Below are 72,089 nucleotides of genomic sequence, written 5' to 3' on the forward strand. Positions count from 1 at the left end.
GAAACACGAGTAATAAAAATTAAAATAATAGTGATCCAATATTCCTTACCTAACAATTGGTGAAAAATTTAAAAATATATAATATTCAGTGCTAGCAAGGGTGTGATAAAAGGGCATACCCATTTTTGGCAGGTGTATAATGGTAAAAACTTGGGAAGATTTTAAATGTTCATACATTTCACTCCAATTATTCCACTTTTAGATATCTATGCAGTAGGAATACTGTGAAGATGCATGCAGAAATGTGTACAAAGATGTTCATGCAATGTTGTTTAAGTCACAAAAATTAGAAACAACCTGTGTCCCAATAGTTGATAAGGTACATCCAAAGGTGATAGTAGCAAGAATGAACACAAAGATAAACGACAGTGCCACAGGGGTGCTGACCACGTAGAATGAATTAATCAGAATAGATGTGGACCATAAATAATAGACACAAAGAGTGTTGCTGTAATCTGGCTTGATTTCAGCCATGGGTACATCATTTTAGGCAGCTGCTTTTAAATTTCACACTGATTTGTATCAGTGTGGATACCCTTGAAAGATACCCATCACATACTACACAAGAGAAACAGTAAGTTGAAGAATTGTCTCCATACACTTAACATAATTTTATGTTTTACAAAAAAACAAAAAACAAAAAAAACATTGTTTATGTAGCAGAGTGTGCTGTGTATGCTTTTCTAAATGTTTTGAAATATTTCATATTTAATTATCACATTAATATTTTTTATCAGTTAGTTGTTGACCCTTCACCATATTTTCCTATGTGCCTTAACCTTCCTTTAATCAGCTACTCTTTTTTGCTTCCTGCCTAGCAGAAGTGATATAGCAAAGAGAAGAGGGGAAAAAGCAGTAGTTGATTTTGAATTTCACAAGTTTACTATGGGGGAAGAAATGGAAATGATGCAGACATGGAGAAGAAATTTGGAGGAAGACATGGTGAAGTCAGAGAATACCACCTTCCATCACTTCCCTCATCAAAGATAAAGGGGGAGGATAATTGCATGGTAAGCAAAGAGATGTTGATAGAAAAGGGTTTGTGAGGAAGAGACTCTGAGTCCCATCCTTCAGCCATCCTGGAGCAAAGCCAGATTAAGATCAGGGTAGAGTGGTGACAACCTGCTAGTTTATTTAAGGAACCCAAAGGAGGACGGGACCCCTCTTCAGAGAAGTGACTGTGTGGTGTGTCTGGGGAGGTGGGTCTGAGTCAGCTTCCAAAGTCAGGACTTCCAGAGTGGTGCAGGAAACAAGGTAGGATTCCTGTACACCAAGGGGACATTCACAGTAGTTCTTGTTAGTCCAATGGCAGCATGAACTAGATATCAGAAGTCCTCTGACTGCCAAAGCCTCTGCAGGGACGGACCTCGTTGAATCTACCACCCACAAGAAGATAAGAGACATTTCAGTAGATCCCACAGTGGGAGGATTAAGGACAAGAACAAGTTGCTTTGGCACTTTGTAAGCTCACAACCATGTGCCCAACTCTAAGGAAGAAGGTAGCGTGTCATCAAGGGGAAGAAGTGATTCAACAACCTGGGAGCTCCTACTACCCACCAAGTGGTTGTAGAAAATTATGGTTTTCTGTATGCTTGACTTTGTAGAGTGAAATTTGTACTTGCCATTATCTGAATCTCTGTCTTCTCTCATTTTCATTTATTTAGTTAGGTAGCTTTTATTTTAATTACAGTAACGTTAAAATACAGCATTATATTAGTTTTAGGTGTACAATATAGTAATTCAGCAATTCCATACAACACCCAGTGCTCATCACAAGTGCACACTTACTCCCCATCATCTAGTTCATCCATCCCCCTCGCCCCTCCCATCTGTTAACCAGCAGTTTGCGCTCTATAGTTAAGAGTCTGTTTCTTGGCTTCTCTCTCTCTCTCTCTCCTTTGTTTGTTTTGTTTCTTAAGTTCCACATATAAGTGAAGTCATATGGTATTTATCTTTGTCTTCTCTCCCTTTCTTTAAATCCCAAACCGCCCGGAGATTTTTTAGGGAGCAGGTGGAGATTTTACTTTTTTCCTTATAAGTCTCTATGTTATGTTGAATGTTTTACAATGGTGCACACTTCCTCTGTAATTAGAAATAACAAAGAAATAATAATTGACACATACTCCCAATACATCAAAATAGTAGGGTATTAGAAATGTCAAGTTACTTGTTTAAGGTTAAATGTTTCCAAAGTAAGCATCCCTTTTATTTTTGGCTGCAGTAATCATTCATATTTTCTACATCTAAATTTAAATTGATTGACCAAATAAAGTAGATGAAGGCTTTTTGTTTAAAGAACACTGTGAAATGTGTTGGACCTGCTTCTTTTCATGCCTCACCATTGCTCAGCAATTGAAGCAACTATTAACTTGGCTGATGCCTATTAAGGTCTGGATGCAGTCTTTCAGCATTTCCTTCCTAAGACAGCAGGACAGAATCAATGGCAGTTTCAGCTCTCCTGAAGATTGATGCAGGGCTGCAGTGCTTAGCAAAACCATGTGATCTTTGAATCAATCACTGAAATAAATCTATGCAACTGGTGTCAGGAATCTAAGTAATTTCACACTTATCTTCCCAATTCCCTAGAACCAAAGAAAATGGAATCCAAATTAGACTCACTGAGCCACACTACTGAGCCTCCACTCCCAAAGGGGTTTAATATGTGTCACTGTTCAAAAGACTTGTCTTGCAATAAAAAAAATGGAGGTTGGCATATTTATCTGTAAATAAGAAAGTGATGGAGCATTCCCGATGGTCCTGGCTCAAAAATGGCTAAGTCAGAATATAGTTGGATGAAACCATAATTCCTAATCACTGGCATGTCGATAGTAGCAGTATCTTTTCATAGGATGCTAGAAAGGTTTTGCAGAAAATCTTATGATTCACTCTCCTGATTCACATAAAATTTAATAAAATATTTCTACACAGATTCTTTTTATACTCTTAAAATCTTGAGGAAAGAAGTTTCTCTAAAAATACAATTTATAGTCTCCTCTTCCTTACTTCTAGGAACTTCTTTCACATAAAATCAACTCTTGATTTAATCTACATGATAGGGGATCCCTGGGTGGCCAGCGGTTTGGCGCCTGCCTTTGGTCCAGGGCGCGATCCTGGAGACCCGGGATCAAATCCCACATCGGGCTCCCGGTGCATGGAGCCTGCTTCTCCCTCTGCCTGTGTCTCTGCCTTTCTCTCTCTCTCTCTCTCTCTCTCTCTCTCTCTCTGTGACTATCATAAATAAATAAATTGAAAAAAAATTTTAAAAAAATAATCTACATGATAAAAATGATGAGTGAACCAGCAAGTACAGAATGATAAATAATTTAAAAATTTAAACTTGCCCTGAAGTATTGTGGGAGCATTACATGGTAAATAACAATGTGATGTTATCTTGGTAATGTTTTCAAGAGCTTTTATTAGCTGACCCACCTTAAATTTAAGTGTGCATCAAAGGAGTGGCTGTATTCAGTGCTTCTCAAATTCAGGACCAAAATACAATCTTAAACATCTTCATGGCCTCTATGTTTGAATGCATAGCCTCTCTCTGAACACTTTGCTCGTTGCCTACAATCTCACCGGATATGCAGGTAGAGGAAGCAGCAGAAACATACAGTTGACTTGAATCAATGTAGTTCTCAGCCTTTTATCTATACTTAAAAAAAATTATATTGATCAACATACCATAGCGTATAAAGCCTGAGCTGAAAGCATACTGAGATCTTCATAGCACGTCAGGGGAACGGGAAAGGAATAGGAAGTAGTGACCAGAGTTGAGGAGCTAACTCTACTGTAATGTGGACTCCAGAGTGAGAGGATCCAGCATTCACCCACATAGGTTAGGAGTATGGTTAACTTGAGCTTGATGGTGATTGTGGGAAGTATCCCAAAGCATGTGCTGTCATTGTTGAGACATAATAGTAGTTTCAAAGCAGCATTATGCTCTGTGTGATGAGGTGGGTGGCATCACAATTCTAGATGATCCTAGCAACAGCTGGGAGTATATCCAAACAGAGTTCCAGCTCCCTGAGAGAGGAAAGTTTTGGCAGGGCAGCAGGGTCAATCCAAGTCTACAGCAGATGCCAAGACATACAGACAGAAGCCAGCTGTACAGACTAGACAAGTGGGCTTCAGAGGAAAGGCTGCGGTTCTCTAGACAAAAGATTCTCAAGGCATTGAGCATGCCAGATATTGTAAAATCAATCAGATCTCACCAGCTGGTCCCTTGGAAGCTACTATTATACTCTCTAATCAACTCAGAAACTGGGCAGATATGAAGCTTTGGTTAAAGTCCAAAGATTCAGCAGTGATGAGAAAATCATGAGCTATGGTAGTTAGACTTTTGGGATCCTCTCCTACCAACAACTGTGCTACCAGGTGCCCCAGAGATATATGACATAGATAAACCACAAGATTCCTTCTAGGAAGTATTTCTCTCCCTGCTCAGATTTTAAGACTAAATAATTTGTTATTTTTAAATCTAAATTTAAAGGTGATTTATTGTCATTTCAAAGCATATGCTACTTTGTGTTTTATAAATGAAAACCAGGTGAACTATATCTTTTGAAAGACATTCTTTGGGGCTATGTTTAATCAAACTCTAACACCCAGATGATGGTGTTCTTGGCAAAATTTCAAAGTAAAGGCCACTCTGAGAACAGGACATGAAATTATATTATAGCAAGGAATATTTAAGCAAGATCCTAGGATGACAATGCTAATTGCAGTGATTTTGGAATGCAGGACTGTGAGGTCACGTGGTCCTATGAAATTAGGTCAGGATGTTTTTGATAATAAGGTGGATTTAATTTAGGAGCGGTGTCACCTAGAAACATAGACAACTTATGTTTTATGATTTCATGACTTTTCTCCTTTTATTATAAAACATAAAACCATTAAGAAGACATTTTACCAATGTTAAGTGTATAACATTTTCTTTATTGAAATCAATGATTTTTAAAAAGCAGATAATGTGTGGGGAGTATTATAAATTTTTCCAAAAGTAGATGTTTGCATACCGTAAAACCTGTATCTAAAGCTCTTATGCCAGGGATCAGAGACAAGCAGCACAGTGGTACAATTCCAACAGAACTGATTTTGATTTAGGATGAATGATTGGTCTCCTGTGCAGTGAAAATTACCACCTCATCTCTTTCCAATGAGATGAACAGAATCAATCCACTTTCAGAAAGGTGGTCTTCATGTCTCCAATGTGACTGTGTCTACTAAGAACGTGTCTGCCATCTGGAGAGAAGTCTAGCCTAAAACGTTAATCTTGTTGGAAAACTAATTAATTTTCTTTTCTGAGGAGCTAAACTATAGTATCATGGAAAGATACGTTGAAATTCTGACAGCATACTGGCAACGACTTCCTACCCTTCAGAGCAGGGACTGTGTTATTTGCAGTGCTATGCAGATTCTAAAACACAATGCTATAATTTACAGGCTTGGATTCTGTGTGTGTTCTCAGGCCTTGAGACATGAAGGTATTATGTTTTCTTTCCCTGAAACAATGCAATGTTTCTTATATCTGATTATTTAGTGCGGCAGAGACCACATCTTGTGCTGCATTAGAAAGAATGATTTATCCATTAATGCCTTTTAGTCATATAGTATGGAAACAAAACTCTGTTAAACCCATGAGTCTGTACCCCAGGGATCCTTTTGTTTTGGATAAATAGGCGGCCCCACGCTAGCTTAGTTTTCCTTTAACCTAGGGAGCTAAATGTTAGAACTAGCCTTTGAACCTGGGAGAAAGCTGAGTTGCTATGTCTGCACCTGCCTCAGTAAAATAATTTTAAAGTCATTCTGAGTGTAACTTCTGGACAAACCAATTAGGAGTAGTCCCTTTAGAATTAAGATCAGAAACTTACAGTATTTACAGCCAAGATGTAGTAGAAGATGATTTTAGCACAATGGAGAAGTTCTAAGAAAAAGCAGGCATGTGAGTGAGAAAGGAGGACTCCGCCTTCTGATTTGTACCCCCAGGTCTTACTACTTCTGCCAAAACCTTGTGACTCCAAAGTCCCTGAGCAGGCTGCTGCTTGTTCTGGCCAGAGAGCAGAGCCACCCACCAGGTGCCTGTAGTCTCCTATCCAAAAGGGAAGAATCAAGAATAATGAAAGCACAGGACTAGAAGGTACCTCACTCAAAGATTTAGTCTGTCTTATTCTTGAATCTCCTCTGTAGCATCCCTGCTGAATGGGCATCCAGAAATAGGGGATTTAGTCTCTTCACAGGCTCCAGCTATTAGAAGAATCTTTCTGATTAAGAGCTGAATCCTCTGTGTGTGTAGCTTGCTCCACTCACTGTTGCCACCATTCCTACTTGAGTGTATACTTAACACATGGAATCCCTCCTGTTTACGGCGGTTCCTCAGACATTGGAGCATGGCTAGTCTGTTAAACCTGAGGCTTTTGGTTTTCCTTCAATGGTAAACACTACTACTCCTTTGACCATTTTTCATTTAACATGGTTTTAGAACCCTTGCCAGTATAGTTCCTTTCTTTGAATACATTGAGTTTGTTTACAACTTTTAAAAAATATGGTATTGGCACCAGAACCACTCTAAGATTGGAATCATCAAGAAACAGGAGAGCTGGCCTCTGGCCTGCCCCTGCAAGAGTCTTTGCTTTCACACGTTTTTGGCTATCTCAGTACTCCACTGACTAATCTAGAGCTTCTTCTTGAACAAAAGCTTACATATTTTGTATTTATGGTCTGTTGATGTACCACATTTTCTCCAGCCTATACTTGTACAGCTATTTTTTAGATCCAAATAGAGAACCTTGTATTTTCCCAGGTTAAATTTTATCTTATTAAAGTCAGACCATTACTCAAGTATCTCAGAATCTTTTGGTATCCAGATTTAGTCAGTCAATATGTTCTCCTTCCACTCCTCAATTTCCTCATAAATGAGAATAAAAACTACCTCATACGATGATTGTAAAGACCGCATGATCCAATACATGTAAAGTGCTTAGAAGAAATATGTAGTAAAACTGCATAAAGTAAATTATTATCACTTTATAAGCAAATCCAGTCTACAAAAATGTCTTTTAACTTTAAAGGACATTTGTTGACATCACGCAAATAATCCCCAATGTTTTAGAATAAAATATTTTAGTCAAAACTATTGTAAGCAGATTTTCAACAACAAAAAAAATTGTTTAAGCAATGTAAGTGAACACTAGATGACTTTACAATTACAGAATTCAAGGAGAAAATAATTTTTTTTAATCTTTATTCATTTCCAAGTAAGAAGGCTACATAATTGGACAAGTTGAGGCTCATTTTGCATTGCCTCCTAAAACCCACATTCTTACATCCTAGAACCATCTGCTACTAGCAAACTCTAAATCTACCAAAATGATAAATTGCTTTGCTTCTCCTCTATGTGAAATCATTACTCAAAGCTGTAGGGGTGGATCCAAGTTAATGACACAGCTCCGTGTGTGAAAAAGTTGGAACTTTCCCTACTGTCAATCGGAAGAATTAGCAGAATGACATAGTGGAAATGCTCTTGGTTTGTAATGTCTCAGATCTGGGTTTACATCTTAGCACAAGAACAGTTCAGTTATGTGACCTTGGATAAGTTACTACCCCTCAGTCCCTCCATTTTCTCATTTGTGGGAGTGGGATAATTATAACTTCTAGAGTTGTAAGGAATTCGAAGTAACATGTGTAAAGTACCAACTATGATCAATACTAGCAGTTATCAGTCATTCATATGAATGGATGATGATGGCAGTAATCAATAAGAATTTGTAGATGCCTACAAGTTTCTACAAACAGAATTTGAAAATCAGCCATGTCAATAATACAATCCAACTAGAGGACAATAGTAAGAGGAGAATGTAGACAACAGGACTATATCATATTCTAAGTGCTTGGGAAACAATGTGGAAGCAAAATCCCTCTTAAAATAGTAACTTTTAATTTCTTAAATGAAAACATAGGATAGAAGAAAGTTAGATGGTCTTAGAGAAGGGCCTAACATTCTGGCATAACACTTCATCGAAACATGAGAATATTACAAATTTTTAATTTCACTCAGCCTTTCTTAAGTGACTGATACATAATCCATAGTCTAAGAAGACAATGCCTTTGGTGTTCATAAAACCTTTTTTATAGCACTTCTCCAGTGTCTAAGCACTCCTTCTGAATCTATAGAATTATAAATTGAAAATATTTTTATCTCAAAAATCATTGAATCATGGAACACTGTTAATATTTTCTTTCTTTCTCTATACAGCACATTAAGCATGAAATGAAACTCCTTATCAAAGAGTGAAGGTTCATCTTTTGAATAGCTTTTCTTTATTTCAACAGTCAGTGAAGTCTTTGCTTTGTAGAATGGAAGGAAGTTGTTGGCGAATAAAAATACATTTAAAACATGCAAAGAATTCAGTATAATTTAATCTCTGTATTATAAAATTTAAGGTGTGCGATCTCATACAAAAGGTAGATGTGGGTCTAGTTTAATTTTGCAGTAGATGTTGATCCCAAAGCTGAAGGGATACTTCAGTAAATTCTCCTTTAAAATGGAGACTACATTTCAATTGTAAATTTTCTAATTTTTCATATTACTATTTGGTTCTTTATATATTATCATTTAAAGTGATATACCTTGTTTTCACGAGGTATTAATTGTTTTGGCATCCTTAAAAGTTTCTACTTATAAATCTTCTAAATGTTAGACAATTTTAATAAAAGAACATTTTAAAAATGTATTATTTATTGAGAAAATATTTTAAAAACTTAGATTTTTAAAAAGATCTTATTTATTTCTTCATGAGAGACAGAGAGAGGCAGAGGGAGAAGCAGGCTCCATGCAGGGAGCCCGATGTGGGACTCGATCCTGGGACTCCAGGAACATACCCTGAGCCAAAGGCAGATGCTCAAATGCTGAGCCACGTAGGCATCCCATTCAATTTTATTTTTAAAAAAATCAAAGTTTTTTGGGGTCGTCTGGGTGACTCAGTGGGTGAGTGTCTGCCTTTGGCTCAGGGTGTGATCCCAGAGTCCCAGGATTGAGTCCCACATAGGGCTCCCTGCATGGAGCCTGCTTCTCCCTCTGCCTGTCTCTGCCTCTCTCTCTCTCTCTTTGTGTGTGTGTCTCATGAACAAATAAAATCTTAAAAAAAAAAAAACAAAGGATAAAAGAAAGAAAGAAAAATATTACTGAACAAAAACTGGGTAATCAGACTATTGGGTATAAAGCAATCAGTCAAAGATTACCATAAAGTAAATCATATGTCTAGATATAGTGGTTTAGATTAACTATTGAAAGTTGTTAGTTTTTTGTTTTTAAGGTTATCATTTCCTGAAAAAGGCATAGTCAAATATAGGAGGGCGACCATAACAAGAAAAAGAGTATTCGAAACAAAACAAAACAAAACAAAAAGAGAAAAAAGAAAAGAAAGAGAAGAGAAAAGGGGAAAAAAAAAGGGAGTGGTTTTATGTTTGTACACATGTGCCTTAGAGGCCATTACGTAGGTTGCTAATGCAGAGACTCTACTGAGAACACTGTGCTTCCTCAGATTCAGGCTTTCACAGTTGGAAGCCTAAAGATGAGATGAGCTTACCTGTTGTGATGAGTTGGGTGAGAAACAAGCTTCTAAACACCAGTCTTTACTGTTGACGGATTTCCTCTCTCCAGTACATCATCAGCTCCCCTCCCCGTTTGTGAATAAGAATGGAGAGGCCTACTAGTACAGGTTGCAGAGCAACTGGTTGGCTAGGTAATTCCCCAAGTCAAAAGTGTGGAACAGATAAAGCAGCTGGAAACCCAAAGAAATGAACAATGAAAATTCAGTTTCTCTTCAGATAAGTAAGCTAAGCCAACTCTCTGGATTAGGATGAATTCAGATAAGGGACAATTTAGAAACAGAGTAAAGGATTCAAAAAAGGTAAAAAAAAAAAAAAAAAAAAAAAAAAAAAAAAAATCCCATGTATTTACAGAGCAGCAGCTTTTCCAAGGAAGATGGGTCATGAGAGAGAGGCCATCAAAGTGAGTTTTTCAGATCAACTTGGAAATGCTAAATATTTTATCTCTCCCAGGGAGAGTCAGAAAGAGAAGTCCTGCAGCAAATAAATCTGCTTCATTTCGTTTAATAATTGATCATATTAAAGATTTTCTTACCAGAAAATTTACCATCTCAAGGACATTTTTATGCCTAGCCAGGTCTAAGGAGGGCAAATGATTTTATTTTCATAAACAAATGGAGATGTCAGATGACTGGTCGAAATTAAGATCACTGGGTACAAGGTGGTGGCAATGCCTGCCCCAGAAATCCAGGCCTTTATCCGGGTCATGTGGAGCTACATCAGCACGGACACAGAATCATGAAAGAAATGTTAAAAGGCGACTGAACCTTGTTGAAAGACAGCAGATAGAATCAATAGTGTTTTAAAAGAATATGAGTTAAGGGTCAGGAGATATAGGTCCAGTTACTTGGCTCCATCACTGGCTAACTGGCATTGGTTCCTTTAAACTGGGTGAGAATCATTTTAGGACATCCAGCAGCCTATTGCTTCTTCTGACGGCAGAATCTCTTATGTGAGGACTCATGGTTGAAGAGAACTGATTCTACTTCCCTTTGTTCTCTCCCTCTCACCACAGGGATGGCAGTGACCCACTACAGCCTTCCTCCTGCATCCACCTCAGTCACTGAGATTGGTTCAGGGAGTAGCACATGGCCAGAGTTCGCCCAGGAAGACAGTTTCTTTTTGTTACAGTTGTTAAGCTGGTAAGATGTGAGTGTGGGCCTAGAGGAGGGGATCGTCTTTTGTTCCCCCTTTTCTCACCACGTGGAAAGAGCTTGGCTGAAAGACAGAGATGGTGGAAGAATTTGGATGGCATCATACATCAGCTTCTTGTACAGCTGACGTGGCTGTATCCTTGGTCTTGCAAATCACAGAAGTCAGTAAATTCAGCATCCTATTTAAAGTCAGCTTGAATTGAGTTTATGTTGATAGCAACTCAAAGAGTCTCAATTAATTTAAACCATTATAGGTTGGATGTTTTGTAAATCTAGAAGGTATTTATGTTACTTAAAACAAGAATGCATTAAGCTCACCTCTGGAATGTGAGGGAGGGAATTTCACACTTGATCCTTTTTGTTAATTATTCAGCCCTTGAAAATTCATGGTGGGGGAAATGAATAAAACATGTATTCCCAAGCTGAATTTGTAGAAAAATATAGGTAGCCTCAAGAAATTCAGTTACAGCACTTTCTTTAGGCCTTCCATATTCATGCTTATCTTGAGCTTGAATATATAATGTACAATGAGCCTTGTGTGTGCTACCTGAAGGCATGGGGAAAAGTCAAATTGAGTTGTTTGAGTCGTTCAGGCCTCCACATTAATTATAGAGAATAGCAAGTACTTCATCTGTAAGGGGAAAAGTCATATGTATGTGTAGCTCGTATGTATCAGGATCACCGAGGACACCTGGACACAAATCAAGCAGAAGACAGCTCGGGATCCCAGAATCCCCCGAAGGCGCCTTTAAATTCCATGATCCTTTGCACTCAACTTCCAAGGTCTAAGTTCATAGCTAGTACAGAATCATGCCTATGTGGGATACTAAATAATAAATATTTATTGATAATTAAGAAGATCTGGCAAGGCCTCTTTGACCTTTGGATAGAAGTTAATTGAACTAGCTCACAGGATGCTTGCAATTGGTGCAAGATTCTGAGAGGAAAGAGAATTGAAGGAGGAATTAACAATTCTCCACATTCTTCTAGCATTGCTTGCATTTATACTGGTAGTCTTTGATCCTTTTCTTAAATCCTCTAAATGTATACTTTCCTAGTCACCATTTTGAGAATTCATAATTGGCCTGTAAATTTCTAGAGACTTAATGGGTTATTTTTGTTTTCATTGATCTTCTTCAAATTTAGGTTTCCCTCTCATTTCTCTTAACTTAGTGTTGAAAGATTTTTAAGCTGTGCAATATATAATCTTTGACTTTTCTGTCCCCAACTGGGGAATATGCGATACTTACTTATAGCCTACGGTGGGATGGATCTATTTCATCAGTATAAAATGTGGGAAACAGACTATATGAGTGTGTGCATGTGTACCTGCCTTAATCAATACTATTTAGAATATGAACTGCATGATCCTGCTCAATTTATAGGAAAATAAATAAAGCAAAAGAGACATTCTAGATCCCAGAGGGATTCTTTTCCCATAGTAATCAGACATCTGAGTCTTGGTCTGATAAAAATCAATGACTCTTTCAGGGCAGTATATCTTTAGATGTGAGTGAGTACATAATGAAAGAGGAATTGGTGAGGGTGGAAAGCGAATACAAAAAAAAAAAATGGACACGACAAACTAACATTTTCTGCTTGTTATAAAGTGTGCTGACGTAGACGAGAGCAAAATTATGCATGTATATTTATATCACCATGAATTCCAGAAATAGTAAATAGGAGCAACTTCTTTATTATTTGACTCTTTGGGGTAGATCATATGTCTTCCCTCATGTGTGTTTATTTGTGCCTGGTTTTATGGCTCAAATGAATAGGAATCATCTTATTTTCTTAGTAGTAACTTGTAATGTACCATGTATACATGAGTGCTTGACAAACACTATCTGTTTGACTTATGAGTTCAGAAAATACTATCTAATGGAAACCTGCTTTAAAATGGGAATAGGGCAGAGTTTTGTTCCAGCATTATCACAGATGGCTTGACCTTTCATGTATTGATCGCTTTGTGCCTGCATTTACCCGCTCAAAAATATTTCAGCAAATAGGCACTTACATATATTTAGAGAAGGAAATTACCCATCATCTCTTCAAACAAACAAACAAAAAAGCAGACAAATGAATACATGCTTTGTTTATTCTCATTGTGTATGTATTATTTAGGTTAGAAGCAAGCCACTGTTTGCAAGCTTACAGAGGAGTATTTTAAAAATGCATCTGGTTATCCTTACAACCAGGATTGGTTGAATGTACTGAAATTCCTCTCCGAAATGTACTGAACTTATCAAATACAAGTAGTAAATTTAAACTTCTATTGTGATCACCATAAATGATACAGGGCCTGCTGATAATATTACATAATTTTTCTAGACTATACTTTCTAAGAATTTTTAAACCGGGATCCCTGGGTGGCGCAGTGGTTTGGCGCCTGCCTTTGGCCCAGGGCGCGATCCTGGAGACCCGGGATCGAATCCCACATCAGGCTCCCGGTGCATGGAGCCTGCTTCTCCCTCTGCCTATGTCTCTGCCTCTCTCTCTCTCTCTGTGACTATCATAAATAAATAAAATTAAAAAAAAAAAAGAATTTTTAAACCTAGCTGATGCTATAGAATTAATCTTAGACTTTCAAATATTTCAAGAATTTAAAACAATACAAAAATATTTGGAAAGGAAGACAGTGAGATGGGCCATGGAAGCAATTAACCATTGAACATTTAAATTCAGGGATTAGAAAACAATTACTATTGTTGGAGCTGACTTTAAAACATATCCCATTTGAGCTATTGTGCACATATCTAAATGGGATTTGGCAGGTGGATAAAAGATCTGTTGATTCCTGTTTGGGGGATTGCTTTAGACTTGCTGCTTCAACAGAAGCTTTCAAACTAGGTTTGAGTCTTATAAAACAAACTGAGCTCTGGAATCCTTTCCTGGCATTGCACCCCAAAATGACAATTATAATAAGCCAAGGCTAACGATGGCTCTAAACTGCATGTGGAACAGCTGTTGTGTGGTGTTGCAGAAGCTCAAAGGGGAAAATGCTTTGGGGGAGAAAATTGGTTGTTGATTTGTCTTCAAACACCCGAGAAGTTGCTGTAAACAACAGCACATATTAGCTTGACTGTGCATGATCTAGATGAATCACTTGCCAATTATTTGCTCCCTCATTCAATGGGCTCTGCTTTCATTGTGCCATCCTGTGAGAATACAGAGATCTGGAATACGTAAGGCATTGGTTAGATGATGTGTGATTTGTCAGTTTAGAAACTGCTGTCCTTGGAGGCCTGGCTGGGTGTCTGAAATTGTGCTTTGATTATTGTAAGTAACGTACCCTGAGTCAAGGAGCGCTTGATTCTCAGGGATAAACATTTCTACCCAAAGGACCAAGATTGGAAAGATAAAATATATTTTTAAGTTCGCTCATGAAGAAATGTATGAAACATCTTAAGAGACAAGAAAATGTTAAAGAAGTTAATTCAGTAGAATTGTAGGATGTCCAAGAAGTTAATTCAGTAGAATTGTAGGATGTCCTTTTGGAATCCATCTTTTTCATTTTAGGGATGAGGCCACTTGACTACTCAGAGACTGGAACAAAGTTTTCTTCATCATAGTCCAATGTGCCTTTCCCTTCCTTACTCACAATTAGTGTAGGAAGACGTCACAGGACTGACTCTGGACTCAAGGAAAGGTCAGAGTGACTTGGAAATCAATAATCAGGCACAGGGACTGTCCCCCGGAGCAAGTCTGATCTTAGACCTGAAACAGTAGCATGGCCTTTATATTTCGTCTTCCCTCAAGCTCCCTCAAGGTGTCCAGCACCCAAGTTCTTAATACATTTTCAGGGACAGTGGGATGGTCTGTATCAGAATCATAAGAAAAATAACACTATCAACTATTGGCTAAGCCCCTTATGTGGAGGCCACTGAGGCTCAGAGGCATCAGTGGCTGGCTGCACAGCCTGAGAAGGGTTACAACCCTGCTAATCCACTTGCTGAGTCTCACAAAAACCTCTCCCTGCTTCTGTAATATTTCCAGGAGGGTTTCAGGAAGTATCAAATACCTCCCCATGGACTATGTCAAATCTAGCAAGCTTTTACAGAAAGCCATTTCTCTCTCTCTCAGGGCTTCCCACTAATTACTGACCAAATGGTGGACTTAAGCGTGGGATGATACAACCTGCCTGTTTGCATCTATCTCTCTCAATTCCCGGTCTCTTAAGGCTGAAATTATTTTCTTAGGTCAAATACAGAGAGTGACTTTTAAAAACTCATTTTCCTTTACAGCATGACTGTGGGAAAGGACAGATGCTCCATACATTCTGGGCAGGATTAAAAAGTTTCATTTAACGTATTTGTTAGAATCAAAAAAAGAGAGAGCCAAAGGCAGGATGAGGCAGGGAGTGGTGTGGGGCACAAGAAAGTGGTTGCCATGTGGCCATCAGGGAATAGGGAGTGTAAAAAGCTTCTTGCACATATCGCCTCATCTATAAAAACCAGAACCACTTGGCATCTCTCTAAGTAACAAATGGATCTAAGGGCTGCAGAGAAGAGTTGTTGGAAGGAAATGGTCCCCAGGGCTATGATATTTTCAGACCGTGTGCATTTCCCTATGATGCATAAATCATGGATTACAGAGCTCTGTTCACTTTTTTTTTTTTTTTTTTTTTTTACCTAAGGACTAAATTTTGCAGGTTCTGGTTTGTCTGACACTCATAATTTCTCGGAGTAAGAGAATACATTTGGACAGTTGAGGTAGGAAGAAACTAAATTTTCTTTTGAGTTATAGGGAGGAGGAAAGAAGTGTAAAGAAGTATTAAGGCAAACAAACATGGATGGTATTGAGAGGAGATGGTAGTCATGGAGCTGTTTGAGCAGGCCCCTTTTGCAATTTTCAGGACTTTGGCTTTAAATCGAAATGTCTGTTGTACACAAGCAAGTGAAAATGGACCTGGAAGTGCGAAACATTTTTGTGTCTGAAACTCACTGTAAACATGCACCTTGCGGAGCAGGGCACATAGCAAGAGTCCAACAAACTCTCATTGATTGGTTTTTTATCCCAAATAGATTTCCACCAGAGCAACGAATTCACTGACGGGCTAGTAAGTGTGAAGAAGGAACCCTTGGCAGATGTTGCAGCCACCGAAAAGAAAGAACCCGAGTTTAATTTTAAATGTCTGGTTTGTCTCAGCGCCAACTGAGTGTTCTGTCTTGTTTCTCGCTTTCAAACATGGAGGCAGCAGATTCACTTGGTGCCATTGAAACTGTCCACAAAATACCACGAGTAAGCTGCCTTCCGTGACTCAGCCTTGACTACAGGTCGACTCTGCTCCCCTCGCCAGATGCAGAACACAAAAACAAATAAGCAAACCCTTCCCAGCTAAGAAGACAGAAACAACAGGCAAGGCTTCAAAATCCTTTTTTTCATTTTTTAAGCCTGAAACGTATCAGCATTCAAAAAACCGTTGGAAGGCATACTTCCCGGCATGATTTAGGTTGAGAGTGAAGTGGACGTCTACCGAGTAGCACGTGGGATGTCAAAGGACACTCAAGCCTTTTGATCCTGATGTTTGAGGCACACTGCAGGTTTACAGCCCTGGTGCTTCTTCCTGAGTAAATGGGACATTATTATTATTTAGTTTTAGTCAGTCTGGTATCTGCTATGGTGAAGTCTTTCATTGCTACAGCATGGAGGCTGCTTTGGTTCTTTGAAAACGCTTAGGACCCTACCCCAGGTGCAAGGATAAGCTGCTCTTACCAAGTCGAAGCTTGAAGTGATTGATGGTGCCCGCTGGGCCGTTTTCGCAGTCGCGGGTTTCCAGGCTCTTCTTTCCAGCACCTTCGAGTTCGGGCGCGCGGCCCGCGGCAGCTTCAGCACCGTGGCCAGCTCCGCGCCGGGGCCCGGTGGGCGGGGCCGGCCCGGCAGCCTCGGGCCCCGCGTCCGCCCCCTCAGCGTCGGGCGCGGAGCAGCCTCCCGCCGCCGGGGCGAAGGGCGCGCAGCCAGCGCCCACGTGCGCCTCCCCGCGGGGCCTCCTGTGGCTCCGGCTCAGGGCCAGGCCTACCCGAGGGCGGAGGAGCGCCTCGTGGGGAGGACCGAGGGCCGCCCCGACCCCCGCCCCGCGCCGCGCCCCCCCCGAGCCCCCCCACGTGCCCCGCAGCCCGCGCGCCCTGGCTCCTCGTCGCCCCGTGTCCCCCCCGCCGGGAGCCCCGAAAGAGCACGAGGAAGCCGGGAGCAGCACACTGCGGCCTTGCATTTATTGAGGAAATGTCAAATAAGGGGGGGGAGTCAAAACGGTGTGTCACGAATGTCAGGAGCACTTCTGCGGCGCAGAGCCTGTGCCCGGGGCTGCTGGGGCGCAGCTGCCCCCGCCCCCGCCCCCCGGGAACGCGATAGAAGCAGCAAGTCACCGGGTCCCCAGTCGCCCCCCCCCGGATAGCAGGACTCCAACCGCGGCAGGCAAACGGGCCCCAGGGCGGCGAAGGGCTTCTCACACGTGTGTCCGAGCAGGAGAGCACACAGCCCGCCGGCGGCGCTGAGCCCGCGGAGCGGGGCCGGGGCGGGGGCGGGGGCGGGGGCCGGAGCGGGGGCGGGGGCCGGGGCGGGGGCGGGGGCGGGCGGGGCACAGCGCGGCGCGCACCGGGGCGCTCGGGCTCCGGCCATCGACGCCGCGGGCCCGCCCCGCCCCGCTCGCCCTCGCCCCCGCCCCCGCCCGCGGCGCGGCCCACCTGCCACCCAGCAGGGCGCGCCCGGTGGGCCCCGAGTCCAGAGTCCGGCGCGTCCAGAGTCGGGCAGGGGCCCCGCCGCCCCGGCACCGGGGCTGAAGCGCTTCACCCGAAAGGCGACGGTCCGCGCAGCAGGGCTGGGGCGCGCGGCGCTCAGCAGGGCCCCGCGACCACCGCCTCCGCGTCCCCGGACGGCCTGCGCTCCTTCGCCAGGAAGTCGATCATGCCCTCGGACTTGACGAGGAGGTTGCAGCCGAGGAAGAAGATGCCGAAGACCACGGTGAGCGAGAGCACGCACATGACCGCGATCTGCACCACGCGCAGGACGTACAGGCCGCGCTCGTCGGGGCCGGGGCCGGGGCCGGGGCCGGGGCCGGGGCCGCCGTCGGTCACCACGGACGCCTGCGTGCAGCAGCGCACCGCGCGCGCCAGCGCCTCGCCGCCCTGGGCCAGCAGCAGGCCCGCCGCGTCCGTGCGGTTGTCCGGCGCCGCGCTCATCGCGGGGGCGCCCGGCAGGCGCGGTCCGAGGCCGGGGCCGCTCGCTCGCTCGCTCGGCCGCGGGGTGCCCGGGCTCCGCACTCGCTCTCCCGGAGCCTCGCCGACGCCCTGCGCCCTGCGCCCTGCGCTCCTGCCCGGGCGGTGCCGCTCCCGCGCTCGCTGTGCTGCGGCTGTCGGAACCCGCGGCTGGGGGCGGCGGGAGGGGCGGGCGGGGCGGGGCGCGGGAGGGGCGGGGCGCAGCGAGAAGTGCCGCGGGGCGGCGGGAGGGGCGGGGCCGCGGGACGGGCGGCGGCTCTGAGCGAACAGCGGCCCCTGGCGGCGGCGCCTGGGCTCTGCGCCGGCGGCCGCGGGGCGGTGCGGGAAGCGGAGGGCGAGCCTCCTGCCCGGCCCCTCCTCCGGCCTTGGCTCCTTCCCAGCTCCTTCCCGAGGCGGCGGCGGAGCCCCCGAGGCGTTCTGGCCCGACGGCCCTTGGCGTCGCGGCTGCAGGACGGGCTGCAATCCGCGGGACGTCCCGACGTCCCGAAGCGCGGCCCCCCCTGCCCTCCAGTTGCCGCGTTGCTCCCGGATACCCATCACCTGCCACGCTGCCCGACGGCTGCAGGCCCTTCCCATTTTCCATGAACTGCTGTATTGCATCTTAGTCATTTTAAACAAAACTACAGATGCTTCAGGGACCTGACTGAGGCTGCAGCCCATTAGGATTTTGCTGCTGGTTTCAGGGAAATGTTATAAAACTGTCAGATGGTTTCTTCAGCTCTAAGAGAATGCATCTGACTTTTCTCTCTTTTCCCCATCACCCTCCTCCTCCCCCTCTCCCTTCCTTCCCTCTTTTTTTCTTTCAATGGTAACAGGTGGAAACCAGTAACCTGAAGCCCAGTCCAAACCTTTGATAGAACACATGCACCACATTTCAACTAAAACATAACAGCTGTCTTCTATTTTCAACTCTGTTCTCAATTCCATTCTTATTGTCTGTTAAACCGTCTTGTGTTTCTGTCCCCAAACATCATTTGTTCCACGTTGAGAGATTTATTTTTTCTTACCACTTCATGACCACCGTAACATATGGTGAACCATCTTTTAGTTAAGAGTTTTCAGTGTTTGGATGTCGATTATCTATCAGCTTCAATAAAGCTAGATTCTTCTAAATAGCTATTTTTATTTTAAAGGTAGTTTAATAGCTGAAAATCCAAGCTTCTGGGCCTTATCTGTAATTCCCCTGGTTTATTATTCTCTTTTCTCACGATTTCACCAGCCTTAAAGAATGCTCCACTGCTAACAATTTTTTCTTAGGACAAAAGTATTATTAATTGATTGGAAAAAAAATTGGTTGAATCTCACTATACAGTCAGTCTATCTTAGTTAATATGGGTGATACCTAACAATAAAATATAATGTATATATGAAAAATTACAACAGAATTTAAGACAATATAAAGTAATACTGAAATTGATAGTAAAGGCAAGAAGTAGGGCTTTAGGAGAGCAAGAGGTGGAGAACAGAGGACGCCTTCCAGGGATGTTATCTTGCACAGGGTTGTATGTTTAGTAGAAGTTGAGAGGAACTGGGTAGAGGTGGGTAGTCCCTTCTTTATGTGACAAAACCAAATAGAATTATGTAGAACATTTGTAAGATCCAACATGGTAGGACTTGAGTTACAAAAGATGTCTTAAAATGATTCAATTAAGAATCACCAGAATTTGAATATGCTTATTGAGATTTGACAGTATTACTGTTTTAGCTAGAAGCTAGTGTAAAAATGATCAAATCTTGGAGTTCAGTGGAAGTTTGATATCATTAAGCCTTTAGATTTGGGGATAACATTCTTACAAGAAATAACTTTCTTATCTTTAGTGTTATCTACTAACCAGCCACAAAATTGGGAGTAAGAGGAGAATCACTATTCCCACCGGTTAGCTCATCGCTGGGAAGGTGGTTCTGTTTCCTTCATCTCCCCACTGCTGTGATTTCATTGAATGAAATTGTCTGCAGTATTTAGATGAAAATTAACTATAAACTTACTGGTAAAAAAATAATATATCATTATTAGGGAATCTAATTTAAGGAAATCTAGCTAGGCCGCTAAAATTTTTCTGCAGGGACTTTTTTTAAGTTTTTTTTTTTTTTTTTTAGTATTTTATTTATTAGAGAGAAAGCAAGCACACAAGTGGGGGGAAGGACAGAAGGAAAGGAAGAAGCAGAGTCTCCTCTGAGCAGGGAGCCCCATGCAGAGCTCTATTCCAGACCAGGACCTGAGCTGAAGGCAGACGCTCAACTGACTAAGCACCCGGGGTGCCCCTGGAAACTTTTTACTTATCTTTCCATTTTGTATTTTGAGTGAATATTTTCCTCTCTGCTTTACTCCTGTTATTCACCTATTTGCTAGGAAAATCTTACGGATGTGGGGCAAAACAAATCCTTTAAAAAACATGGCTATAGAAAAACTTAATTTCTAGAAATATAGATGGTGGTATGGAATATTCACTTCAAAAAGTTCCAGTACATACAATGGCCCACTGTTGTATTTATTTAGCTAACGACCTACTTCATTGCAAAAAGTTTTGATTTTCAGAAAGTTAAATGTGCACCATCTCACAACGTACATATTATACGAGGAAAGAGGTACTTGTTTATTCTGTACGTGTCTATGGCGTGTCGTAAGCTCCACAGGACAGCGGTGGCGCCTGCAAGCAGTAGTCACTGGCTCCGTGGACTGAATGAGAATTCACGTGGGACCAAACACTTTCAGTGTCAAAAGCCTTTTCCTCTGTTCTCTATTTGTGTGTACTATGAAAATATTAAGTAGACGTTTTTCAAAAGAGCGTATCAGACATCGAAAGGGTATTTGTTATTTGGGGGCAAGATGTTTTAAAGAATTAATTACATTATCTGAAGAGTAAGAGTAAGAGTAGGAGTAAGAGTAAGAGTAAGAGTAGGAGTAAGAGTAGGAGTAAGAGTAAGAGTAAGAGTAGGAGTAAGAGTAGGAGTAAGAGTAGGAGTAGGAGTAGGAGTAAGAGTAAGAGTAGGAGTAGGAGTAAGAGTAGGAGTAAGAGTAAGAGTAAGAGTAGGAGTAAGAGTAGGAGTAAGAGTAAGAGTAAGAGTAGGAGTAAGAGTAGGAGTAAGAGTAAGAGTAAGAGTAGGAGTAAGAGTAGGAGTAAGAGTAGGAGTAAGCTCCCCTGCTCCCTTAGAGCCGCAGGCTCCGTGCCTGGCACGTGAGCAGCAGGCCGGAAATTAGCAAAACGTCATCCTACCGCCAGAATAGATATCATGAGAGCCAAATACCTAAATCAGACCTTTTGACCCTTAGAATGACCCCTCAAGTTCTCGCTCAAACCCGTGCACTGTCGCTCTGCAAAGAGTTTTAGCTCTTTCTTTACCTGTGTTTCCTGATGGCGGGATGTCAGGATCAGCACGTGGCTGAGAGCAGAGCGTGATCGGGGCCGGTACTCTGCGAGCCATGGGAGTACAGCAGGAAGGCAAACGAAGCGAACCATTCAACGACGTGAGCCTGTTTTCTAAAAGTGCGCAGGATCAGTTTGGAGGTATTTAATATAGAGACCAACATTCTCAGACGCCTGGGAGGCTCGCTAAACGGCCAGAGGCCTGGACTCTGAGTCCCGTCATCCTTACTAAGTGGCTGTGTGATCTTGGAGAAGTTGCTTTCCCTCTGTGTACTTCGTTCCCTTATCTGTGAAATGGGGAGGATACTTTCCAAGATTCTGAGAGAATTGTTCTCATCTGTGGAAGCAACTGAGGACAGCATCCAGCACTCAGCAACGTCTCAAAGATATATGACAAGAGCTTCTGAGGAGGCAGCGATGTGTCTAAGTCACTACAAGAAAAGGGTCAAATCTTGGTCAAGATTTCCCTTTTGAGGGGGAGAAATGACTGATACATTTTAGGAATATTTCCATATGAAGTGATTGACCTTGTTGAGTAAAAAACTGCAAGGAGGCGGAAGATGTAGAACTCTTGTGAATTGCTGGTGGGAACGTAAACTGGGACAACCTCGGTGGAAAAGAGTATGACAGTTTCTCAGAAACTTAAACACAGAATTGCCATCTGATCCAATATTCTATTTCTAGGTATATACCCCCAAAATCGAAAGCAGGGGACTTAAACAGGTATTTGTATACCAATGTTCATAGCAGCAGTTATTCTCAATAGCCAAAAGGTTGAAATAACCCAAATGTCCATCAATGGATGAAGGAATTAAAAAAAGTCACACACACACACACACACACAAACACAATGAAATTCTGGTACATGCTGCGACATGGATGAACCTTGAAGAAATATGCCAAATGAAATAGGCCAGACACAAAAGGACAAATATTGTATGGTTCCATTTTAGATATCCGTATTTAGGAATCTACAATAGTCAAAATTGTAGAGACAGAAAGTAGAATAGTGGTTACCAGCAATTAGGGGAGGAAGTAATGGGCAATTTTTGTTTAAGGAAGACAAAATTTCGGTTGGCGAAGAACCTGGATGGAGATGGGTGGTGGTGATGGTTGTACAACAATGTGAATACTTAAGACTGAGATGTACACTCGAAAATTATGAAAATGGTAAATTCTATGTATATTTTATCACAATAAAAATTCTAAACATTTTAAATTACATCTAATAGAAATATTATATAAAATTCTAAAATTCAGAAAAGTTAGAAATAACCCCCCAAAGTCATTAACCTCCCCATAGTTCAAAGATAGCCATCCTTAGTGATTTTGAACATTTTCTTCCTGTCCTTTTACCATGCTTATTTTAAAAACTATTTCATTTATTCATTCGTAGAGACACAGAGAGGCAGAGACACAGGCAGAGGGAGAAGCAGGCTCCATGCAGGGAGCCCGATGAGGGATTCGATCCTGGGACTCCAGGATCACAACCTGAGCCAAAGGCAGACGCTCAACCCCTGAGCCACCCAGGTGCCACTACTATGCTTATTTTAACTTAGTCTTGATCATGCAGTAACTACAATTTATACTTTCTTTTCCCTTTTAATGCTTTATTTTCCCAGAACATTAAAAACTGATTATTTGCACGTTTTTACTTAGCACTTTATTATGTGACCATACCATTGTTTATTAAACAATTACCCTACAGCTGGGCAGTTACGTTACTCTCTATATTGTTATTGAATCAATTACACACAAAGAACATTTTGTTCATGAATGTCTTCTCTATTTACGTAACAAGGGTCAGAAACTTACAAAATCACAATTTTACTGAAAATGATATTATTTTTTAAAAAGGAGCACACAGACAAATTGTTTGGGAAAACGGTTGTACCAATCTTCATTCTCATTTGTATTCTCAAAAGTATGTGAGTACCAATTTATCATGTCCTCTAGAGAAGCATCCTCAACTTTGGTCACATTTTAGAATTACCTACAGAGCTTTAAAATATTTTAAATATCCAAATAGATCCCACAAGGATTAAATCATAATTCTGAGGGTACAGATACCCAAGTATCTGTATTTCTTAGTTTCCCCAGAGGATTAGTAGTCCAGCCATGGTTGAAAACCACTACTTCAAGTAATATTTTCAAATTTGCCTTAAGATCACCTAGGATAAGGATGGGAAATTTCTGACTTCCGGGGCCTACGGTGAGCTAATTGAATCAGAATTTCTATAATTTGCTGAGTCCATCCGCTGGGACTCTGCTCTAGTGGGTCTGGGATGGGTCCTATGAATTTGTATTTTTAGAAAGTATTCCCAGGAAATGCTGTTCTTGAGCACCAGGTATTATGATTTAAAAAATTATCAGTGCAAGTTTAATAAGGGAAAAAATGATACCTTATTCAAAATTACATAGTTGGTCCGATTGTGGGGGATAACATTTTCACACATCTGTTATAGAACTGTATATCCGGGGATCCCTGGGTGGCGCAGCGGTTTGGCGCCTGCCTTTGGCCCAGGGCGCGATCCTGGAGACCGGGGATCGAATCCCACGTCGGGCTCCAGGGGCATGGAGCCTGCTTCTCCCTCTGCCTGTGTCTCTGCCTCCCTCTCTCTCTCTCTCTCTCTCTCTCTCTCTCCCCGTGACTATCATAAATAAAAAAGAAAAAATTAGAACTGTATATCCTACTTTGTAGTCTTTAGGCTCAGACTTAGGTCCTTTGTGTATTTCTCATTTGACCTTTTTTCATTTGTATTGATTTATTGACTTATAATAAGTCTTCTATATCAATATGTTAACCCTATATATGAAATATTTGTAAATATTTTTCCAGTTGATTTGACTTCTGAATTGGGCTGTATTCTTCTTGGGCATATGGAATTTGCACGCATCAACATTTTTATCTATGATTTGTTTCATTACTTAATTTTTTAAAAGGGGAAAGCACATGTTTATTATATCAGAGAAAGTTCTTTCACTTAACACGCATCTTAGGGACACAGGTTCAGACGGGTCTCTAATACAGTTGCTTTTGGCAGATGGCTCATTGGGGATGCACACTCCAACCTGGCTCTGCTTTAATCTTGTAGAATGCTCCCATGATAACATCTGCCAAGACATCAAACTGGGGTGCAAAATCATTGCAAACTCTTGTATAATTTTTTTATCTTATAAACAGTCTAGAGTTGCAATCATAAAATGAACCATTTCTCGAATAAAATACAACATTTACATTTTATATCCAACATCAGCCAGGATTGCTTTCTCCTCCTCACTAGATGCCAGCTACAGAAAAGCTATTTTGAGTCTCAGATTATATGGATTATACACCCATCTACCAGAAGACTTTAGAAATAACCCACCCGGGAGACCTTTCACATCCCTCTGGTAAATTGCCTGGCTGATCTTGCAAAAGAAGGGTGAGCAGCTGATGGTGGAGGCTGATGATCCATTCATACTGGTAAACACATCTAAGTTCTCTTTCTCTTGGTCACCCATAAAACCTTAGTGTGTAGAAGGAAGTAAAATGAGATAAAATAAATTCCTATGAAATACAAAGTTAAGCCAAATCTATTAATACATAAAACCCACCTCGATTAAGTGAAGTAAGCCAGGCATAGAAGGACAAAAACTATATGTACAGGAGGTATCTAAAATAGTCAAACCTACAGAAGCAGTAAATACAATAGTATTCACCAGGGGCCGGCGCATGGGGAAAATGAGTTGTTCAGTGGGTATCAAGTTTCAGTTATCCTAGATGAGTAGGTTTTAGATGCCTGCGGTACAACAGAGTGCTTATAGAAAGCAAAATGGTAACGTGCACTTCAGAATTTGCCGAGAGGATAGAACTCATGTTAGGTGTTCTTACCACAAAACAAAACCCCCAAACCAAAAAAGAAAACAAAAGGACGCAAGAAATCTCTGGGGGATGTCTATTACCTTGATTGTGGTGATGGTGTCATGGGTGTTTTCATATGTTCAAACTCATAAGATTGTACACATTAAATACACGCAGTTCTTTGTGATAGCAATTATACCTCAGTACAGCTTTTTTTAAAAAGAACAAATTCGTTCTCTGAAAGATAGTGTCTTTCAGAATTCACCGCAGAAGGAAAAGTTGCCTGAAATGTTCTGCATATTGGCCTCTGACCCTATAAAAAGCAAACAAACAAACAAAAAACCCAAAACACAACTTATCTGGAATATCACTCCCATCAGCAAAGCTAGTATATACTATGTATTCAGGAATCTGTGGATTAAGGGGAAATTTTTTTCTTTGCTTCTAAACTTCGAAAGTTTACCCTCATTCAGAATTTTTTATATGTTATTCTTTTTTATTTTTAAAGCACTTAAAAATAATTCCATTGTTTTACACTTAACACAGTGTTCAATCTGGAAGGTATTTTGATATAAGGTAAGTTTGCCACCACCTTAAAGAGTCCATGAACAGGTAAATGATAATACTGACAAATTTTTAAAGTTTAGAACTTAAGGGATATTCGGTATTGACTTTTTTGGAATGGAAAATATGTGAACTGTCATTTCTAATGAAATACTCAGACTTTAAGCTTCTAAAGTTTTGATGCCCTCAAATATTTGTATAAAAACATGAAGGAGAAATCATCTTAGAAGCAAGGGAGGAAAAGAAATCTTGCCGTCGCATGCTGAATTTGGAGTTGTGAATTTGAGGTCATGAAGTTAGGTGGGTTTGGCAAATTCATAGACACTATGTAGGGAAACAATGAAGGTCACCTATTTTCAGATAACAAGCAGCAGTGGTAACGTTTTTGAATTTATACACCGGTAATAGTGGCAACAAATAGTCCAGCATTTACTATATGCATATTTGTGATTCTGTGGTTGACAAATCTATCTTTAAAGAGGTTTTTAAAAGTCATTGTGATGATGTAATTGGGCAAGTCACCTACTAACATTACTGCAAAATTTCGTTATCTATCAACCAAGTGTCCCTTCCCTCCAAGATTTTTGTGACAAGTAATTAGTAAATTTATTCAAGAAACATTTGGACCATTTTGTGTACATAACACCATTTAGCTGCTGTCGATGGAATGTTTGTGTCCCCCCAAAACCCAGGTGTTGAAATCCTAACCCCTCAAGTGATGGTATTAGGAGGTGGGGCCCTTGGGGGATGATTAAGTCATGAGAAGTCCATTCTCATGAATGAAATTAGTACCCTTATAAAAGAGACCCCAGGGAGTTCTCTTGCCCCTTTCATTCTGTGAGATTAATCAGGAATTCAGCCATCTATGAACGCAGGACAGATCCTCACCAGGCACTGAATGTATCTTGGACTTCCCAGCATCCAGAACCATGAGAAATAAATATTTGTTATTTAAGCCACTCAGCCTATGATGTTTTTGTTATAGCAGCCTAAAAGGACTAAGACAAAAATCAAGAGATGCAGTCTCTGCTCTCCAGTAATTGGGAAGGCAGATTGACAAAGACACAATTTTGTAGACCATGGTGAACTCTATGGGAGATACTATGAATAACTTCTAATCCAGATTGGGGCTTAAGGTGGGTGGTGGTGAGGACATGATACTGAACTGAGTCAGTAGGATCAATAGAAGGGGAATTGGCCAGGTGAAGCGTGCTGAATGGACCGAGGTGTAAGAGAAGGTGTATTTTACCTTCTTCACTTGTAAGTACTTCGTATTTTTGGACTGCCACAAGATGGCAAATGATGAGTTTGTAGAGGCCAGACTATGAAAAGTTGTTTATATTATCTTATGGAATTTGGATTTCTACCTGAAAGCTGTGGGGGAGAAATGGAAGAGTTTTAAGCAACAGGCTGAAAAAGCCAGATTTGTATTTTAGGAAGAATCTCTGCATAAAGATTATTAAGTTAGATGAAACCTCCCTAAAGAGTATAAAGTCCTGGCCTTAGCTATAAAATAAAGCATGTCAAAGATGATTGGTGGCCCAACGACAGAGGTTGCTCCTCATTTCTAGAACTTCATTTCGTAACTCACTGGAGACAGTGTCCAGAATATAAACACCCTCATTTTGGTTCCCATTTCCTCAGTTGTGCTGGACACTTGTGAAAGAGGACATTGTCTCCATAGTGAACCTGACTGATCAGAGGAGCCATTTCCACCCAGTGAACTTGAGTTCTTTCTCTGAGATGACCACTCCTCCAGCTGCAGTGTGTCTCTGCATGCGGCATGCCACATTTGATCATACTGAGCAGCAACTCTGAGTCGTCTTGCTCCGATGTTCTTTTAGGGCCTACTTGTCTCTCAGCAACCCAGAGCTATAATAGTCTGCTTCAAGTGGAGTTTTTGTTATACTTTGCAAATATATATATTTTTTTAAGGTGCTGGGTGACCTACTTTCACATTGATAGTCACCAACCAGCTCCATGTCCTACTCACTCAGGATGTCTTTAATGATATGCCTAGTGCTGCAATCAACATAAGAATGCAGATATCTTTGGGGCCTAGGTGGCTCAGTCAGTTAAGCAGGGTGGACTGTTGATTTTGGCTCTGGTCATGATCTCAGGGTTGAGAAATTGATTCCAGTGTCAGGCTCCCTGGCTCAGTGGGGAGTTTGCTTCTCTCTCCCTTTCCTTCTCCCTCGCCCCTCCCCCAACTCATGTTCTCTCTCCCTAAAATAAATAAATAATTCTTAAAAAAAAGAAAAAAGAATGCAGATATCCTTTCCACATAGTGACTTTATTTCCTTTGGATTTATATATATCCTGAAGTGAGATTGCTGGATCATATGGAAGTTCTATTTTTAATTTTTTGAGGAACCTCAAAACTTTTCTATAATGGATATACCAATTTATATTCCTACTAACAGTGCACTAGGGTTCCTTTTTCTCCACATCCTCCGACACGTGTTATCTTTTGACTTCTTCTTTTTTTTTTTTTTTAAACTTATTTACTTGAGAGAGAGAGAGAGAGAGAGAGCGAGCGCATATTCGTGCAAGGGGAAAGGGGCAGAGGAAGAAAGAATCTCAGGCAAGCTCCACACCCAGTGCAGAGCCTGACATAGAGCTTAATCTCACGACCCTGAAATCATGACCTGAGCTGAAACCAAGAGTCAGATGCTCAACTGACTGTGCCACCCAGATGCCGCTAACTTTGTTAAAAACCATTCTAACAGGTAGGAGGTAATATCTCATTGTGGTTGTGATTTGCATTCCCCTGGTGATTAGTGATTTTGAGTGCATTTTCACATAACTGTCAACCATTTGTATTTCTTCTTTGAAAATTATTTAGGTCCTTTGCCCATTTATTAATAGGTTATTTATTTGCTATTGAGTTATATGAGTTCCTCACATATTTTAAATATTAAACCTTAATCAGATAAATTGTTTACAAATATTTTCTCCCATTGCTTAACTTGTCTTTTTATTTATTATTTCCTTTGTTGTGCAAAGCTTTTTAACTTGATGTGGTCTCACTTGTTTTTTGGCTTTGTTGCCTTTGCTTTTGTTATCAAACAAACAAACAAAATCATTGTTCCAACGACTGGCAGGGACCTTACTGCCTCTGTTTTCTTCTAAAAGTTTAGCCATTTCAGGCCTTTCATTTAAGCCCTTAATCTACTTTGAGGAGATTTTTGTGTATGGCATAAGATAGAGGCCAATTTTCATTCAAAATAGAACACATGACCTAGAAAATGCGCTGGCATGCTTAAGAACTTGAGAAGATAAAGGAGCTATAACAAATCAATAGAGAAATGGATGAGTTATAGAATAAATGGTGCTGGGAAAATTGGATTAAAGGAAATTCATTAAGATTCCTATTCCATGTCATATATCAAAATAAATTCCATTCCATAAAGAAGCCAATATCTAGACCAAAATATAAATTAATTTCTCATAATAAAAGTAAAAGAAACTGAATAAATAGCACTTGAGTACATTAACATTAAAAAAATCCTTAGTACATTTTTTTTACTGCAATTCAATATAATTACTATAAAAGTTAGTTTAAAAGAAAAATTTTATAATCAATGGGGAAAGGAGAATAATTTCCCTCAAAAATAAGTTTATGTCCTGATCCCTGGAACCTGTGACTATATTACCTTTCATGGCAAAGGGGCAGGTTGCAGATAAAACTAAGTTTGCTGGGCAGCCCGGGTGGCTCAGCGGTTTAGCACCTGCCTTCAGCCCAGGGCGTGATCCTGGAGTCCCGGGATCGAGTCCCACGTCCGGCTCCCTGCATGGAGGCTGCTTCTCCCTCAGCCTGTGTCTCTGTCTCTCATGAATAAAAAACAAAAACAAAAAACTAAGTTTGCTAACCAGTTGAGTTTAAGATAAGGAGATTATCCTGGATTATCTGGGTGGGAAATGTAATCACAGGATCCAGAAATGGGGAAAAGGGAAGCAGAAGAGGTAAGAGTGATACAATCTGAGAAGAACCCTAATCACTATTGCTGGCTTTGAAGACAGTGTAAGAGGGCCATGCATTTAGGAATGTGGATGGCCTCTAGGAGCTGAAAAGGGCAAGTAAATGGATCCTTTCTTAGAGCTTCTGGAAAAGAAAACAATCTTGCCAATTTTTAGCTCATTGAGGCCCATTTTAGACTTCAAAACTACAAGATAATAAATCCATGTTGTTTTAAGCCACTAAGTTTGTTACATTTTAGATCATAGAAAACTATGATCTAGAGGTAGTTTTCAAAATTATAAAAGCATATTGTATACAATTCTATGCAAATACATTTTAAAGGTAGTTAATTTGTTAGATAAATGTAAATTATCAAAATTGACTTATGAATAAGAAAACCTAGCAGGTTAGAAATCAGGTACTATGTTAGAAAAGTAATTTAAAATTATATTTAAGAAAGATACTGGTCCCAAATCATCTTACTCATGAGCTAAATTAGACTTTGAAGAAATAAATGATCTCATGTTCCATAAATTGTGCAAGATCATAGATAAAGGTGAAGAGCCCTCTTACACATTTTGCATTTTGAAAATATGTCTTCACCTTCACCTTCAACCTTAGGACAATACTAACAATGAACCACACACTAATCTTACTTATGAATAAATACAAAGTCATGAAGAAAATATCTGTTAACTCAATCCAATAGTATCTTTTTAAAAAAATATTTATCTATTCATGAGAGACACTGAGAGAGAGAAGCAGAGACATAGAGGGAGAAGCAGACTCCTCGAGGGGAGTCCAATTGTGGGACTCCATACCAGGACTCGATCCTGGGACTCTAGGACCATGCCCTGAGCTGAAGGTAGACGCTCAACCACTGAGCCACCCAGGCATCCCAATCCAATAGTGTCTTAATACTATGTGATACTAATGAATCAAGAGGCCAGACAAGCATTTAGAAAACTCAGAACCAGATCTAAACCATGCTATGTTTATTTCTATATTAATATGAATTTCAACTCAAAAGATGAATTTTATAATATCTGGAGCTAGGAAAACTGGGGAAAAATAAAATTCTAATTCCAGTTTAAAAATTAGTTGTAAAAAGTGACTAAAATGGTAAACTACACATAAAGGAGCAAACGAAAGTGAAGTATTAAGAGTTTAAAGGATCCTGAGAGGATGATGCTGGTGGTGAAATAGTTTATGTATCTTATCAAATTCCCATGTACTTTAAGACAGAGAGCCAATTAAAATATGAGTATCTTACCCAAAGATGAAATATCCTCATTAACCCTAAATTATAGGACAAACCAATGACAGCTATAAGACCAAAGTAGTATTAGCATCTGTGCAGGAAGTAGCAGAGGGAAGCAACAGGACATCCGAAGGACATGAGGACACCAATCAGCCTGTTAGTTGGGCACCAGCCCCAAAGCTCAGTATAGCAATTGGAGAAGATCAGCTAAAACTTTATGAATTGGTTTGCACGATCCAATAATGGCTGAGTACAGGTGCTCCACAGACAGAACTAGAGCTGGCAGGAGAGCCTAAGATCATGGGTCTTAGATGAATCAACCAAATCTCTCTTCACAACACAGAATAGAAAATGAATTAAGCAGAAAAACAAAGAAACAAAGGAAACAATGTTCATGTAAATGTGCAGAAGGCAGCAGAGCTAGAAGTCTCAGAAATTAAGCTGCACCATCTTGACTCAGTTGATATTCATAGGACACTGCCCACAAACAGCAAGTATAGAATATGCACTTTCTCAGTGCCCGTGACACATCCATTAAGATGAATCATGTGCTGGGCTCTAAGACTAGTTTCATTAAATTTAAAAGTATTCAAATATTATGGAACATATTTTCTGATCATGAGATAATTTAGTATTAAGTCATAATGAAATATCTAAGGAAACCCCAAATACTTAGAAATTTGACAGTCAGCTTTTAAATAATCATGTGTAAATGGGAAAATGTAAAGAAAATGAAAATTTCAAAATGAATGATAATAAGAAAACAACATATCAAAATATGTGAGATGTAACAAAAGCACTGTTCAGGGGGACACTTAAATGTTATTAGAAAAGATGGGCACCAAATGAGTGACCTACAGTTTGACCAGAAGATGTTAGAAAAATAAGAGCAAAATAAGCCCAATAAGTAGAAATCAGGAGATAATAAAGCTAAGAGCCTAAATCAATGAAATAGAAAGCAGAAGGATAATTTAACACAGAAATTTGGTTCTTTGAAGATATCAACAAAATTGACAAATCCCAATAAAAAATAATCATTGTTTCAGTGAAAGGGGAAAAATATGTAATATTAGAAATTAAAAATCCTACAAATACTAAAGGAAAAATAATAAAATATTGTCAACAAGTTGTATTCCAAAATTTCTACAATTTAAACGAAATGGACAAAATATCTGATAAATATAACTTGTCAAAAATTGACACAATGCGAAACAGGAAATCTTTCTAGATCTATATCTACCAAAAGTGAATTTATTATTATTATTATTATTATTATTATTATGTTGAAAGCCAGAGAGAGAGAGAGAGAGGGAGATGGAGAGCGGGGCAAGGAGTGGCAAAGGGAGAGGGGCAAAGAGAATCTTAAACAGGTTCCATGTCCAGTGCAGCGTCCAACTTGGAGATAAATCTCATGGTTCTGAGATCATGACCTGAGTCAAAATCAAGAGTTGAACCAACTGGGCCACCCAGGTACCCCTAAAAGTGATTTTTTTAAATCAAAACATCTCACCCAGATAAGAGAGATGATGAGTTTACTGGCGAATTTTGTCAAAATTTAAAGAACTAAATCCAATCTTACACAAAATCTTTCAGCAAATACAAGGATATTAAAGAGGGAACATTTCCCAACTCATTTTATAAGGCCAACATAATCCAAATGCTGAAACCTGATGAGACATTACAAAAATTAAACCATTCCAGAATAAACACAGATGAAAAAAAACTTGAACAAAATATTAGTAAATTAAAGTCAAGAATATGCAAAAAGGAAAACATATTGGATCAAGTAGAGTTTAGCATAGGAATGGAAGCTTGGTTTTAAAATTTTTTAATGTCATTGTAGTTCACCAGGGTAATAGAATAAGAGAGACCAACATATTATTTTGAGAGATGCATTGAAAGTATTTGATACAATGTGTGTTGAATTGCCAATTTCTAATAAAAACTCTCAGAAACTAGAAATAAAAGGCCACTTTCTCAAATTGATACCTGACATCTACAGAAAAACTTAAAGTCAATATCTCTGAGAACATTTTCCCCTATGATTGGAAGCAAGACAAGCATGTACTCTCATGACTTCTATTCAGTATTGTACTGGCAATTTTGCCTATTGTAGTAAAGCAAGAAAAATAATAAAAGTTTTAAGGTTCACAAAGAATAAGACTATTCCTCTTAGAAGATGAATTGTTTAGTTTTATAGGACCAGAGAATTTAAAAAAACAAATACTAGAAACGATGAGTGAATTTTATAAGGTCAGAGGATCAAGGGTTAATCTATAAAAAACAAACTTTTGCTGCTACTCACAGCAAACAATACTGGGGAATAATTTTATCAAAGATGAGCAAGATCTCTTTACTTAAAAGCACTGAACATCACTGAGAGAAATTAAAAAGGTCTAATAAGTGAACAGATACACCACATTCATGCATTTGAATTCTCAATTTTATTAATATGGCACTTTCTCTAAATATATATATATATATGAAATATATATATGAAATATATATACATATATATATATATTTCAATACAATTCCAACAAGAATTTCCCAAAGACAATTTTAAAATACATAGTGATCAGATGGTTCTGAACAACCTAGAATACTCAAAACAATTTAAAAGGAGAACAAATTTAGTGGACATACACAATCTTATGTATGGTATTGGCAAAAGGACATAAAGAACAACAGAACAGAATAGAGTGCCTAGAAGTAGATCCATATACATGGCTAATTGATTTTCAACAAATGCTCCAGAGCAACACAGTGGAAAAAGAAGTTTTCAAGAATTTGTTGCTGGGCAACTGGATAAATGTATAAATGTATGAGGAAAAACAAATATCGAACCTTACTTTAGAATATGCCAAAAAACTAACAAGGAATAGATTATTGATCTAAATGTAAGAAATAAAATCATAATATTTACAAAAGGAAATATAGGAGAAAAATCTTTGTGACTTTGATGTAGGCAAAGAATTATATGGAAACACACTAAGAACACAAGCCACAGAAACAAGTGTCACATTAGACTTTATCTAAATTTAAAACTTTTATTCTCTGAAAGACACCTTGACCGAAACAAGAAGGTAAGCCACAGAATGGGAGAAAATAAGCATATTAAGATTCTTACAAGTTGATTATAAGAAGGCCAGAAGAAACCTAACATCTCAGTTGGAAAATTCAAATTAAAATCACAATGAGATATCACTACACAGCTGAATCCGTCACGCCACAAGATAGATACAATTTTACTTATTTTCCTGATGATTTGGCTTTCATTTTCTTTCTTTTCCTTCATTGTGATGGCTAAAATTTAAAAGATGGAAAGTAGTGTTGGTGAAGGTGTGGACAACTAGAACTTTTATCATACAACTCTGGTAGGACTGCACCATGGTGCAATTACTTTAGAAATCTGTTTGGCAGTTTGTTAAAGTGTTGAACACTCACTTACGATAGGACTAATCTTTTCAGGTCCTTGGCATTTACCCAAGTCAATGAAATATTTGTCTATAAAAAGATTAATCTAAGAATACTAAGTTGCTTAAGTCATTGTAGCCCAAATCTAAAAACAATCCTAATTTCCATCAAGATATGAATGCATAAAACATTTTTTCTACGCATACAACAAAACACTTTTCTGAAAACAAAACCAAACAAACAAACAAAAAAAACAAAAACCCACAATGAAACCTATTGCTGCAAACAACAAATTGGACATATCTCAAAATGCTAAGTGAAAAAAGCCCACAGCATAAAGAGTACATAATACTTGGTTTTATTTATACAAAATTCAAGAGGATGCAAACGAATTTATAATACTAAAAAACAGAACAATGATTTCCTCAAGCCAGGAGAGACTGATGGAATGCAAAGGGGACATCAGGAATTTTCTGTTTTTGTCTTGTTGGCGATGGTGTTTTACTGTGTATATGTTTGTCAAAACTCATCAAAGGCTGACTTGCACAATGAACTTCCATTGAGGAAGAAGTTAGTGTCAAGTAACATCACAGAGAAGGAGCCAGGAAAATTAATATCCTGATTAATATCCTGGCCTCACTGTTCTTCCTGTCTTGGTCTTTTGCCAGATAAAGCTCCCATTGACTCAACTGACAGGAAATCAGAGGTGATGGCAGCCCTGTTGATGTTGTCCATATATATCAGTCTGCAGCAGAAGAAATCAGGGTGGAGAAAGGCCTGGAGTAGAACTGCATGCGGCAAACGTGAGATACCCAGAACTGATCATCTGCCAGTGTTCAGACAAGATTTGAGGGTTTGACTCACCCCGAGCTTCATTAACAGCCTCTATTGCAATACAGAGCGTTGTCCCATTTTCTTTAGCTCAACAAGTACACGTAAACCATGGTTTCTCCGAAGAGAACGCTTTTTGACAGACCCCCTTATTGGCAGAGGGGAACCCATATTTAACCATATTTAACCAAACTGGGAGTCTAGCTTGAAATTTACTGTGCACATGAAATTTCTTTCAAGTTTCTTTTGGTTTGTTTCAGCTAAATATTTGATGTGGGTTTTGAATTGTAAAACTATGTAAAACATTTGTTTGTTCTTGTATTGAAACTAATTACAAAAAGGAAAAATCAAAACTAAAAGAGGATCCTAGCTTTTTTTAGTCTTTTCAGATCTCTATTAATATCCAGTAATTAAGTAAAAATAATATCATGGTTTTTTTTTCTTGAACTTATACAATATTAAAAGCTGTAAATCTTAAATCTTCACATTTCTATCATCCACTGCCATGTCTTCTCCTGCTTCGCAGTAGAACTCTGTTCAGTGAGATAATGGTATCGCTTGTTAAATAAGACATGATAGGTACTGCATTTCCCTTTCAGAGACCTATAATCCACATTCAAACATTAGAAACAGGAATTCTGCATTAAAAACAAGCCTGTTGATTTTTTTAAATAGCCGAATACTTCTCAAATTTATTTGACCATGGGTTTGTTTTCTGCTGAACATGTATTCACAGTTCACAGAACACTAAATATAATTGATAAATGTTGCTCTAGGCTAAGGAAGAACAGGTAATAAACCGCCTCAAATGTGTATATTTATATATGAGTTTTTCAAAAGAAGATGAGCTATATTTCTTTTGGGGCTGACGTCCGTTGCCTAAATCCTTTATGAGTCTCTTTCTCTGTGTTCCCACAATTTTTGTTTACACCTCCTTCATGTTTAGGTCTCCTGGTGTCTGCTGGCGTTTGACACATAGAGGACGCTTTATTACTATGCTGAATTTAAAACACACTAAACCCATTCCCTAATTTTCATTTTCTTCAGATCTCTCCCAGTATCCTTTAATATAGAGACCATTATTTACTCACCAAATGCAAACATAGAAATAGAAATTTGATATTAAAATTTGAGGAGGAGGGAATTGATGGTAAAAAGAAAACCTATGATATTTTCTAGTTTAATGTATGGAATTGCTGCCAGACGAGCAAAATAATTTATTTTTTGTGGATGCAATTGACCAGATACAAGCAAAGATGCTTGCTTTTTGGGAAATATACTTTGAGATTATTTTGCACTTTTACTATCTTGCCTATAAGGATTGTAAAGAAACAGATGAAATTGCAGCCAATATTTCAGGTCATGCAGTGACATCTAGTGTGTGTAAGGAGACATTATGCTGTTTTCACATATCTATGTGACTCAAAAGAATTTTTCTTCTATTTTTTAATCTCTAAAGATGTTGCCCTAAAGTTGTAAAATCAAGGTAATGATCACCTTTGCTTATATTTAAGAGCTGGAAACTGGTGTAAATAATTAGGTTAATAGGCAGAGTGTACAGAAAAAGCCCGGATAAACTATTTACAACATTTTGCAAATTAATTGAGCAGACAGAATTTGTGAAAAATATTGTTATGGAAGGTCATTTAGCTGCTAACACGTAAGTAAGAGGTATCAAACTTCAGCATGCAATATTTAACTTTGTGTGAGAGACAGAGAGAGAGAGAGAACGAGAGGGAGAGAGAGAGAAATCTTAGTTTAACCAAGGGATCAGCTAACTCTGAGTAACTAATTACTATTATTATCTTCTTCTCTCAGGTTATAACATGCAAAGCTTTGGCTCCTAAGAGATTCTCAGAATTGACCAACAAAAGGCCGTTCTTCCTTTTTCTTTTGTGGATTATAAGTTTTCAAAAAGTCCAGCTTCATTTCATTAACTGGGGTGTGGGGACATAGAGGTAGGGGAGGAGGGGGTGGAGTTCTGATTGGAATTTAAAATTTTTAGTTCAGGTACAGAACTGACTGGTCTTTAGGGACACTTGTTTTTTACAATCGGATATATTTTGATGTTGTTTTCACCTTGCGCTATGTTGTTTGATTTTACTTATCTGATGAATGTTTTAGTGCCCATACTAGGATTTATCTCTTAGGAGCTGTGGCCCTTTAGGGTCTCAGAGAATTTGGAAAAGAGACAGAGAGCATTTTAATGCAAGCAGAACATCTTCCAGCCTAAGCGTGACTCAGAAAATGCAGATCTCACAATGATTTATTTTAAGCCACATTATTGCAGTATCTTTTTTAGTCTCGCCCCAATTTCATTTCCCCACCTGAATCAAAGGTTTAATCCTAATGAAAGGGGTAAAAGGAAAGGTTTCTGAGGTATATGCTGTTTCCAAAAGCCTTATCTGGTCCTTTGATGTTCCACTATTTACCATAGCCCCACGTGCCACTATGGCCAGAAGCCTTAGCTCTCCAGCTCAACTCAAATAGTCAGCAAGTGATTGCTGAGTATCTACAGCATGCCAAGAACCAGTCCAGGCTTAAAGATCCTGTCCTCGCAGAGCTTGTGTTTTGTTTGAGGAGACCAAAAATAAACAAAGTAAAAGCAGAGATGGGTAATACTGAGTATTGGTAGAGAGGTGTTATTTTAAACAGGGTGGCCAAGGAAAGACTGTGGTGATGAGATGACATTTGAGGGAGGAGATACTTGAGGGGAGAAGAATGTTCCAGGTAGATGGAATGCCAAGGACAAAAGCAAGAGTGGATCTGGCGTGCTTCAGGAAAAGTACATTACTTGATGTACTGGAGTGGAAGCAGTAAGAGAGGGAATGGAAGGAGGTCAGGTCAACATAGTAGCAGGGAGTCATATCATAAAGGGATTTCAGGTGATTGATGGCATTGGGCAGTTCTAAGCAGTAGTGTAACATGATCTAAATAATGCTGTAAAAGGATCGCTCTACTGTCTTTGATGAAGAGTAGAAGCAAGAAGACCAAATATGAACTGTGGTCATAAGGCAGAGAAAAAAGATAAGGGCTCAAATCAGAGCTTAACACTGAAAGTGGTGAGATAAGCAATCAGATTCTGGATTCATTTTGAAACAGAATTGGCTGACGGCTTGGGGATGAGACGTAAAAGAAAGAGAGTCATGATGATGACTCCAAGATAACATTTACTCTGTGTGTGTCCATGTTGCTGGAACGACACAATTGCTACTTACTGAGATGGGGATGAAAGCAGAAGGACACGTTAACTTTGGAAGTGGTATCATGTATCCTAAAGTAAGTGACAACAGGGAGTTACAAATGGAATTCCAGAGTTCAGGAGAAAGGTTTAGGCTGAAGATACACAGTTAGAAGACACCAGGTGTTGAGGTATCTGAAGCTGAGAGGTTGGATGGGATCACCTGGGGAAGTGCAGATGGAAAAGATTCAAGGTCCGAGACAAGCTCTGGGGTTCCTGGGTTTACAGCAGTACTTCTCGGCCTGGCTGCTCCTTAGATTCACCCAGGGAGGTTTAACAAAATTGCTTAACTCTCTCAACTCGCCCCCAGAGATTCTGATTTAATTAGTCTAGTTGAGACCTGGGCTCGCTAGAATGATTCTTTTTAAAATTGAAGTATAGGAGTTTCACATATGCAACATAGCGAATGGACAAGTTTATACGTTATGCTGTACTCGCCACAAGTGAAGCTCCCATCGGTCACCAAACAATGGTACTAAAATACCAATGGCTACATTCCCCGTGTTGTACCTTTTCTCCCCATGATATATTCATTCCATAACTGGAAGCCTGTGCCTCCCACTTCCTTTCACCATTTTTACCCATCCCCCGAGCTCCCTTCTTTCCAGCAACCACCAATTTGTTCTCTGTATTTATGGGCCCGTTTCTGCTTTGTTTTATTGATTGATTGATTGATTGATTGATTGATTCCACATTTAAGTGAAATCATATGGTATTTGATAAGGTCTTTATAGGCCTTTGACTTATTTCACTCAGCATAATACCCTCTAAGTTCATCCACGTTGTCATAAATGGCAACAGGTGATTCTTATATGCATCCAGAATTGAAAATCACTGGTCTAGAGGCTGGAGGGGGTGGAGTATATCAGCAAAGGACATAGAAACAGTGTGGTCAGTGAGGCAAGAGACACACAAATAATCTGTGTTACAGATTTCAACTGAAGAAACTGTTTCAAGCAGGAGAGGGTGACCAATCAAATACTGGGGAGAGAAGAGAATTGACCTTTGTGGTTTGTAGCAACAAGGAGGACACTGTTGGACAAGAACAGACTCATTGGAGAGGTAAGGATAAAAGCCTTCCCTTCTTCCTCTCTCTTTCCCACACCTGCCTCTCCCTTCCTTCCTGCCTGCCTGCCTTCCTCCCACCCTCCCTCCCTGCCTTCCCATAGGAGCTATTAAAGTACGTTTGCATCCTCACGGGAATAATTTGGCAGAAGGGAAGAAATTGGCGAGGCAGGACAAAGGGAGAAAATTCTGAAAGAATGTCCTTGAGTGCAGAGGAGGAACTTTTGAATTTCTTTTGTCTTAATGAACTCGAAAGCCATAGGGGAGAATGTGTTACATGTCTGAGGCAAGAGAATAATCCTCATTCTAGAAGCGGGAGAAAACGAATGGGCTGGGACCACATAAGATCAGTGGTCATGGAACTAGATATAAGCCAGTTATCACGGTTGTATATTTTCTCTAGCCACTGGTCGCCGTGTGAGTAGAAGTTCAGAGTAAATGAAGTGAATAGGAGAGCTGGTTCTTACCAGAGCTGGGTTCTTACCAAATGCACACAACAAAAGAGTAGGAGCATAAATCTTCTGAGTGGATACAAGAAAGTGTACAGTTTGGAACTATGTAATATCACAGTGGTAACAGAGAAGCTAAGACAGGAAGGAGATTGAAAGGCAGAAATAGGTGGTCAGATAAATCAGATCCCACTGAGGTTGGAGAGTAGAGTCTGGGTACTAAAATTAGTGCACTGGGAAGAGGGGTTGTGTTATTGATGGAGTGTAAAATTATGAAGGAGATGTACAATTAATTGCTATAATAGGATTTCTTAATCAAATTTTTAATTCAAAACATGTGACTAAAGTAGTATTCATTCATGGGGAGAAATGGAGATGCAGTTCTTGGTCATCTCTGCGTGAGAGGGTGAGAGGGGCTGGGAGAATGATGGGGACCGAGAGGACATGGGTGGAGGAACCGAACTGAGGGTCCAGGGAATCGTAAGGTTCATCTGCGAGGATCCTGAACCGGCGTAAGCCCCCAGCAGTGGTACTGGAGAGCATGACAGCGATCCGGGCGCTCTGTCCTTAAGGAAAGGAGGATGGCGCTATGGCCTGCCGTAGACTACCTTACAGCAGAGCAGCCTGTGGTGAAGACTGATGGTTTGAGCTTCAAAACTGGGTTTTCGGGGAAGAAAAGGGTTCAGTAGTTTGGAAGGAACAATGTGCGGATGTGAAGAACACCCACACGACTTTTGGGCAATGAACAATATCTGTGGAAGAAGGAAAAAACAGCACTACTTGAGAGGGCTACAGATTTTTTTTTTTTTTTTTTTACGCCAGGCGAGAATAAAAGCAATATTTGTAAATTTATTGACAGCAGCAATGCGTAATGATGGTAAAGAGCATAAGCTCTGGAGCCTGATGGTTTATATTCCAGTCACAGCTCCTTCACTTACTGACGTTGTGGTGTAGGTGCCTTCGTGTTTTGACTTCCTCATCTAGAAAACTGGGAGAAGAACAGCGTCGGTCTCAGGGGGTTACTGCGCAGAGTAACCGAGTTAATACGTGATGAAAGGCTTAGAATAACTCCTGGCATGTATTAAGAACATGCAGTCAAACGTTAGCCACGATGATGATGATGATGATTACTCATTTTTAACTTGCCTTTGAGGGACAAAAAGATTATTATTATTATGACTATTACTCATTTTTAATTTGCCTTTGGGGAGAGAAGACCAGATGCTGGCAAAGAATGAGTAAACCTGTTTCCTGCCCAGCTGAGTCTACTCCAATGTGGTTTGAACATTTGGTCTCCGTATGATCTATATTAGGTTTCTGCAGCAGCAGGCCTCTGTAATATTAATTAATAATTTTCAACATATGTTATTTGCTAATTCAAAAAATTTTCTATGATATCCTGAAAAGATCTCAAATAGAGGAATCAGCTGTGAGATACGAGAGCCCCAGACAGTACTGAGTTTTAATCCATAGGGTAAAATATCCATTGAGTGGATAGGGCTAAATGATAGGGCTAAATAATTGAAGACATACATTTCCGTTTGTTTTGTTTTTAGACTTTCTGTATTCTTTGGGATTAACTATATTTCTCACAGACAGCGTCTTCCTGGGTATTTTTCTTCTTCCAGTTTGAGAGTTTCTGAATCTTATTTACTTTTACAGATTGATATTTATTGAAATTGCTTCCCTCCTAGAACTTAATTTTATTATCCTATTCAGGGAATTTTATTTTCCGTAATTCTTTTTTTTTCTTTTCTATTTTTTTTTTCCTTCCTCATTCTCTTGAACAGATCAAATTCTTCTGCTTCTTTGGAAGCTACACTTTCAAATGTATCATCTGTGGTTATCCCTAAATTACTCAGACCAAAACTTTGCTTGTTTTGCTTTGTTAATGTCTAAGCTTATCAATATCTGTGTCTAGTGAATAAGAAAATAATCTGACCAAATTTTTACTTCCTTAGGTCCCTTGATCCTACCCTCTTCTTTTTTTGAAAACCACTTTATTGAGGTATGATTGACATGTAAAAAGCTGTACATGTTTAATGTACACAACTCAGTGAGTTTGGTGTTGAGTGTACACCATGACACCATCACTGCAATCAAGGCCATGAACGTATCTAATATTTCCCCATGTTTCCTCCCACCCCCTTTATTTTCTGACCTCTTCCTTTATCAGCCTGGGTCTGGGTTTATTTATTTTTCCACTGGTCATGATTTATCTAGACAACAAAACACTTTATTCAGTTACTCTTTTACTTGCTATATCTGTTTCTTCCTCCTGGACAATCCTTTCTTCTTGCCAGAGTACAACTTCTATATATTTTGTCTTCTAAGACAATTTCCTTTGTAAACTGTAAAACCTTAGGCTGTAGAGAATATACTTAACTTTTAAGGGAAATTTTAACTCTACATAAAGACCTATGTTCTTTTTCTATGAAGCTATTTTCCTTCAAAGCTTGGAAGAGAATCCTCCATTAGCCGCTTGTATCCAGTATTGTTATTGATAAATTTGGTGACACTTTCCTTTATAAGTGATCTTCTTTACCTCTGGAAGCTTGCAGATGTGTGTGTGTGTGTGTGTGTGTGTGTGTGCGCATGCGCATATGTGCTTGTGTGTGTTTCAGTAGATTTTAGAGAAATTTTAGGTTCACAGCAACAAGTACTGGAAGGGACAGATTTCCCACCAACCCTCTGCCCCCACACATGTATAACCTCTCCCACTATTACCAGCCTCCACCAGAGTGGTATGTTTGTTTCAACTCGTGAACCTTCATTGACACATCATTAACATCCAAAGTCCATAGTTTATATTACGGCTCATTTTTGCTATTGTACACTCTTAGGGTTTGGACAAATGTACAATGGCACGTAAACACCACTATAGTGCCCTATAGAGTTTTACTGTCTTAAAAATCCTTTGTGTTCCACCCGTTCACCACTCTTCCTCCCTTAGTCCCTGGCAACCACTGATCCTTTTACTGTCTCCATAGTTTTACCTTTACAGGTTGGCTTCTTTCACTTAGTAATACGCATTTAAGTTTCCTCTATGTCTTTTCATGGCTTGCTAGTGCAATTCTTTTTAGCACTAAATATTGCGTTGTCTGAATGTACCAGTTTACCCATTTATCTACCAAAAGACATTCTGGTAATTATTCTGAATAAAAATGCTATATACTTCCACATGCAGGTTTTTATGTGGACATAAATACCAAGGAGAATGCCTTTGGTGGTTTTGAAAAAAGGGTACATTTTATTTGATGGAGGTAAGGGGTGGGGTCATGGAGAGGATGTCTTTTACTTAGTTTTTCATTTGCAGTAGATAGAATTAGTGGACCTCCCCAGATTTGCTTGGCCTTTCCTGTCTCCAGTCTTCAGCCACTTGCTTAGTGGAGAGTCCACATTCACCCGTTTAAGGCCATGGCTTCAGCACAGGCTTGATCATGCCAACTGCTATGGCTTCATTCATCAGGGTAGGTAGGGGAGGCTGTGAGTTTTCCTATAACTTTCTTGCTCAGAGAAAGCCCAGAAGTGTGGGAGCCAGCTTCTAGCTGCTGGAGAGGCAGCCAGTTGGAGGATGGGAGGAGTACCTAACATACATCAGAGGTTCAGGGAAGTTAACACCTTATGAGGAAAACTTTGACCAACGAAAGACAGAAGATGGGAAGAGTTGGCAGATAAATCCTGTTCCCTGAGACCCCTGCTTCTCTGGTGTACATTGCATATACCTGAGCACCCAGCTGTGATTTACCTTGTAAAGCTGTGGTGAACCTAGAAACACATCACCTTGTATTTGCTTCCCTCTTTATTTCACTTCCCTTTCTCACTTACTCTTGCAGTTCCCAAAAAATCTTTAGCCTGTAAGCTTTGCTTCAGGTTCTTTTTTTTTTTTTTTTTTTAATTTTTTATTTATTTATGATAGTCACAGAGAGAGAGAGAGAGGCAGAGACACAGGCGGAGGGAGAAGCAGGCTCCATGCACCGGGAGCCTGATGTGGGATTCGATCCCGGGTCTCCAGGATCGCGCCCTGGGCCAAAGGCAGGCGCCAAACTGCTGCGCCACCCAGGGATCCCCAGGTTCTGTTTTCTAAGGGATACTTATAACATGGTATTACTTCTAATTTGAGATATTTTATTTTTCTCTAATTCTGGGAAATTCTTTTTCATTATTTCTTCAAATAATTCTGTTTGTCTTTTGTTCTCACTCTGGAATTACTAGGTTGACATTTTTATTAAATTCTCTTATCTCCATTATTTCCTCCTTTTTATCTTTTGCTCATTCTTTCTTGAAAACTTCCTTGCCCTAATCTTACAGCCTATAAAATCATTTTTCAGGTCTATTAAATCTTTTTTTTAAAACATATCCACTGAGTTCCTTATTTCAGTAATATATTTTTCGAGCCCACTATCACCAATTCAGACTTCATGTGCCTTCTTTATCTTGCTCATATCCTCCCCATCTCTGAAAGCAGATGGTGACTTTGTGTTCTTTCTCTATTCCACAGTTGTGCTACTTCCATTCCTGTTCTTGGTGTTCTGACTTCTGCAGTGGCTGGCCATACCTATCAGCCACTTCTTCTTTTTTTTTTTTTTTTCTATCAGCCACTTCTTGCTAATAAAGCTAACTTTGAGGGTGGGGTGAAAGCCTGGGCCCTAGCTTCTGCTCCACCAGGACAGTTGGGATGTTGGGGATGAGGTTCACAGATGAGTATTTCTAGAGTTAGAGTCTAGGTTCAAACCATCCCTCTTTCCTTCTTCTCATCCTTTGCCATCTCTCATTCCCAGGTAAGTAACTAGGATTTCTGCTCCAGAGGCCACCACTCATGTTGCAGTTGCCCAAGGATTTGTAAAGGACTCAGGATGAGGAACACTCAGATGTCTGTTTCTTTATACCATTGATTACTTGCACCATGCTTTTGGATGCCTGCAATGATCTCACTACCTCTAGCAGACTGCTGGTTTCCTGCCCCCAATTCCTGGTCAGTAATCAGGTCAGGACAATGTAGGAAAAGAAAAGCACACAGATGGCCTGCTTTTCCCTTCCTGGTCTGTGGCTCCCGGCCTTCTCCCAGAGGTCCAAGTCTTTTATCACCCCACCCCCAGCCCCCTGAAAAGCTGAGAGTTTCTAAGTGTTATGGTTAGATGGTAAATATCATCTTAAGATCCATCATCCTTCCCATCTTTTTGGTCCATTTCCAGGTTGAATATTGGGGAAGAATACTATAGCCCAAGCTGGTTTACTATATTTTCTTTATTAGCAAAATTGAAGGGGTTTAAACTCTTCAGTGACTTCTGATAAGGTATATTCTGAAGTATAAATTGCTTTATAGATCACAGAGACCATGATCTATTTTCTTCCCAGCCACATGTCCTCACTTTGCTGACCTAGCCACTCTGTTCCCACAGCAGGGTGTCCTGGGCAGTTCTCTGAGCATGTGCTGCTGCTGTTTCAGGCTTCTGTGCTTTGAACTTGCTAGTCTCTTTGCTATGAAAGTCTCCTATCTACAAAATTCCAAGAAGTATTTACCCATCCTTTAACCATTAGCAAGCAATGAAGAGTTCTGATTGTTCACTTAGTGAACAAATATTTACTGAGCAACAGCCACGTATCAAGCGCTGGGATGTATGCTAAGATAGCAACGGTGAGCAAGATAGCCTCTGCTTTCTTAGAACCTCATTTGGTGAAAGTCAGGTTGGTAATGAATTCAAGTTATGAAATGTGATAGGTGCTATGATAAAGTATATGAATCTTGGGGACCACCTAAGGTGGGTGCCTCATGTCTAGGGGAATTAGGGAAAACTTACAGCTTGAATTAACTTAAATAAGGAGTTAGCCAGACAAAAGGGATACAGAAGATATTTTCTGCAAAGAGGATAGTATTTTACATTCAGAGATCCTAAGGTGAGAGAGGAAAGGAGTGTCTGAGAAATTAAAAGGGCTCATTTTTGTGGGAAGCAAGAGGCTAGACTGACAGATGCCAAGACTCCGTGACTCCTGGTAGGCGTGGAAGGCGTTTTGCCCATTTTCTGCCAACAGGTCACGAAAGCAATTGTGTGATTAAATTCATTTTTTGGAGGAATCACTCTGGCTATTGTGTGCAGGAAGAACTGTGGGGTTGGGGTGACCCTATGAGGAAGACCGATTGTGACACTGTCTTATTTTAACCCAAGGAAGTAATATGACTTGAAATGGAGTGGTTGAGGGCAAAATTCTCATTCCTCTATGTGCCTTCTGACTAGATATGTACCAGTATGGTATTATAGCATGGGATTCCAATCATTTCTTTATCTGTCTACATGATTTAGACTAGGACTGCTAAATGTAGCTGTTTGCTTATTTTTTTGACAATGGATTCTCAGTACCTAATGTATGATAAATCCTCAGTAAATGCCAGTAGAATGAAAAAGTGAATTATTTACTGGATAATTAATTTGCCTAAATGGATTAAAGAGGCAAAAGCTCTAAAGGCAGAGGCCAAGTCAGTTAGGAGTTGTGGAATTTGCAGCAGTTGGGGGATGGAAAAGGATGAGTGTTGGCTTTTAATGGGAATGGATGGGATGCCTGGGTGGCTCAACGGTTGAGCGTCTGCCTTCCGCTCAGGGCGTGATCCCAGTTTGGGAATCCAGTCCCACATTGGGCTCCCTGCAGGCAGCCTGTTTATGCCTCTCCTGTGTTTGTGCCTCTCTCTCTGTGTCTCTTATTAATAAATAAATCTTTTTAAAAAAATGGGAATGGAGACCATTGATTCATAGTAACAGGATAGGAAGAGAAGTGTGAACGTAACTTTGGGTAGATTGCAAGCAAGGTGCTGGGCAGAGAAGAGATTTCTCATCTTATTGCTTCTATTTTCACAATGAAATATGAAGAGAGGGCTTCGGTTGGGGGATGGGTCGATAGAGGATATTTGAAGTGAAAGGAGATGTGAAATAGCCAATTTGAGAGACTGAGAAAGTGAACATACAAGAACATTGTAGTAAGGGTGCATTCACTGAGTTCCATTTATGTTTGAGAAATTGTTGAATAACTTAAATAAACATAAATTTTGTTCTCTTTCTTAAGATTTATTTATTTTTAGAAAGAGCGTGACCAGGAGGGGCAGGGGGTAAGGGGGAGATTCTCAAGCAGACTCCATGCTGAGCATGGAGCTCACACGGGGCTCAGTCTCATGACCCTGAGATGGCAACCTGAGCCGAAACCAAGAGTCAGTGGCTTAGCCGACTGTGCCACCCAGGCGCCACAAGATGAATTTTAGTTTAACTAAAACAAGGGATCAAATTCAGGGCTCACCAAAATGCTTCTAGATTCTCCTTACTCTTTCTCAATTTTCTTTCGTACCCAGTACTCAGTGGAGCTCTTTTGTTTTTCCTCACAGTTAACAGCTTACTCTCCTATGGGGTTTAGTTTTACCTTGCCTTTCACCCTCTTCTCCGTTCTTCATTTTTTAATTTAGTAATTATTCTTTTACCCTAGGTTCTTAGCATCTTTCCCTGCATAGGTTTTGATTCTAGGTCAGAATACGCTAGTAGTTGATCTGGACAAGGGGCTTGGGAGAACATAGAAAAGGAGTCATATTGGATTTGTTATTGCAGGATTCTTTGGCAGCCTGCTAGTTGTCGTGGATGGGCAAGTCTTTGGACATTTCCAACTTCATTCTTTACCATGTCATAAAAATAGCAGATGCTTTCCTTGCTGCTTAGAACACTGGCTCCCAAAAAACCAAAAACAAAACAAAAAACACTGGCTCTCAACCATGAAAATGTATAAGCTCAAAAAATTTATATGCTGGGATGCCTGGGTGGCTCAGCAGTTAAGCGTCTGCCTTCGGTCCAGTCCGTGACCCTGGAGACCCGGGATCCAGTCCCACGACGGGCTCCCTGCATGGAGCCTGCTTCTCCCTCTGCCTGTGTCTCTGCCTCTCTCTGTGTGTCCCTCATGAATAAATAAATACAATCTTTAAAAAATGTATATGCTTATTTGTATGGCTTTTTAAAAATTCAGGATCTTCAGAAATTCAGATTCAACAGATCTTGAGTGGTTTCAGAAACCCACAGGTGATGCACTCTAATACGCACCCTGGGTTAAGAATGACTGATCCAGGGGCACCTGGGTGGCTCAATAGTCGAGCTTCTGCGTTTGGCTTAGGTTGTGATCCTGGGGTTCTGGGATTGAGTTTCACATTGTGTTCCCATGAAGAGCCTGCTTCTCCCTCTGCCTGTGTCTCTGCCTCTGTGTCTCTCATGAATAAATAAATACAATCTTTTTTTTTTTTTTAAAGAGTTCCTTATCCAATAAAGGAAAATCAGATCTTCTAGGAGAAGTGGTTGATTTCAGGGCTGGGCAAAGAAAAAATATAATATGAGCCTGGAACCCTTTATGGTACCAGGAAACAAATAAATGCTAAAAAAGGGGGGAGAGGGGTTTTTCCCCCAATGACAATATTGAATTTTAACCCATAAAACAAATCTCTATGAATTCTTACTCATATAAGTAAATGAATAAATAAATAAATGGAAGATAAGAGATAACTATCTCACAGAATTTCAGTTAAAAGGGAAATAGAGAACCATTAGGTAAATACTACAGTAACAACTATTGCAGACAGGATCCACCAGTAGAGGCTAAAATCAGCAGGCAAAAGTTGAAGAGAAACAGGAGGTGTGTGTCATCCCCAAGATACTTACCAACTACAGAAGGAAAACATTAAATTTACACCAGAGTAACCCAGCACACGGCAACTTAATGAAATGATCACTGTTAACATCACTGGTAATAAGATACACGGACATCATGAAACTCTTGCTTTAATGCACTGAGATCACATTTAAAAAAAATTATTCTTGATAGAAATGAATACACTCATTACAGTCATGAGGAAGCATGATGGTGCCTCAGGGCAGCCCCCCGTGGTTTCTCTCCCTGGAATGTACTGCCTCCATTTCCGGATCTCTGACGGATACGCAGACCTTTCTTTAAAAAAAAAAAAAAAAAAGATTTTATTTATTTATTCATGAGACACACAGAGAGGCAGAGACCCAGGCAGAGGGAGAAGCAGGCTCCGTGCAGGATCGACGTGGGACTCGATCCCGGGTCTCCAGGACCAGGCCCTGGGTGGAAGGCAGGCGCTGAACCACTGAGCCACCCGGGCTGCCCCCAATACACAGACCTTGTACTCTTGGTATGATTGGTTCTTTTCATTTTTTTGAGCTTTGTTCCTCCTTAACTTGGACATGGTCTCTGACTAACCAATCTGAATATACTCTCTTAGTATTTTTTTTAATCCTAGTTCTTTCCTTGTGGCCCTTATCACGATTAGAATCTTAGTCTCTGCGCTAAGCCTATGCTCCTTGATGGGAAGGCCTAGTTTTGTTTTGCTCAACAAGCTGTACTTAATGCCTGGCATGGCTCCTGAAATGTAGATAGAAGACATCACAGTTGTTGAGAATGAGATTGCGTGATTGAACAGAAACAATCCTGTTTCTGAAATTGAAATAAAAAATATATTGAAAAAAATTGAGTGTCACAATACACAGGTTTGAATCATATATGCTACCGACTTACTTATAATACTTGGCAGGTTTTCACTTCTTTGTATTCTAATTAATAAAAACTATAAAATTAAAGGTTTTTATGAGTTCCTTCTGTTGGGGAAAGATTATTATTTTGAATTGTAAAATTGTTATTCTAGTTTTGGTTTTGTAAGTATTTAATGGTTTCTAGAACAACACTAACGTGTGGAGCTCATTTTTCTTTTCCCCCCACCTTTATTGAGGTATAACAGACATGTGCCATTGTATACATTTAAGGTGTATGGGTGTCGCTTTGACACACTTGTACATTGCAAAATGCTGACCACTTTAGTGTTACTAACACCTCTACCACATTACATTTCTTTTTTGTGATGAGATTGATTAGTATCTACTCTCTTAGCAACCCAGAAAATACAGTTTTTTAGGTTACACTATAGTATAAAAACTCTAATATAGTGATATGAACTATAAACATCATGCTGCAAATTAGATATCCAGAGCTTATTCATCCTGTAACTGGAAATTTGTATCCTTTGACCAACATGTCTCCATTTCTCCCATCCCCCAGGCCCAGACAACATTCTTGTCTTTTTTTCCCCCCCTTGGAGCTTGGCTGTTAGATTTCATGTTTAAGTGAGTTCATATTGTCTTTCTCTGCCTGATTTGTTTCTCTTAGCATAATGCCCTAAAAAATCCATTCATGTTGTTGCAAGTGTTAGAATTTCCTTCTTTCTCTTGGTTGAATAATACTCCATTATACACACAAGCCTGCACAAACACATGCAAGCTTGCTCACACGTGTGGAATGCGCAGGGCTTGTGCTCTGATATGTGGCTGCACATAGTGGCAAGAGCATGGACTGTAAGAAAGCAGTTGCAATGTGGGGTTTGTGGAGTTCTCAGCTGGTTGCACCACCAGCTCTAGCAGGGAGGTGGCATGCTTGCAAAGTGGTACTGCAGGCAAGGACCTTGCAAGGTAGAAATGTGGCACCTGCCCATAATTCCATCTCTGGGGAAAGTCCTAATGGTTTCCTGCCTCTCTGGCAGGTACTTGAATGGGTCTCCTTCACATATGGTCAAGGCGCTTTTCAAATTGGTGTTTTTGTGCTGAGTCCCAGTTTTTGTGAATCTGCGCATGAGCACTTTAGAGCAGGTTCCCTGTTCCCTACAGTTATATAGGTTTCGTGAATGTAATTCCTGTTGGTTTTCAAAGCCCAGTGTTTACAGGGCTCCACTCTCCCATGCAGGGTCTAAGGGTTGGGGTGCCTGATGCAGAGCACAAACCCTTCACTCTTCAGGGAAAAATTCTGTATTTTTGAGATCCCTCCTGATTGTGCATTGCCACAGCTCAGGTGGAGTGCTTTTGGAGAGAGGTGTCTCTGCCCCTCCTACCTTTCTCAATGCTGCTCTTTTTATGTGGAGACTCTGTTCCCTTAGTTTTATGGTTCTTGTTTTTGTTTTTTTTTTCCCCGAGGAAAGTATTCCATTTCTAATTGTATATTTGTTATATCTATGGGAGGGAGTTTAGGATCTTCTTAGCCACTGCCATCTTGAACCCAGCTCTGTTTCTTAAAGTAGGTGTCTATCCTTAGGGACTCCCCTCTTAGGAACTGTTTTTGCTGCATCCCATAAATTTCAGCATAGTGTGCTTCTATTTTCCTCTGATTCAAGATATTTTTAAAATTTCTCTTTTGATTTCTTCTTTGACCTATTGGTTGTTCAGGAGTGTGTTGTTTAATTTGTACATATTTGTGAATTTTTCCATTTTCCTCCATTGTGATTTCTGGTTTCATTCCATTTTGGCCGAAAAAGATACTTGGAAAAATAGATACTTGCTATGATTTCAATCTTAAATTTGCTAAGGCCTATTTTGTGACCTAACATATGATCGATCCTGAAGAATGTTCTGTGCCCACTTGGGGACAAAGTGTATTCTGATTCTGTTGGATAGAACGTTCCGTATATATCTGTTAGGTCCATTTGACCTAAAGTGTGGTTCAGTTCTAATGTTTCCTTCTTGATTTTCAGGCTATGGGATCTATTCCTTCACAAAAGTGGGGTATTGAAAGCCTTTACTATTATTGTATCATCTACTTCTCTTTTCATATCTGTTAGTATTTGCTTTAATATGTTTAGGTACTCTGATATTGAATATATATATATATATATATATATATATATATATATATATATAATTTATCTTCTTGATAAACTGATCCCTTTATCATTATATAATGATCTTCTTTGTCTCTAAAGTCTATTTTGTCTGATATAGAGCTACTCCTGCTCTTTTGATTTCTACTTGCATGAAATGTCTTTCTCTATTCCTTTACTTTGAGCATATATGTCTTCTTAAAGCTGAAGTCTCTTGTAGCCTGCAAATAGTTGGGGTCTATTTTTTGTTTGTTTTTTGTTTTAATACATCAATCCAGTCTATTTTATTGGTATATGTTATAGATATAACAGTCCATTTTACACTAACAAGTTAACTTTAATAGCATACAAATCTCTACCCCTTTACTCTCTGCTTTTGTTTTTGAAATCACAATTTTCTGTAGTGTACTCATGAACAAATTAATTAGCTAATTTGTTTAGCTGTTTTTAATATTTCCATCCTTAAACCTTTCTAGTCGATTTAAGTGGCTAGCACACCACCATATTACACTATTAAAATTCTCTGAATCTGACCCTGTGGTTACCTTTACCAGTGAGTTGTGTATTTTCATACGTTCGCATGTTACTGATTAGTGTCTCTTCATTTCAGCTTGAGGAATTCCTTACAGCATTTCTTGTAAGGCAATGCTAGTGGTGATGAAATCCCTCAGCTTCTGTTTATTTGGGAAAGTCATTACATAATCTTGTATGTGAAGGACAGCTTTGCTGGGTAACATATTCTTGGCTGCTGGGTTCTTTCTTTCAGCAATTTGAATACATCATTCCTTTCTCTCCTGGCCTGCCAAGTTCTGTGCTGAGAAATCTGATTGTAACCTTATGGGAGTTCTCTGTATGAGAGAAATTGTTTTCCTCTTGATGAATTTAAAGTTCCCTCCTTGTCTTTGATTTTAGACAGTCTTTTTTTTTTTAAGATTTTATTTATTTATTCATGAGAGACACACATACAGAGAGAGAGAGAGAGAGAGGCAGAGACACAGGCAGAGGGAGAAGCAGGCTCCATGCAGGGAGCCCGACGTGGGACTCAGTCCAGGACTCCAGGATCATGCCCTGAGTCAAAGGCAGACACTCAACTGCTGAACCACCCAGGCATCCATAGACAGTCTTATTATAATGGCTCTTAGAGAACATCATCTTGTATTGAAATCTTGGGTGACCTATTGGATTCATGTACTTGGATGTCCAAATCTTTCCCTAGGTTTAGGAAGTTCTTAGCCATTATTTCTTTAGATATTCTTTCTACCTTTTTTTTTCCTTCTCTTCTCCTGAGACTGGTGCTAGAGCTGGTGGTATGGACACACTCAGCTGCAGGTACCTGCATAGTGGCAGGAGCTGGTTGTAGACACTCATATGAGGGCAGGTAGCAAGATCTGGGGCCAACTATGGACTCACTGGCAGCTGCAGAGGCCCTGCCGATTGGCATTGTGGTTGCTGCATCTCACCAAGGATGCATAGCAGTGGGAGCTGGTGCCAGAGTTTGGGCTATACATGTGTACAGTTGGAGGAGCTATTTGTAGGTTGGCACAGTGGTGCAGGCCACTAACAGAGCCGGGGACTGACCTGGGCCCATAAGCGACTGCACAGGGCCTGGCTGTTGGCACGATCTCCTGTGGCTGGACAGCCTCTCCCAACATGCCCACTGTAGCATAGGCCAGTGATGGATGCCAGGCCAGTGGTGTACAAGTACATAGCTAGAGGGGCTGGCTTTTAGCATGTGCATGATGGTGGGGGTCAGCCAAAGTGTCTAGGCTGGTGTCTTACATTGCCATAGCAGCAGTGGCCTGGGCTGGCTATAGGTTCAGTTCCTAGACTCCAGTGATGGTGGGGTGGGGAGGCAGTGGGGACTCAGGAGGCTGGTGTGAGTGAATGTGAATGCCTATGGCGTGAAAGCTGGTGAATCTGCAAGGGATCCATGAAGGCAACTGGCCATTGGTTTTGTTCAGCGGCAAAAGCTATGGATTTGTCTTCAGAGCAGGTCACAGTGAACTGTGATCACTTTTTTTGCTGCATGGCTTCTGCTGGTATCTCCTGCTTTTCTTTCTTGTTCCTAGTTGCTTCTATATGCTTCAGCTTTGCCAATTTGTGTCAGGTGAAACTGAGGAAGTATTTCTGTGTGGGGTCTCAAAAGGCTTAGGAAGCTGGTTACTCATCTTGCTCTTCCTTTCCCATCAAGGGGAACTCTTTATAGCTGTGAAGTTCACTGTTGGCACTGAGCAATGACAGTTTGGGAGATGGGATGATATAGGCAAAATTAAGCTGTTTTATTTTTGTGTGGCTATTCTCAGTTTTTTTGTTCTACTGTGATGCTTAATTTTTTAAGTGGACCCTAGAGCTCTCACAAAACTGTTTGTTGTTGTTGTTGTTGTTGTTGTTGTTGTTTTGAGAGCAAGTGGGAAAGAGAATGGAGGAGGAGGAAGGGGCAGAGGTAGAGAGAATGTCAAGCAGACTCCCTGCTGAGCACACAGCCCCATGTGGGACTTGATCTCACAACCCTGAGATCATGACCTGAGCTGAAATCAAGAGTTGGAGGCTTAACTGACTGAGCCACCCGGGCATCACTCTTTTTTTACTTTTTGATAGTTATCTAATTTTTAAGCTGTGTAGGAGAATGGACACTGGGTCTCCTATGTGGCCATTTTGGTGATGTCACTCTGAGCCTTATTTTTCTTATTCCTAGGGATAGCAAATTAGCATCATCTGAAGTGAAAGCCTATTGAAAAAAGAGACTTATATTGGCTCAGTTCAATACAGTTCTGTAATTGGCTAGTGATTTCTGCCTTGGATATATAAGGTATATAAGGCTCAGTGTTAACTAGGTGATTTTCATCCTTGCAATAGATGACTTCTGTTTCTCCAATTTGTGTTAATTATGTCATTCTATACATGATAAATTGTTTATGTCTATAAGAGCTCCTAAGATATATATTTAGGAAGCAAAGGGTTAGCCTGTTGGGTCCAAGGCTCCTAAGACCATTAGAGACCTATTTGGCCTAAGTTTACACCAAAGTGTTGCTATTTCACACGTTTTTACATTTAAATAGGATTCTTTTTCTGAACTCTCAGTTTCCAAAGTTAAATGGCTTTTTTTAATAACTCACTGGGCTGATAACATGTTTATTATGAATATTAACTGTTGATATTGTTAGAGTTAATAAGTCCTGTGGGTGTAACAGTTTCCTTCGAATTCCTTGCTGGTTGAAAAAAAATGGGCACAGCATGACATAACGTGCCAAAAGACAGGAAAAGTTCAGATAGGAAATTAGTGGTAAGTAAACAGGACAGTGCAAGTAGTTCTAAAATCTCCAGTTGGCGAACAGTGATGGATTGCACCGCCACCTGCTTGCCAGAGGCATAGTTTTGTTCCTGTTTTGCAAGTTTGTTGCCCCCTGCTGGGTTGCTTCCTGTGCCTTACCTGTGTAGGCCTCGCTGGTTCACACATTTCTTTCTCAACTGATTGAGCTGGCAATAAATAGGTGGTTTGATTGTTATTCTTTTTATAAAATATACGGCAATAGGCTTGAGCGGGAAACATTTCATATGACAAAAATTCTAAATCCTGTTTTTTTCTATCTTGTATTACCACAAATAGAATGCCACTGTCCCAAGCTGAAGTTACAGAATTTAAAACTGGAATGACAAAGCACTGTTAGAATCTATTACATTTGGTTGCTGTAGGTTTGCTTTAGCACTTCAAGATTAGTATTCTTTCTTAGATGAATCTAGAATAACCAAAATGTTCTGGATCTATCACAAATGATGGCTAGCATTCCAGCATCACATAATGTGGCCTGAAGATCTTTGCTTTTTAGAGCATGACTGCCTTTATTGGCTCTTCCTATCTGCAGATGTGGCCCATCTTTAATCTTTCTCTCGAAAGGGTTGGCGACAGAAGCATCAGATGCTAAATTAAAAAATTAAACATGATCATGTTAACATGAGCTAGACACCCACCTGTCTTACTAGAAAAAAAATTCACTCATTTAAAAATGACATATAACAACCTATTTGAACTAGTATATGTTTTAATTATCTTGATACGTATAATGGCTTTTATTTTAGGCAGTAAGGCACCTAAAAAATGGATAATTGTTGCATTTTTTCCCCCCAGAGGTCAAAAAGATAAGTTGGACACTAAGCAATTTAGGCTGGTTGAAATGCTGATTTGTTAGGAGGATTCGCAGATACATTTAGTGGCTCAGGAGAGTCATTTGAAATTTATAATTCTCTAGAATTTTCTAGTGATTAAAGAACAGAGATGTTTTCTCAAGTTTAGTTCAGGCCCTCAAAACTATGGATTGTTAGCTTCACTGGGAATCTAAAAATGGATGCAAAAATGCAGTCTGAGGGTGTCTGAGCTCAGTCCTCAAGAATGCATATTACTTTTTTTTTTTTTCCTGTTGAGAGGAGGAGAATTCATTAGTGGTTTCAGTCATGGGTTTTATCTCAGTGCTTGAGAAATAAATGTAAATGCTGAAACATTAGCACAGTGGCACCTCTCATTTTCTTGGTATTGCTACCCTACTGCCTTTCATGTCTCTTGTTAAAGACTCCTGTTCAAGACCATTTCTCAAAAAAAAAAAAAAAAAAAAAAAAAAAAAAAAAAAAAAAAGACCATTTCTCTTCGATTTTGATAATTTCCAAAATAGTTTGAGAACCCTTTTAGTGACATATTATTATCCTGATGGGGAATTATTAGAATATAATCATCAAATCTGAATAACCCCCTAGTCACAGACAAAAGTATAGGGACTGAAAGACCATGAGATATTATGTAAATCACAAATGAGTTATTTTGTTCATACATATGAACTCATTGAGATAATTGAATAGAAATTGCTTTCAAACTGCATATTTTATGAGTGGATTTTTATGACTTCCATTATAGCTTCAGAAATTTTCTTTTGGTCCACAACAGATTCAATTATAATCCTGTTTTATAGTTTTAAATATGCTTGTTTTCTTTTAAAGGCATACAGAGACATTTAGGAATTACACCTAAAACCGCCATGTGAAGGATACTTCTTTTTTTTTTTAAGATTTTATTTATTTATTCATGAGAGACACAGAGAGAGGGAGGGGCAGAGACCCAGGCAGAGGGAGAAGCAGACTCCATGCAGGGAGCCCGACGTGGGACTCATCCCAGGTCCCTAGGATCACACCCTGGGCTGAAGGCGGACACTAAACCGCTGGGCCACCTGGGGCTGCCCGTGAAGGACACTTCTAAGTTGTATTTGGTATATGCCGCCGGTGAATCAGTGCATGGTGCTTCTTATGAAAGAGCTCCAAGCGTTTTTTAAAGCAGTCTAATTAATTTACATTTGGACACCATGCAAAGTGAGTGATGAATACCTTAGATTATTTTTCTAATGGAGAAGTTAGAGCAAGAAATTGAAACTCCTTGCCTGGTTTGTATAGTCCAAAGGCACAAACTATATCAGTTTTTAAACTGAACAAAATAGATATTTTTGTTTTAAACTATGATAATACTTTCCACTTTAGTTTGCCACTCATTCATTTATTTATTCTATTAATATACATTGAGCATCTAGTATTGTAGAACTTCACATTATCTCAGGTATTTACACTTTGGGAAGACACACAGACATCTAAGTCAAATTTTTAAATAGCTTGATAAAGGTTTTTAGTCCAAAGAGATCTATGATTATAAAATTATGGATATGACACAATTATAAAAGTATACAAAACAAAATTATTACAAATACATATAATAACATGAATAAACATACACTTATGAAACAATATGATCAAGGATTTGACAGTATTTTGCATCCAGTGTTACGTGCATTTGGTTGAAAGCTAACTATATCTGACTGGGGACTCACGATGCAAACTTTTTCCCCAGTTTTATTGATCTATAATTGACACGTAACATTGGTAGTGAACACTGTGCTGCTTTTTAAAGGACAGGTAGGACTCGGTAGGCAAAATAGGGGAAGGATGATGCAGCAAGAAATCAATCATGTGGATGCCCAAAGGCATGTGCTTCCTGCAATGCTTAAGGAACCATAGGTAGTTCTCTCTGGGCATGTAAGAGGGAGATACGAGGCTGCAGGGATGGACGGGACATGAAATGAACGCAAACTTGGACTTAAACTGTGGGAAATCATTAAAGGATTTTAAAATGGTAGCTGGTCAGGTTCTCCAAAGAACACTCGGGCAGCATCACACCTGCTCAATGCTTTCCCAGCTACGAGGCCAGGGCCTGGACTAAGGCTGTGGCTGTCTGAATGGGCAGGAGGGGTCTGTTTATAAGATAAAAGCATAAAGGTCTGTTTGTAGAATAGATTCTTTGGAAAGTGGGTGATTGTGGAAGTGGAGCACATCTTCCATCTTGAATGGCTGGTGAATAGTGGTGCTATTTACTAACTTGGGGAATGCATCAGGAGGAACAGAGTTGGCAAGAGAAATTATGGCTTTTATCCTACTGCCTGGCAGGCAGCAGGTATTTTTTTTATTTTATATTTTACACCTTATCAGTAAAAATACATGTCTAATAAAATTTTGAACTTGCAACCAACTTGATACCCATTTACAATGAAATACCTACCTCTACAATTTTGAGTGCGATGACATCATAAATAGAAATCTTAAAAGGCTGAGATGGAAAAATATCCCCAGATAGAAGTTCTGCTGCTTTCTTTGCACATAACATTGACTGTTTTGTAAATTGCAATTCATAAGTCCTTGCTTTAAGACAATCTCTGTGGATGAGGCCACCCTCATCTACAGGAGGAAGAATTGCTGAGTGAAAGGATGGGAGGGGAGGTGGATGCTTGCCTACTCCCGGCTAAGAGGTAAACAGGAGGAGGGCCTGGGTGGCTTTGTCTGGTAAGCCTCTGAGTCTTGATGTTAGCTCAGCTGTGATCTCAGGGTTGTGGGAGGGAGCCCCACAGGAAGCCCCTCCACCGTCCCAGGTGGGGGCTCTGAATGGGTCTGTCCTGGCACTGAGCCAGGCATTTCTCTCCCTCCTTCTCTGCCCCTCCCTCTGCTCCAGGGCACGTGAGCACTCTCTCATATAAATAAATAATTCTTAAAAAAAAAAAAAAGAAAGAAAGAAACAGGAAAACAAGAGTGACACGGCGTGGCCAGAAAGGTTAAGAACAATCTCGTGGAAGCTAAAGGAAGACCAGGGTTCCTGTGTTTATTGCGCCAAATCCCCACCTTATTTACTGAGCATATGCACTGTGGTGAGCACGTTCAGGGGCCTGGGGACTCAGTGTAAAATAAGACCTTGTCCTGTCCGAGAGAGGCAAAAAGTAAATGACAGCATCACAGGGTGATTCGTGTTTTATTAAAAGTATATGCCTTCCATCTGAAGCTGCATGTTGATGTATTAGGGAGGTGGGATGCTTCACGTTTCACAGAAGGGGAGGGGCTGAGCTGAGTTCTGTCTGCTGTTGCTGCTGAGCAGGAGTCAGGTAGACAAAGCTTAAAATGTCTGTGACTTTGATTCTCCAGGAGAACAAAATTTTCACTAAGGGTACAAGGAACCATCTTTCTGGTGTCTATCATCATCATGAATACATGCAAGTCCTGGCTCATTTATATTCCCTTCACATTTTCGCAAATTGTTACAGATAACAGTACTCACATTTAAATGAGAACTTTTAAATACCTTTCTCTATTTATAGCAGGAAAGAAGTTCCCCAATTCTGCTCCCCAAAGGCGTTCATTACAGGAGGTTTAATGAAGCAGGCAAACAGGTGCTTTTTATGTTTTTTATGAAGGGTTGCAACAGCTCTTTTCGCATCCCTTCAGCTTCCAACTGGGAGCACACGTCATGCCCTAGCTAATAGCTCACAGCAGGGTCCCCTAGTGTGCTCCACATAAATATTCAGTTTTATCTTCCTCTGCCTGGTGATCGATCATAAGCACAATAGACAGAGAAAGATGGAAAAAATAAATACAGAAATGTATGATTTCTGGGTCATAAATCTAAAGTTAGTTTTGGTATAGTAAGATCTAAGAAGTAGGCAGGTTGGTGCAGGAGTTAATAAAAACTCGGCTGTTTAATATTAAAGATTTTCCTAAATCCTCAATATTCAGGGAAAAATAATTCTAGCTTGTGGCCTTGTCTCTCTTCCATTGCTTTTATCCCTTCCCCTTGCTAACAATTCGTGTGTCTTGGGGCACTTACAACATTTACAACCATTCTTTTTTTTTTTTTTTTTAACCATTTACAACCATTCTTAACAGGTTGGACAAAATGTAAATATTGTATGAACTCTTTGGTGATTTCACGTGCACCGGAGAGTAAACCTGAAGTACTCGGGTGCTGGAATACATGTCAGTTGAGCAGTGCCATTTCCTTCTAACATTCAGAGTGGAAACTCTCTTTAATTCATTTCTTAAAAGCTCACTTAAAAAATAACCTGAATGAGAAAAATTAACAAAATTGGTTGTGCAATTTAGATAGCAACTCAGGTTCAAGTAAAACTTTTCATTATTTAGGATTTATTTGGAAAACTTTTCTGAACAGTTTTTACTAGGATGTAGGAATGAAGTATTCTGGAGCTGAGAGTTCAATCTCTTTGTAAAGAGTGGGGATCGGACCAAACCGAAGTATGTAGTTATTTCAGTGGCAGGCGATTGTTACTTCTTACCGGGAATCTTAAATTAATAGCATCATTTACAACCATTCTGAGTTATAGGAAGTAAAATAAAGCTATGGCAAAATGCAAACATTGAGGAATATCCTTCTCCGATAGTTTAAAGGGCAAACACTGGTAAGGCAGAGATAGAAAAGAAGTCTGAGGATTGGATAAGTTACTGTCCCAACAAGGATCCGTGGTAAATGCCTTAGCATAAAAATCCAACCACCCTTTTTATGCTGTGTTTAGGATTACAGTTTGGCTGTGAGAAGGAGACTCAGAAAAGAAAGGTTTCGAACAAGTTAGATGCGTTTCTCTCTCTCCCTGAAGACTGGTGGCAGTCCGCAGCTGCTGAGGTGGCTCTGTGCCATGAAATCCAGAGGAACTCCATTCCTTGGAGCTCTCTGCTCACTCACCCCTGAAGTATGGCCCCTGTTCTTGAGGTTCAAGATGACCTCTGGAGCTCCGGATATGCTATCTGTGTTCTACATGGCAGAAGAAAAGACAAAGAGGCAAAGGATGGGCACAGATGTTGAGTCCATTTATACATCATTAGTCCTGACTTAGTCACACCGCATAGTTAGCTGCACGGCAAACTGGAAAATGCCTGCTTGATTCCAGGTGTCCTTGTGCCAAGTTAACAGTTGAGGTTTCCGTTACTAGAGAATGGATACTGGAGGGCAAGGAGAAGTCCCTGCCCAGGCTGCCTCTGTGGTAAATGATGCATCAGTAAGCAAAACTATTTCATGGGCATTGGACCAGTGCTGTGCACAAACCTCCAGGGATGGTTCGAGGTTGCCCACTGCTGTACCTCCAGAAATCCTAGACCCTATATGGCCTTCCTTCATCCCCGCCAGCCACTACTGCCACCCTGCCCTCCACAGAGGGCCTGGCTACGGGTATGGCAAGATTTGGGGTCATGCTCTTGCATCTGGGGAAAGGCAACCAGGTGGTGTGGAGGCCGAGAAAATTAAGGCCATTCCACTTTAAGTTCAGCCTTAGCACAGGTCCAGCCTTCCCAGGCCCCTGCGAAGAAGACCTGAAATTTACATTACTTCAGTTACAGGAAAAAAACAAAAGTTTCCAGCTTAATGTCCTAGAAAGCCCCACATGAGCATAAGAACTGAGCCCAGGCCAAGGGCAGGAAGCCCCTATTAGAATGAGAACAGAGCTCAATGCCCTTGAAGGCCCCATATCAAAATGTAAACAGAACTTGAGGAATTGCTCCCCCCCTCCTGGAGGTCCCCGAGACCAGCCCACAACTCAGCTCCCCCTTGGGGTCCAAGTCCCTGCTCCGCTGGGTGGGGCGCACCTGGGCCCAAGCCTCCTGTGTTTGCATCGGGGTCGGCTCCTCGGGGTTTCTCGGATTTGCGATCTTGGGCACAACACCTGCAGCTGTCCCGTCCCTGGCCTGGCAGCTCCTCGGGAGCCTCTCACCCACCCACCCCCGCCCCAGGACACAGGCACTCTGCACTGAGGCTGCAAGGGCCTTGGACCTGGTGGGTTGGGGCGGTAGCCCTGGGGAGAGGATACGTCTGACTCAATTTCCCTGGCCGGCTGGAGGCAGAACCCAGCTATGGTCCGGTTTCAGCAACTCTTAGCTCTGGGATGTAAGCCGAGTCCCTGGCAGCTGTGAGGGTCTGCACTTGCCCCGCAAATATACAAAATGACCCTGGGGGACACTTTCTGGATCTGGCTTGAGGTTGTCTCTTCTGGTCCACCCTGTGCACCCTCAAGGGATAAGCCACAAAATTAGTCTTAATCTCGGTGGCTCCTAATAGGACTTAAATGCTCTGTTAATTACATTTAAAATTGGCATTTCATCATATAAAGATAAATGGTAAAATTCATGCTAATAACTTAAAATCTTAACATTCTTAGAATGAAATTAAGTAGTAAATATAGCATCATCATGACAAATTGGAAGAAAAATTGCAGAAGAAACGTAAAGGGCTCTATATCTTAATATCTTTAATGGCATTTCTTCCCCCTTATCTCCCTTCCTCCCGTGATTTGGAACAGGAAACCTCACATTTTCATTTTGCACTAGGCCCTACAAATAATGTGGCTGGTTCTGTGGGTGAGAATATCTTGCCTTTGAAGTTTTGAAGGCAAGTTTGTAAAAACTTCATGAAAGGATTAATCAGAACAGCTACCCTTTGGCTGGGCAGGTGTGCCCTTTTTTTCGGGTGTCAAATAAGATTACATGTTCACCCTCATCTCATTACCTCGTTAGCCATTTGCCATCCACAGTCAAATGAGATATTCTCATTAACGCCAATGAGACTTGTGTACCCATCAAGATTGGTATTAGCGTGAGATGCAGAGCAGCTTTGTCAATAAATCAGTGTGGCCATTGCCTCAATAACCACAATGCAATTTTCAGCATGTCTGCTATAGATTTATATCCTCTTATTACATAAAAGAAATGCTGAAGGTCTCTTGTGTTTTCCTAAGTATTTTTGAATAACTGTACCCTTTCCTACCTCTCTCTAATTCTGACAGTTTCTGTACGTATGAATGGAAAAGACCATTTCTACTCTAAAAGATGAGATTATATACATGGATTTACTCTCTCGTCTTCCTTCGGCTGTGGCCCACCTACTCAGGGCTCTATTTATAAAGCTGGCTTGGCATGTAATTTGGTTGCCTAATGGAATAGAGGTGAATAACAAGCGGTCCCACTGTAAAGTAATCATGTGCAAGACGGATGACGTAGAACGTTTGGTTTCAAGAACTTCCTGCACTATTAGTCCCTTGGGTAATACATCTTAGCTTCTCCTAGTGCATATTGTACCACAATTACGCTGCACATCTTCAGTTTTTGCAAAACGCACCAGTATGCCAGGGCCAGACTGACATCTCCACATCCATGGTTCCTAATAAAACAACAACTGACAAGATACATTTTTAGCCACAAATACAGCTCCTTCAAGGTTGTGCTGTGTCAAAATGCTCTGTGATGAGACGGCATTGTGAGGAGTTACTGCCGCTGAAGCACACCATATTACTTCTGTTTTCATCGTAGATAAATGCATCAGATGTGCCACAACAAACCAGCCGTTAGCATTCATATTACAGGTAAGGTCCAAGGCTGGGAAATTGGAAGAGAAATGAGTAAAGATGGAATTTCACTCATTCTAATAAGCCATAGGTAGGGTTTTGATGTATATATTAGTTTGGTCATTTAACAAATTTAGTGAGGCTTAGCATCTGGGAGGTACTACTCTAGATACTAGCAGAGACAAGAACAAAAATTTCTGCCTTCAGGTCCTGGAGCTTTCGTTCTCATGAATACATCAGAACACATGTAACTCATTAAGCAAGTTTATACAGAACAGATTTTTTTTTTTAAATGAATTAGATTGTGGGGTTATTATTCGCAGAAATTATTGAGTACGAGAGAGAGTGGTGAGGAGCTTGGGCTCTAGAATCAGATAAACTGGAGTTTGACTACTGGTTTGCTTAAAAGCTGTTTCCTTAGCAGAAGCTTTTTAGAACTAGAGGATATTATGCTGAGATAAATAAGCCAATCAGAGTAAGACAATCGTATGGTTTCACTCATATGCGAAATATAAGAAATAGTGGAAAGGATGGGAAACTGAGTGGGGAAAAATTAGGAAGAAGACAGACCACGAGAGACTCTTGACTCCGGGAAACAAATGAAGGGGTTGTGAAGAGGAGGTAGGTGGGAGGTGGCATAACTGGGTGACAGGCACTGAGGAAGGCACGTGATGTGATGAGCACTGGGTGCTATACTATATGTTGGCAAATTGAATTTAAATTAAAAAAAAAAAAGAAAAGTGAGAAATTAAAACAAAAAACAAACAACCTGTGACTGTTGGCAAGGAGCTTAAGTTCTCTGAGCCCTGATCTTGAGATCTGTAAAACAGGATGAAAGTGGTGGATTACCACAAGAATAGAATGAGAAATGAGAAAATGCTTGAAAAGCACTTGATGTAGTGCTTGAAGCATAGTTGACACTCAGTAATTGTTCTCCTTATTGTTAGTAATATGATTTAATGTCTATATTCTCATAGGAAGACTACCTTGGGCCAAGGATGTGATCCTGGAGTCCCACATGGGGCTCCCTGCATGTAGCCTGCTTCTCCCCCTGCTTATGTCTCTGCCTCTCTCTCTGTGTCTCTCATGAATAAATGTATAAATAATCTTTTTAAAAAAGACTTTAAAAACTTAAATTCTACAGAGCTCGATGAATTAAGGATTGCTATATGGCACTGCCTCTCAAACTTTAATGTGCATGCACATCCATGGGGGATCTTGTCCAAATGCAGGTTCTTCATGAAGTAGATCTACAATGGGGCCTCGCATTCTGCATTTCTAAGAAGCTCCTATGGGATACCTGTGCAGTGGGCTACTGCTCTGTTCATAAAGCACCTTGATTTGACATTGATGTGAGAAATATGACCTGGCACTAAAGGTCAATGTGAGGCAAAGGGTATCCCTCCAAACAATAGGGAGTATCAATGACCTCAACTGATGAGGCATATTAATAACAACAATGGACAGCATGTAAAATACCATGTTTGTTGTAAAATATATAAAATGGGCTGTGGGTTAGGGATCATTGTGATACGGGAGAGCTTGGTTCTTGTCTCACCGAGTGGAAGAATGAATCTCAGGGACACAGGAGAGTGAGTAAAGGGATAGAAGTTTATTAAGCAAAGATACAGAAAAAGCTCTCGGGAGTGAGAGGGGTCCCAACAGGGTTTGGGACAACAACAACAGGGACCCCAACACTGAGGGCTCGTAGGGTTGGTCTTCTTTTATTGGAGGCCTAATCAGGGAAACTAAATCGTTTTAATATCTCCAGTGATATCACCATTGAGTAAGGACTAGTGATAACATCTTTAAGGGCTTACTTCTTCTTTGGGGTCTGGCGATTCTTTTTTGGTCACAAGTAGCTGTTATAATAAGACCCCCTCCCACCCACACCTTAGGGCAGGGTGGTCTGGCTTGTTCCTTTACCTTCATGCCCTTCCTGCCCTTACACATGCCCTTCCTGCCCTGAGGTTTCCTTACACCTCAGGATTTTGGGGATTTTTGTGAGCCTGCTTCCGTTGCCCCCTGCCTAGCCCTGTTTGTCCCTAACTCAATTGTTCTCTGGCTACTGCCTCTAAAGAAGTGGTCCCATCCTAACTATCTTGGACAATAGTAATGAATTTGAACTTGCTGGGAAAAGAGCCCCCAAGCCTTTCAATTTGGCCTACCCCACCAGAAACGTGTATCAAAGTTGACTTTTATTTCTACCTCTGTATCTTTAAGAGGCACAAAACACATTGGTGTGCCTCAATCAAACAACTGTATAATGAAAAATACTTGATATAACATCATACCCAGAGCCAACAATTCCAGTTCCAATATATGTCCAAGAGAGTCATATTTTTCATTCATAAAAATTTGTACATAGATATCCATAAGAGCGTATTCCTAAAAGCCTCAAAGTAGAAAACCCGAGTTGCTCATCAACTGATGAATAGACAGATAAAATGTGGTTATTTGTACAGTAGGATATTATGTCCAGCCATAGAAAGGAATAAACACTGATATATCCTACAATATGGGTGAACTTTGAAAACATTGTGGTAAGCCAGACACAGAAGGCCACATGTTACATGATTTAATTTATATAAAAAATCGAGAAAAGGCAAATCCATAGAGGCAGAAAATAGATTAGCGTTTTCCAGGGGCTGTGGGAAGGGGAAAATGGGGAGTGACTGTTAACGGATGTGCGGTTTCTCTTTGGGTGATAAAAATTAGAGAAGTGAGTGCACAACCTCGTGAACATACTAATCACTGAATCGCACACCTCGAAATGGTGAATTTTATGGTATACGAATCATATATACCAATAAAATGTAAAAAATACAGTATATGAAATGCCAGATGCTTCAGCAGCTGGAGATGTACAAACAAAACTTGAAGACTTCACCCAGGTGGGTCGTGGACAGGAGCACCCTGCTGCGCGGCGCCCGTTAGCCCCGCCCCGGCCCCGCCCCGGCCCCGCCTCGGGGCTCGGGTCCTGCAGGAGGCGGCCTCGGCCTGGGCCTGGGCCGCGAGCGCCACGGGCGGGGGGACGCGCAGGCTCAGCCCCGTGCTAAGGGTCGGCGCCCGGAGGCTGGAACCAATGCGTGATTGTTGCTTAATTTTTTATTTATTTTTTATTTTATTTTTTTATCGGTGTTCAATTTGCCAACATACAGCATAGCACCCAGTGCTCATCCCGCCAGGTGCCCCCAGTGCCCGCCCCCGCCCCTCGTCCGCTCTCCCGTCCGGTCCCCCTCTCCGGTATTTCCCACCTTTCCTCTCCTTTCCCCTTCATTCCTCTCACGACTTCTTATATTCCCCAAGAGTGAGGCCGTGCAGCGTGTGCCCCCCGCCCCGGCCCACCACCTGCCCGGGGCACCGACGCTCCTCCGACCTGCCCGGGGGGGCGTCGCGCTGGGAACGGGGGCGCAGGTGCCCGGCGTCTCCCCGCGTCCGTGTCCTGGGGTCGGTCCCCGCAGGGCGATTGCTGGGTGGCAGGTCGCTGTAGGCCCCGGCTCGGAGCCCGGCCTGGCCCGTGGGCACCTCGGGAGGAGAAAGCCCCGCGGCTCCCGGCCCAGGTGGCTCTGCACCCGGCTTTCCTCTCCGAACTTACTTTTTTCAAGACCTTCCAGCTTTGTCTTCTTCTAAATTAAAAAAGGCCTGACCTCTGATCATGGCGACATTTAACGGACTTCGTGGGGGTCTCCGTCTCCGCCGTGGGGGGGCCTGCGGGGGGGGTGTCGCCTGCGGGGGGGGGGGTGTCGCCTGCGGGGGTGTCGCCTGCGGGGGGGGGGTGTCGCCTGCGGGGGTGTCGCCTGCGGGGGGGGGTGTCGCCTGCGGGGGGGGGGTCGCCTGCGGGGGTGTCGCCTGCGGGGGGGGGGGTCGCCTGCGGGGGTGTCGCCTGCGGGGGGTGTCGCCTGCGAGGGGGGGTCGCCTGCGGGGGTGTCGCCTGCGGGGGGGGGGTGTCGCCTGCGGGGGTGTCGCCTGCGGGGGGGGGTCGCCTGCGGGGGTGTCGCCTGCGGGGGGGGGGTCGCCTGCGGGGGCAGCTGCCGCCGGGCTAGCGAGCGTGGGGCTCAGGGCTGGACGCCACCTGACCCCGCGGCTGTCCTCGGGGACGCACACTTGGGGGTACCCGCGTGAGCCGCAGAGTCTAGGTCCCAGCAGACTCAGATCCCTCGCTCCGGAGAACTAAGCCCGGACGCAGGGGCGCCACAGCTCGGGAGGCCGCCTCGGGGCCCGTGGGACCAGGTGGCTGACCCCGGCCCTCCGCCCTCCCGGGTCTGCCTGGGTCGGGGGCTCCCTTCCTGAGCGAGTGGGGCCTGCCCGGGCCCTGGGCTCCCGCCCCCCTGGCCCCTCCTCCCGCGCCCGGCTCTGCCCCCAGCAGGGGGCCTGGATGAGCACCTCTCTCTGCGCGGATCTCTAGGCCATTTCTTTCCCTGTGTTTATGTCCATCTTTCATTCTTCTGAAATGGAAACAAAACAAAAATTAAAGATGCAAGACATTAAGTTAAAAAAACAATGGGCACCTGGTCTTGTGCCAGAGAGAAGAATCTTCACTGAAAGGTTAGGCCTTTCCTGCTCCCTGTTTCTGAGAAAACCATTGAAGAGCCTGGCTCTAGAAGATGCCCGCTAACTAGTAGCAAAGTGATGTCTCAGTGTATATTCTGGTTCTTTTCCATGCATATTTGCATATTGACAATGTATAAAAGTCTTGGTAACTAATCTCATAACTTTCGTTTAGCGGTTTCGGTGTGCAGAGCACGACTCATTGGTTGTCTGAGCGTTCTGGAAGCCTCACTCTGATGCCCATCACTATTATCATCACTAATAGCAGGCACTTCTTGAGCGCCCAGTGCATGCAATGAACCTTATATATTTCCAAGTCAGTCTCCAAATACTTCTACTGTTGGTAATGCTCATCTTCACACAATTGATACAATTCTTTTTTTCTTTAAAGATTTTGTTTATTCGTGAGAGACACACAGAGAGAGGCAGAGACACAGGCAGAGGGAGAAGCAGGCTCCCTGCAGGGAGTCTGATGCAGGACTCGATCCCAGGCTCCTGGGATCATGATGCGAGCTAAAGGCAGACACTCAACCACTGAGCCACCCAGGTGCCCTTAATTCTTTATTTTTAATGACACCATTGTTATTGCATATATTGAACAGTGATGGTATGAGTAAATTATCGAATTATTCCATTTAACAAATATTTATTGTGATTGCCAGGTCTTGGTAATTTCCTAGACACTGGGGATTCAGCAATGGACAAAAAGGTCCTGTCTTCATGGAGAATATATTCCATTCAGGGTGGGGATAAAAATTAAATCTGTAGATTATAAAGTATGCCAGGTAGCAATAAATGCTATGGAAAAAAATTAAGCCGAGAGGGTCTAGAGAGGACTATTGGTTGGGATATTGTAATTTCAATCGGAGAAGGTGAATTGTAATGTGGTCCCAAGAAAACCTTGACTAACTTAGTGGGGATCTGTGGAGCAGATGTCAGAGTTGTCCCACACCAAGTTGAAATGACTGGGCCTCTCCACGCCTGCTTTGCTTAGTCATTGGGTACAGGTGAGGTGATTTTTTGCACCTGAGGCAGGTCTAATAGAATGAGAAGCGAGGCCATTAGCTGACCACACTCTACATTTGGGTAGCAATTTCCTCATTGAAAGGGCATCTGGTGGTGCATCTTCATGTTTACCCAAGAAGCCAACAGAGCTTTTGAGCAGAGGAGTAATGAGATACAAGTGATATTTTAAAAAAAATGACGCTGGTGACAATATTGTCAATAGACTGTAAAGAGACAAAGGAAACCTTAAGGGAAGATAAAGGCTGGGTAAAGGAGCCCGGTGGAAGACTACCGTCATACAGATGAGATGTGATTAAGACTTGGACCAAAATACTAGCCTTGGTGGTGGAAAAATGTTTTTTCAATGAGAGACATTTTAACACATTTATATGTCGATGGGAATGATCCAGTAGAGAGGAACAAATTGCAGAAGAGAGAAAGGACGGTTGTAAGAGTGATGTTTTGAGCAGGAGAGAAGTGGGATTGAATGTGCAGAGGTAGTAAAGCTCACGGAGAGGGAGTGAAGCGTAGCCAGTTCCTCCTTCATCTCCAGGAAGTAGTCAGGGTTTATAAACACAGATGCAGATGGGTGAGCAGTGGTGGTGGAGAAAGCTGGTGAGGGTCTTCTGATTCCATTTACTTTTCCTCCATGAAGTTGGAATCAATATTATGAGTGAAAATGAGGATGATCAGATGGAGATGTTGGAGGTAGAGGAGAAAAAAATGGTATAAAATTGTTTTCTAGGAGGTAGGGAAACCTTGGTTAACTAATTGTTGGATTGGGGTGTATTAAAAAGAAAATTAGAGCAAGAAAGAAATAATGCTGGAAACTAAGATATAAAGGTTAGGTTTATTGGTCCTGACAAAGTTTAGATTGTGATCATGTGTATGAAATTGGGTGTAAAGCTCAAAGGAAGAGAACATATCAGAAGATGGCTGGGCTGTTCACAGGATGTTAAAATCATTAAGGCACATCATAAGGATATTCCTGGAAGGTATGAAAGTGAATGTGGACCTTGTCAAGGAAGTAGGACAAGTCACTCTAATGGTAGAATCTGAATGGATAAAATTAAAAACTAGATTCTGGGGAAGAGAAAGTTGAAAAGTCTAGAAATGGCAATGAAGAGCAGGGTTAGCACCTACCTACTTTTGGGATTAAGAGGATGATGGATGGGGGAAGAAAGAAGTCACATTCTACTGGTTAAGAGAGCCCAGGTAAAGCAATGTCCTAAGGGGAGAGTCAGGCTCCACACCAAGCAAGCAGGTGAAGGGGCTTCCAAAGGTGCTGAGAATAGATGAGTCTTTGCCCAAGGTGGACTGAGTCTCTCTGGGTTTCCCAAATTGGGGAGTGGATGAAGGATGCCATAGACACCTTGGGTTTCTTACGCTATCCCGCATGAAGAGGCACACAGGAAACAATGAGAGCTCACTGCTGTGTCTTCTAAGAACAAATTCAAAAATCAAAGTTTTGTGTGCACTCAAGTTAAAAAGAAACGAGTCTTGGTCAGCTGCCTCAGATGTGGCAGCTGATGCCGCACAGGTGAGAATGCCAGGAGTGACAGGAGCCATTTCTGAATGCTGTCAGGCAGTTTCTTCTTTCCACTTTCTGGATGGATTTTTCCAAGGTATATTTGAAGGAAATGCATGTGGAGTTTAAACCAGTTCCTAACATTGCGAATCAATCTCTATGTTGAATCAAATGTCACTAATGTCTAAGAAAGGGCTTTTATCAAAACCAGAAGCCCGGGATGCCGTGTTTATGCAGGCATGTGCATGTGTGGGCAGACACACACACCACCTCGACTACGCATACACATTGTAGTTCACGTGCTTTGTTGGAGGATTGAAGTCACATTTGCACTGTATGTTAATTATTAGCTTTAATCAAGTCTTCCTACCATATGATATCCTACACCTCCCTTTTATGATTCTTTTTCAAAATGTAAAATTATTATTTATGTGTGAATGTGAGAGAAAAAGACTCTCTTGTGTACATGTGTGTGAGCGACAGAGATGGTGTTTATTTAATGTCTGTCTCTTGGGACGCCCGGGTGGCTCAGAGGTTTAGGGCCTGCCTTCGGCCCAGGGCGTGATCCCAGGACCCAGGATCGAGTCCCGCCACGGGCTCCCTGCACAGAGCCTGCTTCTCCCTCTGCCTGTGTCTCTGCCTCTCTCTCTCTGTGTGTCTCTCATGAATAAATAAATAAAATCTTAAAAAAAATAATGTCTGTCTCTTCATTAGACTATAAACTGTGTTAGGGCAGGTAGAGATTGACATGTGTCCCTAGGCATAATCTATCACCAAACACATAGTAGATACTCAATAATCTTTGGTTGAGTAAGTGAAGAATATGATTAAGTTCTGTAGTGCCTTTCAAAAAATTCATTTGATTGTTTCGATAGCTCATACGGGTGGAATGGATTGTCTTGTTCTCTTGTCTTGATCTTTTTGGGCTCTTGTAATATCACAGACCAGGTAGCTTATAAACAACAGACATTTGTATCTTACAGATCTGGAGGCTGGGAAGTCCAAAATCAAGGCCCAGGGAGATTCACTGTCTGGTGAAGACCTGCGTTCTGATACATTTTTGCTGTGCTCCCTCATGAGGGCTCCACTCTGGTGACCTAGTCATCTCCCAAGGCTCCAACTCAAAGTACTCTCTCTTTGGGGCTCAGGTTTTCAGCATATGAAGTTCGAGGGGACACAAACATTCAATCTGTAGCATATCCCAAATATAGTTTGGTATCCTTTTGATTATAATCTTATTAATGGGAAGCAGAGGCTTCAATTTTAAACAATAAAAACAGGCAATAGTAACAAACACTGTAATGCTAGGTATTATTCTAAGCGCTTGTAATGATTAATTTGATTCTCATGACAACCCCATGAGGCAGTTAGTGTTATTAGCCCTTTTTACATATGGAGAAACTGAGACATAAAATATTAAGAGTCAAAGAGTTGAAAAGGAGCAACATTTGATATCTGAACCCAGGCGGTCTGGACCTTAACTGTGCACGCTCTTAACTGCTTTGTTACGAGTACTTCTCAAATGATCTTACAAACAGATTTAGTTTTCTTATAATTTATAGTTCAACCAATTTCAATATTAAAAATAAAGGAGAAACATGACAATTACATAAGATTGTAAGAAGATTATTAGCATATAATAAATTTGAATATTCATTAATGC

The 72,089-nt window shown here is 41.0% G+C and overlaps 1 protein-coding gene and 1 long non-coding RNA gene across 2 annotated transcripts; one reads left to right on the forward strand and one right to left on the reverse strand.

Moving 5' to 3' along the window:
- Positions 1 to 5,903: 5,903 nt before the first annotated feature.
- On the forward strand, positions 5,904 to 36,030 carry LOC121471847. The gene is made up of 3 exons (XR_005982719.1): positions 5,904 to 6,136; positions 10,622 to 10,748; positions 35,055 to 36,030. It is a non-coding gene; the product is annotated as an uncharacterized LOC121471847 (long non-coding RNA).
- Positions 16,959 to 18,109, reverse strand: RPRM (reprimo, TP53 dependent G2 arrest mediator homolog). Its single transcript, XM_041722706.1, has one exon. It carries the CDS (start codon positions 17,936 to 17,938, stop codon positions 17,594 to 17,596), a length of 345 nt encoding a protein of 114 aa, XP_041578640.1. The 5' UTR covers positions 17,939 to 18,109; the 3' UTR covers positions 16,959 to 17,593.
- Positions 36,031 to 72,089: the final 36,059 nt, after the last annotated feature.

Source organism: Vulpes lagopus, chromosome 11 (genome assembly GCF_018345385.1).
Source record: "Vulpes lagopus strain Blue_001 chromosome 11, ASM1834538v1, whole genome shotgun sequence".
In the NCBI taxonomy this organism is placed as follows: Eukaryota; Metazoa; Chordata; class Mammalia; order Carnivora; family Canidae; genus Vulpes; species Vulpes lagopus.

Bases quoted from the DNA above. Each gene is read 5' to 3' on its own strand.
- RPRM (XM_041722706.1), bottom strand. From the start codon at position 17,938: ATGAGCGCGGCGCCGGACAACCGCACGGACGCGGCGGGCCTGCTGCTG.